The 71227-nt window shown below is 46.5% G+C and overlaps 6 protein-coding genes across 6 annotated transcripts in view; 4 read left to right on the top strand and 2 right to left on the bottom strand.

The window, feature by feature from the left end:
• The first annotated feature begins 21710 nt into the window (after positions 1–21710).
• On the top strand, positions 21711–22750 carry LOC125510227 (probable glutathione S-transferase GSTU6). The gene is made up of 2 exons (XM_048675350.1): positions 21711–22120; positions 22232–22750. The coding sequence occupies exons 1-2, from the start codon at positions 21791–21793 to the stop codon at positions 22604–22606; spliced, it is 705 nt and encodes a 234-aa protein (XP_048531307.1). The 5' UTR covers positions 21711–21790; the 3' UTR covers positions 22607–22750.
• Positions 22751–47428: 24678 nt separating this feature from the next.
• On the top strand, positions 47429–48481 carry LOC125510224 (probable glutathione S-transferase GSTU6). Its single transcript, XM_048675340.1, has 2 exons — positions 47429–47806; positions 47893–48481. The coding sequence occupies exons 1-2, from the start codon at positions 47486–47488 to the stop codon at positions 48277–48279; spliced, it is 708 nt and encodes a 235-aa protein (XP_048531297.1). The 5' UTR covers positions 47429–47485; the 3' UTR covers positions 48280–48481.
• A 587-nt stretch (positions 48482–49068) lies between these two features.
• Positions 49069–49956, bottom strand: LOC125510211 (probable glutathione S-transferase GSTU6). The gene is made up of 2 exons (XM_048675314.1): positions 49608–49956; positions 49069–49530 (listed from the first exon to the last, which is right to left on the bottom strand). The coding sequence occupies exons 1-2, from the start codon at positions 49953–49955 to the stop codon at positions 49147–49149; spliced, it is 732 nt and encodes a 243-aa protein (XP_048531271.1). The 5' UTR covers position 49956; the 3' UTR covers positions 49069–49146.
• A 17385-nt stretch (positions 49957–67341) lies between these two features.
• Positions 67342–68294, top strand: LOC125510194 (probable glutathione S-transferase GSTU6). Its single transcript, XM_048675297.1, has one exon. It carries the CDS (start codon positions 67391–67393, stop codon positions 68099–68101), a length of 711 nt encoding a protein of 236 aa, XP_048531254.1. The 5' UTR covers positions 67342–67390; the 3' UTR covers positions 68102–68294.
• An 878-nt stretch (positions 68295–69172) lies between these two features.
• LOC125510220 (probable glutathione S-transferase GSTU6) lies at positions 69173–70339 on the bottom strand. The gene is made up of 2 exons (XM_048675326.1): positions 69921–70339; positions 69173–69799 (listed from the first exon to the last, which is right to left on the bottom strand). Exons 1-2 carry the CDS (start codon positions 70242–70244, stop codon positions 69410–69412), a joined length of 714 nt encoding a protein of 237 aa, XP_048531283.1. The 5' UTR covers positions 70245–70339; the 3' UTR covers positions 69173–69409.
• A 463-nt stretch (positions 70340–70802) lies between these two features.
• The window catches only part of LOC125510202 (probable glutathione S-transferase GSTU6), a 1095-nt gene continuing 670 nt past the window's right edge, over positions 70803–71227 (top strand). Inside the window, exon 1 of the mRNA XM_048675303.1 lies at positions 70803–71188. Coding sequence (XP_048531260.1) covers positions 70865–71188 — 324 coding nt within the window. The 5' untranslated portion in view covers positions 70803–70864. The remainder of the gene's footprint in view (positions 71189–71227) is intronic.

Genomic DNA, 71227 nt, shown 5'->3' with positions numbered 1-71227 from the left:
AGTGCAAGTGGGAGACTGAAGCAAATATTCCCTAGAGGCAATAATAAAGTTATTATTTATTTCCTTATATCATGATAAATGTTTATTATTCATGCTAGAATTGTATTAACCAGAAACATAATACTTGTGTGAATACATAGACAAACAGAGTGTCACTAGTATGCCTCTACTTGACTAGCTCGTTGATCAAAGATGGTTATGTTTCCTAGCCATTGACATGAGTTGTCATTTGATTAACGGGATCACATCATTGGGAGAATGATGTGATTGACTTGACCCATTCCGTTAGCTTAGCACTCGATCGTTTAGTATGTTGCTATTGCTTTCTTCATGACTTATACATGTTCCTACGACTATGAGATTATGCAACTCCCATTTACCGGAGGAACGCTTTGTGTGCTACCAAACGTCACAACGTAACTGGTTGATTATAAAGGTGATCTACAGGTGTCTCCGAAGGTACTTGTTGGGTTGGCATATTTCGAGATTAGGATTTGTCACTCCGATTGTCGGAGAGGTATCTCTGGGCCCTCTCAGTAATGCACATCACTTAAGCCTTGCAAGCATTGCAACTAATGAGTTAGTTGCGGGATGATGTATTACAGAATGAGTAAAGAGACTTGCCGATAACGAGATTGAACTAGGTATTGAGATACCGACGATCGAATCTCGGGCAAGTAACATACCGATGACAAAGGGAACAACGTATGTTGTTATGTGGTCTGACCGATAAAGATCTTCGTAGAATATGTGGGAGCCAATATGAGCATCCAGGTTCCGCTATTGGTTATTGACCGCAGACGTGTCTCGGTCATGTCTACGTAGTTCTTGAACCCGTAGGGTCCGCACGCTTAAAGTTTCGATGATGGTTATGTTATGAGTTTTGATGTACCGAAGGTTGTTCGGAGTCCCGGATGTGATCACGGACATGACGAGGAGTCTCGAAATGGTCGAGACATGAAGATTGATATATTGGAAGCCTATATTTGGATATCGGAAGTGTTCCGGGTGAAATCGGGATTTTACCGGAGTACCGAGGGGTTACCGGAACCCCCCGAGGGCTTAATGGGCCATAGTGGGCCTTTGTGGAGAATAGGAGAGGCGGCCAGGGCAGGGCCGTGCACCCCTCCCCCCTAGTCTGAATAGGACAAGGAGAGAGGGGCGCCCCCCTTTCCTTCCTCTCTCCCTCCTCTCTCCCCCTCCACTCCTAATCCAACAAGGAAAAGGGAGGGAGTCCTACTCCCAGTGGGAGTAGGACTCCTCCTAGCGCGCCCCCTCCTGGCCGGCCGCACCTCCCCCTTGCTCCTTTATATACGGGGGCAGGGGGCACCATAGAGACACAACAATTGATCGTTTGATCTTTTAGTCGTGTGCGGTGCCCCCCTCCACCATAGTCCACCTCGATAATACTATAGCGGTGCTTAGGAGAAGCCCTGCGTCGATAGAACATCATCATCGTCACCACGCCGTCGTGCTGACGAAACTCTCCCTCAACACTCGGCTGGATTGGAGTTCGAGGGACGTCATCAAGCTGAACGTGTGCTGAACTCGGAGGTGCCGTGCTTCGGTACTTGATCGGTCGGATCGTGAAGACGTACGACTACATCAACCGCGTTGTGCTAACGCTTCCGCTTTTGGTCTACGAGGGTACGTGGACAAACACTCTTCTCTCTCGTTGCTATGCATCACCATGATCTTGCGTGTGCGTAGGAAACTTTTTGAAATTACTACGTTCCCCAACAAATTATGCTACTGTTATGATTGTGTTTTTTTGTGTGTTTTAATTAGTGTTTGTGTCAAGTAAATCCTTTAGAATCTTCTTGGGCAATAGTTGTTTGATCTTGCTGGAAAAAACAGAAAGTTTGCGCTCATGGAATTAATTTTAATCTTTTACCAGAGAGCGATAAAATACCCATTCCACTTGAAGTAGATCAATATACAAATTTCTCAGGCCGTCCTAATTTTTCAGAGTTTTTGGAGTTACAGAATTATTCCAAATAGTCAGATTGCTACAGACTGTTCTGTTTTGACAGATTCTGTTTTCTTTGTGTTGTGTGCTAATTTTGATGGCTCTATGGTTTTCTTGGATGAGTTTTTCCATAGAAAAGTTGGAATACAGTAGATATAATACAAAAAAAATATGAATTGGTTTGATACATCACTTATAGTAGTGGTTTATTATTTTCATACTAACGAATATTACGAAGGCTTTGTTGAGTTTTGTGTGATTGAAGTTTTCAAGTTTTGGGTTATCTTACGATGGATGAAGGAAGGATGTAAAGAGCCTAAGCTTGGGGATGCCCCGACATCCAAAGCTATTATCCAAGAATGAGCAACCAACTAAGCTTGGGATGCCCCCGAGTGGCATCCCCGCTTTCTTCCAACAACTATCGGTAGTTTACTCGAGACTATATTTTTATTCGTCACATGATATGTGTTTTGCTTGGAGCGTTTTGTGTGATATGTGTCTTTTCTTGTTTTATTTTGTGTTTTAAGTTATCAATCCTTGCTGGACACACCTATTTGAGAGAGCCAAAATTATGTCATGACTTGTTAGAATTGCTCTCTATGCTTCATTTAAATCTTTTATGAGCTAGGACTTGCTCTAGTGCTTCACTTATATCTTTTTGAGCATGGTGTGCTTAGTATTTTTAAAGAAATGCTCTCTTGCTTCACTTAGATTTATTTGAGAGTTAGTAAAATTTTGAAAAATTTCTCTCTTGCTTCACTTAAATTATTTTGAGAGAAAGAAAATTTGTTTTGCTCATGATCTTCACTTATATTTGTTTGAGCTTATAAAAAGAAACTCATGAAAATTAGTGCCAAAGTGATAGATATCCAAGAAGGATAAAGTAAAATAAAATGTCATGAAGATTGCTACCTCTTGAGCACTGCATTGATTTCCCCGAAGAGGAGAGGATGATGCAGCAAAGTAGCATAAGTATTTACCTCAGTTTTTGAGAACCAAGGTATCAATCCAGTAGGAGGCCACGCGCGAGTCCCTCATACCTACACAAAACAAATAGCTCAACGCAACCAACGCGATTAGGGGTTGTCAATCCCTTCACGGTCACTTATGAGAGTGAGATCTGATAGAGATGATAGATAATATTTTTAGTATTTTTGATATAAAGATGCAAAGTAAAATAAAAGGTAAAGTAGAAAGCAAAGCAATAATAAAGTGATTGGAAGATTGATATGATGAGAATAGACCCGGGGGCCATAGGTTTCACTAGTGGCTTCTCTCAAGAGCATAAGTATTTCTACGGTGGGTGAACAAATTACTGTTGAGCAATTGACAGAATTGAGCATAGTTATGAGAATATCTAGGTATGATCATGTATATAGGCATCACGTCCGAGACAAGTAGACCGACTCCTGCCAGCATCTACTACTATTACTCCACTCATCGACCGCTATCCAGCATGCATCTAGAGTATTAAGTTAATGAAAACAAAGTAACGCCTTAAGCAAGATGACATGATGTAGAGGAATAAATTCATGCAATATGATAAATACCCCATCTTGTTATCCTCGATGGCAACAATACAATACGTGCCTTGCTGCCCCTATTGTCACTGGGAAAGGACACCGCAAGATTGAACCCAAAGCTAAGCACTTCTCCCATTGCAAGAAAAACCAATCTAGTAGGCCAAACCAAACTGATAATTCGAAGAGACTTGCAAATATAACCAATCACACATAAAAGAATTCAGAGAAGATTCAAATATTATTCGTAGATAATCTTGATCATAAACCAAAAATTCATTGGTCTCAACAAACACACCGCAAAAAGAAGATTACATCGAATAGATCTCCACGAGAGAGGGGGAGAACATTGTATTGACATCCAAAAAGAGAGAAGAAGTCATCTAGCTACTAACTATGGACCCGAAGGTATGAGGTAAACTACTCACACTTCATCGGAGGGGCTATGGTGTTGATGTAGAAGCCCTCCGTGATCAATTCCCCTTCCGGCGAAGCTCCGGAACAGGCCCCAAGATGGGATCTCGTGGGTACAGAAGGTTGCGGCGGTGGAATTAGGTTTTTGGCTCCGTATCTGATCGTTTGGGGGTACGTAGGTATATATAGGAGGAAGGAGTACGTCGGTGGAGCTTCAAGGGGCCCACGAGGCAGGGGGCGCGCCCTAGGGGGGGCGCCCTCCACCCTCGTGACTGCCTCGTGGCTTTCTTGACGGATGGTCCAAGTCTCCTGAGTCTTATCTGATGAGAAAATCACGTTCCCGAAGGTTTCATTCCGTTTGGACTCCATTTGATATTCCGTTTCTTCGAAACACTGAAATAGGCAAAACACAACAATTCTGGGCTGGGCCTTCGGTTAATAGGTTAGTCCCAAAAGTAATATAAAAGTGGAAAATAAAGCCCAATATAGTCCAAAACAGTAGATAATATAGCATGGAGAAATCAAAAATTATAGATACATTGGAGACGTATCAAAGATCATTGGACAAAATAAACTTGATTCTTAGTAATAGTTTTGAGATATGATGATGTGATATGTGAGTTATGTTGATGAGTAATTATGCTCTAGTAAGAATATTGGTGTTAAGGTTTGTGATTCCCTATGCAAGTACGAAAGTCAATAGTCTTGCAATGAAAATTATATCCTACTTGTGGTGCATTATTTGGTGTTAATTATGCTTAATGCTTGCTTACGAGATTATTCGTTTCTTGGTTGGTCGCTTCCCAATCTTTTGCTAGCCTTCATTTTGCACTAAGTATGACCTCTACTTGTGCATCCAAAATCCTTTAAACCAGTTTTGCCACATGAGTCCAGTATATCTACCTATATGCGGTATTCTTTTGCCGTTCTAAGCAAATTTGCATGTGCCATCTCTAATTTTCAAAATAGACTTGTCTTTTGTGTGTTTGTTTCGCCCGCGGAGCGGTGATGGTGGCTAATATTTTCCATGCTAGATGTGTTATTCTCAACATGAGTGTTTATTCACTTATAATTGCATGAGAGTAAGGCAAAGGTATTAGGGATGCCCAGTCCCTAAATGCAAAAAAAGAAATGAATTTACTTTATATTTTCAAATAATAAATTCCTTGGAAAGTGTTGGTATGGAGGGTACCCGTGGATACGGTTAGCCATGGCAAGTGAAAGTTATGGTGGAAAAAGGAATAAACTTTATTTTATATTTGGGAACCGCCTATGATATATCTAGCATCGAAAGTGTTCGGAACTCTAAGTTGTTTTCGTTGGTGGGATGGATACACCTCCCAAAATGGTTTTATCTCAAATTTTTCGCTTTGAGCTCTGGCACCTCTACAAATCCCTACTTCCCTCTGCGAAGGGACTTTCTTTTACTTTATGCAATTTTTATTTTGAAATTTGAGTCTCCATCTTCTCTTATAAAAAGCACCAACTAGGAGGCAATATGATCATGCTCAAGTATTGGGTGTAGTTAATATTCGAGTGTGTTTCATAATGGATCAATGTTTGAGCATGATGGACTAGGGATAACTTATTTTAGCGTTGATATTTTGAAAGACATGGTTGCTTGTTGATATGCTTGAGTATCTAAATTATTATGTCAAAACTAGACTATTGCTTTGAATCACATAAAAGTCCAAATGTCCATGCTATAAAGAAAAAAAATATGATATGCCTTGATGAACAACACTCCACATCAAAAATTCTGTTTTTATCACTTACCTACTCGAGGACGAGTAGGAGTTAAGCTTGGGGATGTTGATACGTCTCCAACGTATCAATAATTTTTGATTGTTCCATGCTGTTTCTTATCAATCTTGGATGTTTTATAATCATTTTATAGTCATTTTATATCATTTTTTGGTACCAACCTATAGACATAGTGCCCAGTGCCAGTTCCTGTTTTCCATGTTTTTTACATCGCAGGAAATCAATATCAAATGGAGTCCAAATGGAACGAAACTTTATGATGATTTTTTATGGGCCAGAAGAAAGGCAATGGACCCTGGTTGCACCTGGGGGTGTCCCGAGGGGGGCACAACTCACAAGGGCGCCAGGAGGCCCTGGCGTGCCCAGGTGGGTTGTGCCCACCTCGGGTGCCCCCCGGACCGCCTCTTTGCTCTATAAATACCCAAATATTCCCAAAACCCTAGGGGAGTCGACGAAATATTCATCTAGCCGCCGCAGAGTCTAGAAACACCAGATCCAATCTAAACACCATCACGGAGAGGTTCACCACTTCCATTGGTGCCTCTCCGATGATGCGTGAGTAGTTCTTTCTAGACCTTTGGGTCCGTAATTAGTAGCTAGATAGCTGCATCTCTCTCTCTTGATCCTCAATACAATGGTCTCTTGGAGATCCATATAATGTAACTCTTTTGTGATGTGTTTGTTGGGATGGATGAAATTTGAGTTTATGATCAGATCTATGTTTTTATATCCATGAAAGTATTTGAGTTTCTTTGATCTCTTTTATGCATGATCTCCTATAGTCTCGTATTTCTTCTCCGATATTTGGGTTTTGTCTGGCCAACTCGATCTATTTATCTTGCAATGGGAAGAGGTGTCTGGTAGTGGGTTCGATCTTACGGTGCTTGATCCCAGTGACAGGAAGGGAACCGACACGTATGTATCGTTGCTACTAAGGATAAAAAGACGAGATCTATATCTACCACCATATATATAAACAGATCTTGTCTACATCATGTCATCGTTCTTATTGCATTACTCCGTTTTTTCATGAACTTAATACATTAGATGCATGCTGGATAACGGTCGATGTGTGGAGTAATAGTAGTAGATGTAGGCAGGAGTCGGTCTACTAATCTTGGACATGATGCCTATGTAATGATCATTGCCTGTATATCATCATAATTATTTGATGTTCTATCAATTTCTCAACAGTAATTTGTTTACCCACCATTTGCTATTTTTCTCGAGAGAAGCCACTAGTGAAACCTACGGCCCCCGGGTCATATTTCTCATATATTTGCCTTTGCGATCTACTTTTTCCTTGCTTTTATTTTCAGATCTATTAAATCAAAAATCCAAAAAATACCTTGCTGCAATTTATTTTATTTGGCGTTCTATCTATGAATATTTACAACTTTCTCCCGTCACACGCCGATTTCTGGCGCCGTTACCCGAACGGGATTGACAACCCCTTTAACTCGTCGGGTTGCGAGGTGTTGTTATTTGTGTGCAAAGGCTGTTTACGTTGTGTTGTTTGGTTCTTCTACTGGTTTGATACATTGGTTTCATAACTGACGGAAATACTCTACCGTCGCTGTGCTACATCATCCCTCCCTCTCCGGGGAAATACCGACGTAGTTCCAGCTGCCATCATGTACTGACCCAGATATTAATTGGACCTAAATATGTAGTAAACGCCAAATTTTGTTGGTGAGCATGGCCGCCTCAGTTTATTTTTTGCTAGAAATTATCGTGCTTACAAACTAAATTTGTCATTCTTGCATCAATATAAATTGCCATGGAAACAGTTCGCTTTGTCATGTCCAAAAATCCATGGTCAGATTTTTAGCCTTCCATATTTATTTTAGCAATTCTCGTGAAAAATGCAGTTCACTTGTTTTTGTGCTCACGGCTAATGTTCAAATACCTACTATGTGTTTGTGTGTCAGGCTATAGTTGTACCTGAAAATAGCCGATGGTTAGGTCTTCAAATTGAACATGTGTAACTGGATCTAGGCAAGCCACGTTCTAAATGTATTCATAATTTTGTGGGTCATTTTCTTATTAAATTATCATTGTTTTATATTGGACTAAACTATTAATAATGGTAGAAAGGCCAGCTTCATGTTTATGTGTATGCGGGTATATCAACATTCATGAATTTAGAAAAATCCAAGAAAATTTAGAGATGATATTTTATTACAGGTGAACACTTGCCAAAAGTGGGAAAAAGGGGCCATAAGCCCACGCGCCCAAGGGTGGCCACCAGGCCCACAAACATCTCATGTCCTCGGGTCTCATACCTAATGTCTATGTATTAACCCAACACCTACCTCAAAATTATTTACCCCTAAAAAAATCTCAAAATTATTTTGTAATTTTCAATCGTTGTTACTTCACAATGAGAGGTGAAAATCAGATGCACCCCTACATTGATATTTGGTCGAGAGTCAACTCTTCTTCGACAATTGATTGTCACTACTCCATGATGTGGTTAAGATTAGTTGTGTTCCAGTCATCTGTTGCATGTTCAGGAGCTTGTGTTTATTCCTATCCGGACACCCGCATCATCTGGCTCTGGCGGCTTGGGGAAAAACCTAGCCTTCCGCTGCCGGCCCTCCCCATCGACTCCTCCCGCCGCCGCCTCCGCTGACCCCCTGCCGCGGTGGCGGCGGGCCCCGCTCCCGATGGAGGGTCGGGATTTCCAGCCATCTGCGGGCGGCGAAGCGCGTGCACTTGGGCGCAGCTCGGTGCTGTGGGGCGCTGGGGCAGCGGCCTCGGTCCGGATCTCGATGGGGCCTGGGCGTGGACTTCATGCACGGCAGTGTACGGCTGTGGCTGCGCGCGTTGATCGCGGTGGCGCTCGGCGCTGGATGCGTGCGCGGGGCACGGATCGATGGCTGGTGTGGCGGCGACTCATGCAAGTTGGGCACGACGACTCACAGGGGGCGGCGAATGGCTTCTCCGGAGTGCGAGGTGTGCTGTGGGTGGCCCTGCCTGTCCTCTGTTCTGCTACTTCGATGGAGGGGCTTCGGTCTGGATCAGAGTATCTCAGATCTTGCTGATGTCTCGTGCTATGCGGTGTTTGTTCCTGCGGTGGTGGTGGTCGCGGTGGTGCTACGGTGGTGGGCGGCGGCTACGGCCAGGGAGGTTGAGCGTGTCTGGTTGTGGTGAACCAAGGGTCCTACGGCCGGAGTGATGTTGCTGTAACCAGGGGTGGCGGTTGGTGGGCGGTGGACGGTGGTGGTTGGTGGTTGGCACAACTCTAGGAGAAATCCTTACTCCGGTCCTCATCGGAGCCAATGATGGTGGCGCCCACGGGTGCCGCGGTCTTTCTGGGAAGCATCGTTGTGGAGGTGTGCCCATGCTCCCCACTGCTTTGGCTCCGGAGGGAATCCTCAGATCTGTTGGATCGGGCGATGGAGGCGTCTTCATGTCTTCTCCTCCTTAGGTGCATCGTCTCGGAGTGGGCTACAACTAGGAGACCGGTGGATGCGTCATCTTCGCCATGGATGGCGGCATCTTCGTCGTGTGGTTCGTTGAGGCGGGGCATTGGTTTATGTTTGGCAACGATGATGGCATTGAGAGGAGCTTGGGTCGTAGCGCGGACTTCGGTAGTCGGTTCTTCCCGGCGTGTTCGAGGTGCTCTTCTGTTGCTTGCTTGGTTGTTTTGAAGTCGGAGTTGCGGTGGAGCGTGTCCAGGTGGCGACGATGACGGGCGCTTGATGGTCATTTGTGGAGGGCACAGTCGGCACAAGTCATGCATATTTCCCTTACGAAGCTCGTTGTCAAAGTTGGAGCTATCGGTTGCTCGCGCGTGTGGCCTTCTGTTGGCATGTGCCGTCATGGCTTCTTGGCGCTATTTGCGGGTTGGCTTCGATGTTTGAGCGTGATTCATCTCCAACGTATCTATAATTTATGAAATTTTCATGATGTTATATTATCATTATTGGATGTTTTACAATCATTTTATAGCAACTTTATATCATATTTTGGGACTAACCTATTGACATAGTACCAGTGTCAGTTGTTGTTTTTCGCTTGTTTTTTTACATCGCAGAAAATCAATATCAAACGAAGTCCAAACGCAGCAAAACTTTTTGGAGATTTTTTCTGGACCAGAAGACACAACTTGGGCCAAAGAAGTAGCAGAGGGGTGGCCCGAGGGGCGGGCATGATACGTCTCCAACGTATCTATAATTTTTGATTGCTCCATGCTATTATATCATATATTTTGGATGTCCATGGGCTTTATTTTACACTTTTATATCATTTTTGGGACTAACCTACTAACCGGAGGCCCAACCCAAATTGCTGTTTTTTGCCTATTTTAGGGTTTCGCCGAAAAGGAATATCAAATGGAGTTCAAACGGAATGAAACCTTCGGGAACGTGATTTTCTCAACAAACGTGATCCAGGAAACTTGGAGTGGGCGTCAAGAAACAAGGGAGGAAGCCACGAGGCAGGGGGCGCGCCTACCCCCCTTGGCGCGCCCTCCACCCTCATGGCCCCCCGTTGCTCCACCGACGTACTTCTTCCTCCTATATATATCCACGTACCCCAACCATCTAGGAGCACCGCAAAAACCTAATTCCACTGCCGCAACCTTCTGTACCCGAGAGATCCCATCTCAAGGCCTTTTCCGGGGCTTCATCGGAGGGGGCATTGATCACGGAGGGCCTCTACATCAACTCCATGGCCTCTCCGGTGATGTGTGAGTAGTTTACTTCAGACCTACGGGTCCATAGTTATTAGCTAGATGGATTCTTCTCTCTCTTTGGATCTCAATAGAAAGTTCTCCTCGATCTTCTTGGAGATCTATTCGATGTAATCTTCTTTTTCGGTGTGTTTGTCGAGATCCGATGAATTGTGGGTTTATGATCCAGATTATCTATGAAAAATATTTGATTCTCCTCTGAATTCTTTTATGTATGATTGGTTTATCTTTGCAAGTCTCTTTGAATTATCAGTTTGGTTTGGCCTACTAGATTGATCTTTCTTGCAATGGGAGAAGTGCTTAGCTTTGGGTTCAATCTTGCGGTGCTCAATCCCAATGACAGAAAGGGAACCGACACGTATTGTATTGTTGCCATCGAGGATAAAAATATGGGGTTTATATCATATTGCATGAGTTTATCCCTCTACATCATGTCATCTTCCTTAAAGCATTACTCTGTTCTTATGAACTTAATACTCTAGATGCATGCTGGATAGCGGTCGATGTGTGGAGTAATAGTAGTAGATGCAGAATCGTTTCGGTCTACTTGTCGCTGACTTGATGCCTATATACATGATCATACCTAGATAATCTCATAACTATGCTCAATTCTATCAATTGCTCGACAGTAATTCGTTTACCCACCGTAATACTTATGCTCTTGAGAGAAGCCACTAGTGAAACCTATGGCTCCCGGGACTATCTTCCATCATATTAATCTTCCAACACCTAGTTATTTCCTTTGCTGTTTATTTAACTTTGCATCTTTATTTCTCTTTATCATAAAAATACCAAAAATATTATCTTATCATATCTATCAGATCTCACTCTCGTAAGTGACCATGAAGGGCTTGACAACCTCTTTATCGCGTTGGTTGCGAGGTTCTTATTTGTTTGTGTTGGTGCGTGGGACTTGAGCGTGATCTCCTACTGGATTGATACCTTGGTTCTCAAAAACTGAGGGAAATACTTACGCTACTTTGCTGCATCACCCTTTTCTCTTCAAGGAAAAACCAACGCAGTGCTCAAGAGGTAGCAAGAAGGATTTCTGGCACCGTTGCCGGGGAGATTCATGCCAAGTCAAGTCAGGATTTGACTCCCAACAAAGATTCATTTCTGGCGCCATTGCTAAGTCAAAACATACCAAGTACCCATCACAAACTCTTATCCCTCGCATTACATTATTTGCCATTTGCCTCTCGTTTTCCTCTCCCCCACCTCACCCTTGCCATTTTTGTTCGCCCTCTCTTTTCCGTTTGTCGCTTTCTTGCTTTCCTTGCCGTTATGGCTAGTCCTCTATCTTCTCCGTTGTCTCACGAGAATGAAGTTCTTAATTTTGAGCAAAGGGAGGGAGAAAATCTAAAAGACACTTGGTATAGAATTTGCAATGCTCAAAATAGATCTATCAGGAAGCAATCTACTTCCGTTCTTCTCCGCAATTTCTATGTAGGCACTACTCCTTGGTAAAGATATATTCTTGATACCATTACCGGAAGGAATTTCTTGGGTAGCCATACTTTTGATTCTTATAACGCTATGATAGATTTGTTTGGCTCACCACCTCTTTTGGTTAATGGAACTATGTTAACTTTGGAACATGTGATGCAAAGGCTTGAAATTATTGAGAATAAAATTGCTACTGTAGAGTTGATTGAGAATTGGATAAAAAGATCCACAACCAAATTACCCAATATGGATCTAAGGTGGGAGTTACTCTGACAATTTTGAAGGAAAAAGAACCCATAGTTAATGAAAGAATAGATCAAGATTCTACTAGAATCGATAAACTTGAGGGAATTATCACCAACTTGGGATCCACTTTTTCTTCCGTTAAAAATACTCCAAATCCTCCTACTAAAATTGCCAAGCTTGTTTATATTCCTAAAAATAAGGGTGAATCATCTAGTAAGGAAACTACGGATTTAAAATCAATAAGTGTTCATCCCAATCTTTTTGCTATCATTAAGGAACCGTTTGCTATAAATGATTTTCTTGATTTTGTGCCTAGGAGTTTGATAATTAATAAAAATAAAGAAACTCCTAAGATTTATATGTATCTCATTGAAGAATTACCTACCAAAGATGGCAATACCTAGATCTATCTTCGCTTTTATGCCTAGCTAGTGGTGTTAAACGATAGCGCTTGTTGGGAGGCAACCCAATTTTATTTTTATTCCTTGATTTTTGCTCCGGTTTAGTAATAAATAATTTATCTAGCCTCTGTTTTGGCTGGGTTTTTTGTGTTTAATTAGTGTTTGTGTCAAGTAGAACCGTTGGAAAAACTTGGGGAAAGTCTTTTTGATCTTGCTGTAAAAAACAGAAACTTTAGCGCTCACGATAATCACTGACATTTTTATTTGGAAGGTGCTATTTAGTTAATTCTTTTTGCAGATAATTAATAGATAAATTCCTCACGTCCAGTAATTTATTTTAGAATTTTTGAGGTTCCAGAAGTTGTGTTAGCTACAGATTACTACAAACTGTTCTATTTTTGACAGATTCTATTTTTCTTGTGTTGTTTGCTTATTTTGGTGAATCTATGGCTAGTAAAAGAGTTTATAAACCATAGAGAAGTTGGAATACAGTAGGTTTAACACCAATATAAATCAAGAATGAGTTCATTATAGTACCTTGAAGTGGTGTTTTGTTTTCTTTCGCTAACGGAGCTCATGAGATTTTCTATCTTGAGTTTTGTGTTGTGAAGTTTTCAAGTTTTGGGTAAAGTCTTGATGGATTATGGAACAAAGAGTGGCAAGAGCCTAAGCTTGGGGATGCCGATGACACCCCAAGATAAAATTCAAGGACACCAAAAAGCCTAAGCTTGGGGATGCCCCGGAAGGCATCCCCTCTTTCGTCTTCGTCTATCGGTAACTTTATATTTTTATTCACCACATGATATGTGTTTTTGCTTGGAGCGTATTGTATGATTTGAGTCTTTGCTTTTTAGTTTACCACAATCATCCTTGTTGTACACAACTTTTGAGAGAGACTCACATGATTTGAAATTTAATAGAATACTCTATGTGCTTCACTTATATCTTTTGAGCTATATAGTTTTTTATCTAGTGCTTCACTTATATCTTTTAGAGCACGGCGATGGTTTTGTTTTATAGAAACTATTGATCTCTCATGATTCACTTATATTACTTAGAGAGTCCATTAGAACAACACGGAAATTTTCTATAATATAAAAACTTTCATAGAAGTGCATTGAATACTATGAGAAGTTTGATACTTGATAATTGTTTTGAGATATGGAGATGGTGATATTAGAGTCATGCTAGTTGAGTAGTTGTGAATTTGAGAAATACTTGTGTTGAAGTTTGTGATTCCTATAGCATGCACATATGGTGAACCGTTATGTGATGAAGTTGGAGCATGATTTATTTATTGATTGTCTTCCTTATGAATGGCGGCCGGGGACGAGCGATGGTCTTTTCCTACCAATCTATCCCCCTAGGAGCATGCGCGTAATACTTTGTTTCGATAACTAACAGATTTTTGCAACAAGTATGTGAGTTCTTTATGACTAATGTTGAGTCCATGGATTATACGCAGTCTCATCCTTCCACCATTGCTAGCCTCTCTAGTATCGCGCAACTTTCACCGGTACCATAAACCCACCATATACCTTCCTCAAAACAGCCACTGTACCTACCTATTATGGCATTTCCATAGCCATTCCGAGATATATTGCCATGCAACTTTCCACCGTTCCATTATTATGACACGCTTCATCATTGTCATATTGCTTGCATGATCATGTAGTTGACATCGTATTTGTGGCAAAGCCACCGTTCATAATTCTTCATACATGTCACTCATGCATCATTGCACATCCTGGTACACAGCCGGAGGCATTCACATAGAGTCATATTTTGTTCTAAGTATTGAGTTGTAATTATTTTGTTGTAAGTAAATAAAGTGTGATGATCATCATTATTAGAGCATTGTCCCAAGTGAGGAAAGGATGATGGAGACTATGATTCCCCCACAAGTCGGGATGAGACTCCGGACAAAAAAAGAAGAGAAATTAGGCCAAAAAAAGAAGAAGGCCCAAATAAAAAATGAGAGAAAAAGAGAGAAGGGACAATGCTACTATCCTTTTTACACACTTGTGCTTCAAAGTAGCACCATGTTCTTCATATAGAGAGTCTCCTATGATATCACTTTCATATACTAGTGGGAATTTTTCATTATAGAACTTGACTTGTATATTCCAATGATGGGCTTCCTCAAAATGCCCTAGGTCTTCGTGAGCAAGCAAGTTGGATGCACACCCACTTAGTTTTTTTCGTTGAGCTTTCATATATTTATAGCTCTAGTGCACCCGTTGCATGGCAATCCCTACTCACTCACATTGATATCTATTGATGGGCATCTCCATAGCCCGTTGATACTCCTAGTTGACGTGAGACTATCTTCTCCTTTTTTGTCTTCTTCACAACCAACATTCTATTCCACCATAGTGTTATATCCATGGCCCACGCTCATATATTGCGTGAAGATTGAAAAAGTTTGAGAACATCAAAAATATGAAACAATTGCTTGGCTTGTCATCGGGGTTGTGCATGATTTAAATATTTTGTGTGGTGAAGATAGAGCATAGCCAGACTATATGAATTTGTAGGGATAACTTTCTTTGGCCATGTTATTTTGAGAAGACATAATTGCTTAGTTAGTATGCTTGAAGTATTATTATTTTTATGTCAATATTAAACTTTTATCTTGAATCTTTCGGATCTGAACATTCATGCCACAATAAAGAAAAATTACATTGAGAAATATGTTAGAAAGCATTCCACATCAAAAATTCTTCTTTTATCATTTACCTACTCCAGGATGAGTAGGAATTAAGCTTGGAGATGCTTGATACGTCTCCAACGTATCTATAATTTTTTATTGCTCCATGCTATTATATTGTCTATTTTGGATGTCAATGGGCTTTATTTTACACGTTTATATCATTTTTGAGACTAACCTACCCAAATTGCTGTTTTTTTTGCCTATTTTAGGGTTTCGCCGAAAAGGAATATCAAACGCAGTCCAAACGGAATGAAACCTTCGAGAACGTTATTTTCTCAACAAACGTGATTCGGAAGACTTGGAGTGGGCGTCAAGAAACAACGGAGGAAGCCATGAGGCAGGGGGCGCGCCTACCCCCCTGGGTGCGCCCTCCACCCTCATGGGCCCCCCATTGCTCCACCGACGTACTTGTTCCTCCTATATATATCCACGTACCCCCCAAACATCGAGGAGCACCACGAAAACCTAATTCCACCGCCGCAACCTTCTGTACCCGAGAGATCCCATCTCGGGGCCTTTTTCGAAGCTCCGTCGAAGGGGGCATTGATCACGGAGGGCCTCTACATCAACTCCATGGCCTCTCCGGTGATGTGTGAGTAGTTTACTTCAGACCTATGGGTCCATAGTTATTAGCTAGATGGGTTCTTCTATCTCTTTGGATCTCAATACAAAGTTCTCCTCGATCTTCTTGGAGATCTATTCGATGTAATCTTCTTTTGTGGTGTGTTTGTCGAGATCCGATGAATTGTGGGTTTATGATCCAGATTATCTATGAACAATATTTGATTCTCCTCTGAATTCTTTTATGTATGATTGGTTCATCTTTGCAAGTCTCTTCGAATTATCAGTTTGGTTTGGCCTACTAGATTGATCTTTCTTGCAATGGGAGAAGTGCTTAGCTTTGGGTTCAATCTTGCGGTGCTCGATCCCAGTGATAGAAAGGGAACCGACACGTATTGTATTGTTGCCATCGAGTATAAAAAGATGGGGTTTATATCATATTGCATGAGTTTATCCATCTACATCATGTCATCTTCCTTAAAGCATTACTCTGTTCTTATGAACTTAATACTCTAGATGCATGCTGGATAGCGGTCGATGTGTGGAGTAATAGTAGTAGATGCAGAATCGTTTCGGTCTACTTGTCGCGGATGTGATGCCTATATACATGATCATACCTAGAAATTCTCATAACTATGCTCAATTCTATCAATTGCTCGACATTAATTCGTTTACCCACCGTAATACTTATGCTCTTGAGAGAAGCCACTAGTGAAACCTATGGCCCCCGGGTCTATCTTCCATCAAATTAATCTTCCAACACTTAGTTATTTCCTTTGCTGTTTATTTTACTTTGCATATTTATTTCTCTTTATCATAAAAATACCAAAAATATTATCTTATCATATCTACCAGATCTCACTCTCGTAAGTGACCGTGAAGGGCTTGACAACCCCTTTATCGCATTGGTTGCGAGGTTCTTATTTGTTTGTGTAGGTGCCTGGGACTTGAGAGCGTGATCTCCTACTGGATGGATACCTTGGTTCTCAAAAACTGAGGGAAATACTTACGCTACGTTGCTGTATCACCCTTTCCTCTTCAAGGGAAAACCAACGCAGTGCTCAAGAGGTAGCAGGGCACAACCCACCAGGGCGCGCCTGGGGTCTAGATTGGTTTTTCATGTCTCCACAGGCTTGCGGCGGCGGAACTTCTGATCTATCGACTCCCCTAGGGTTTCTGAAATATTTGACAATTTATAGGGCGAAGAGGCGATGCAGGAGGCCACCGAGGTGGGCAACAACCCACCAGTGGCCATCTTCATCATCCCGGCGGCCACCATGATGAGGAGGGAGTAGTCCACCCTCGGGGCTGAGGGTTTGTACTAGTAGCTATGTGTTTAATCTCTCTCTCTCTCTCTCGTGTTCTTGAGATGTCACGATCATGATTTATCGCGGGCTTTGTTAATATAGTTAGATCATATGGTGTTTTCTCCTCTTTATCTTGTTGTGAATTGATTTTTCCCTTTGAGATTTCATTTTATCTGATTGAATAATTTTATAGATTTGAGAACACTTGATGTATGTCTTGCTATGAATACCCGTGGTGACAATGGGGTATCATATTGATTTACTTGATACGTGTTTTGTCACTCAACTCGTGGATTTCCGAGGTGACATTGGGGTAATCTATGCATAGGGGTTGATGCACGTTCTCGTCTTTGTTTCTCCCGTAGAAATCTTGGGGAATTCTTTGAGGTTCTTTGTGTTGGATTGAGTATTATGAATCTGAAATTGTTTGATGCATATCGTATAATCAACTCACGGATACTCGCGGTGACATTGGAGTATATAGGTGACATTAGAGTTGGTTGATGTGTATCATATGGTGTTATTTTAGTATGAACTCTTGGATAGATCGATTGGAAAGAATAGTTTGGTGTTATTTTAGTACGAACTCTATGATAGATTGATCGGAAATAATAGTTGTGAGGTGGTTTCGTACCCTACAAACAATTTCTTCTTATGTTCTCCGCTAGATAAGAACTTTGAAGTGATTCTTCATCGCACATGTAGGGATGGTTATATGATCCAATTATATTAGCATTGTTGAGAGATTGCACTAGCGGAAGTACGGACCCTGGGCCTCATTTTCAAACATTGCAATACCATTTGTGCTCCGTATTATCAACTTGATGAAGGATGTGTAGATGGTCGGGGCCGTCTAGACGAACCTCATACAAAGCCCAACATCTAAAACCGGAGGCCTCAAGCAACCCGCCCACCGGTGGGTCGGAGGCACAAACCGGTCCAGCATGCTGTAGAGGCCGCCTTCACTGTTTTTCGCCGATCCATCTTCAGAATAGGTACCGACACATTGACCTTGCAGCTGAGCACGATGGGGGCACCTAGGGATTTACCCTTGTTGCACTAGGCATGATAGACGTTGATGGATTTCCCTTGGATTTCAAGATGCCTATGTGCGTTGTTTTCCTAGTTCTGGTGGCCTTGCTCAAGGCCAAGGATGGGGGAGAGCCATTTCTTGAGGCCGTGGTCGACGGTGGCGACAGGAGGCTGTGGCGTAGTAGGATTACGCTGATGGCCAAGGTCGCTAAAAAGAAGAGGAGATGACATGGAGAGGGAGCGCTACGTGAAAAAAGGAGGAAGTGATGCTTGAACATGAAATGGATGGGCGGGCGACTCAGGAAAAAGAGGCTAGCTATTTTTCCCTCCCCTGCCCCCCGTTGCCCCCGCGGGTGACTCGGGTGCCCTAAATCAGCCGCCGGCCCCCGCCACCATCGGCGGGTGCCAGCGGGAAAAGCCCGTATGGTGCTGACGGCGGCGGGATCCCTCTTGGTCTCTCCTGGAGCGGTGGTTGTCGGTGTCAAAACCGGCCGATCTCGGGTAGGGGGCCTGAACTGTGCGTCTGAGGGTCGAAGATAACAGGAGGCAGGGGACACGATGTTTACCCAGGTTCGGGCCCTCTTAAGGGAGGTAATACCCTACTTCCTGCTTGATTTTCTTTGATGAGTATAGGGGGTTACAAGAGTTGATCTACCTCGAGATCGTAATGGCTAAACCCTAGATGTCTAGACATTATGATTATGATCGCCTCTACGGACTAAACCCTCCGGTTTATATAGACACCGGAGGGTCCTAGGGTTATACAGAGTCGGTTTACAGGTAAAGGAAACTTCATATCCAAACGCCAAAACTTGCCATCCACGCAAAGGAGAGTCCCATCCGGACACGGGGGAAGGCCTTCTATCTTGTATCTTCACGGCTCATCAGTTTGACCCATGTCACATAGCCTAGACGCCCGGGGACCCCCTAATCCAGGACTCCCTCAATGGTCGTGGGGGACCGCTTCGTCGGCCTGATGGCGGATCGTGATGGCCGACGCGGCGACGACTGCGCACTGGCGGGACGTGGTGTGGGGCTGCGCGGAGGTCTAGTGGCGGTGTGTCGAGGTGGAGTGCGTAGGCCGGTGGCGGTCTGGTGCTTCTCGCCGTGAGGGAGCCCGTGCCTGGCCAGATCCGTGCCGGCCGGAGGTGAGGATAGATGGTCAGTGCTCGGCGGGTAGCCTGGTGGCGCGGCGGGCCTGGTGGGGCCTGGCAGCGGTGGGGTGGTGCGTTCTTGGTGGCGGCGGTGCTAGCTGGAGGTGCTGGTGAGTCCCACGAGTAGGCTGGTGGGGGCACTTCGATGGCTCGGCCAAGATGGAGTCTTGGCGAGCATCGAGCGACTGGCCAACCCTGTGTGGTGTGGTGAGCGGTTTTGCTCTTTTGCTGGTGTTGCCTGGTTTCTTTTGTGGTGAGGCAAGTTCGGTCGACGCAAGGTTGTCCCATGGTGGCCGACAGCCGCCACGAGCGTCCCGAACCTGGCCGGAGGTGCTAGTTGGTTGTGGGTCCTCGTGCAGGTTGGGAGTTGGTGGAGTGGTCGTGGTTACCCTGTCGGGCGGTCGGCGGTCGATCCTCGGCTTTGCAGCTACATCGACAAGTATTGTGGTGGCGCCGGTGTGAGGTTTCTTGGACAGTGCCTCTGATTCCATGGAGGTGTGGAGAGGGGCTACACGCAGATGAAAATCTTGCACGGATTCTGCCGGGCGGACAATGATGGCACCCGTGGATGTCATTCTCCTCCTTGGAGGCATCGCTGAGCGTGTTTGCCTTTCCCCTCGCGCTCTTGGAATTGGTGGATGTCTCCAGGCGAAAGCCTTGATTCGGCTCTTGGATCGGCACAATGGTGGCTTCCTCGATGTCGCTCCACTGTTGGGAGCATTGTGTTTGGAGACGCATTGGCCTCCTCATTGCTCTCCTCCGGTGTTCGTCGCTATTCTCATTTGATCCTCCGTGGCGCTATGTACGCCCGTCGTCGGTGTGTCCAAGACGGTGGCTTCACGGAGCGGATCGAGTCCTGCCATCTATCCGCCACTTTCTTCAAGACGCCCAGGGTGATGGTGCGTCGGCAAGTGATGTTCTGCGGTAGTTGGTGGTCTCGGAGGTTCCAGGCGTCGGTCGAGACGCGGTTCTGTGTATCTCTCTAGGATAGGTTCTTTTGCGTTGTAGCTCGCTTGGCGTGGTGTTTGTCCTTGGTCCTGTTGGGTGTGGTGTTCGTGCTACACTCTTTGTTCGCATCAAGTGGTAGCATTCTTGTAATTATTATTCTGCATTCTATAAATCTATGGTACGCTTAGGCGTACTCTCGAGAAAAAAACATGAAATGGGTGGGGATGAGTTGTTTGGTGGGCCGCGCTTAGGGCCAAAGAAACCAACTTAGTTTAATTTTTTCCATAGAACTAGCAAGATGCCCGTGCATTGCATGGAACATCAAGATGCATTTTTTTGATAAAACACCTATTGTGATTGACCCATGCGGGAGTAATCTCATGTGTAAAAAGTAATGATATCTCGAGAAAGACGAGAGATAAGGCGAGGAGGAGTGGAGCGTGGTGGTGGTTGGTGATCGAACTGAGCGGAGGCATGGGCATGGACGACGCCGACAACGACCATCATGCCAGATTGTTTCAGAGGCTTCTTTTTTTAATTGCTCATCAGTAAGGTTGTGGGAGATAAGGATAAACATGAAAATGCCTTATCTACAAATATGGAGAGAGTTGCACATAGAGTGCTGGGAAGTCGTTCCTTGTACTGTCCTAAACAAATAAATATTTCTTAACTCAATAAAATTAATTAGTGGTAGTTGCAGCAACTTGACATGAACATCATGCATGTCACTAATCAGATAATTCACGCGTTATCTCCTCGAATGTGATATCATTATGCTGACCTGCAGCTTATGTTAAACTAAATATTGCTATACCTTGTCCTCCAAGCCTGCAATACATACATGCCATGCTGATGACGCAGATAATGACGCCAAATGCTTCAAGAGCAAAAGGTCAGACCTCTCCTCCCCGCAAAAAGAAGAAGAAGGTCAAACCTCTCCTCCAAACGATGTTCTACTCAAACTAAAAAGCGAGGAATCTCGAATAAAAGAAAGGGTTTGAGGAGTTGATCAGTTTTTCCTTTTTAGATTAGGTGAAGATCACCTCTTAACGGAGGTAAAGTTGTGAGGAATATCAACAACAACAAAAAGTTGTGAGGGATAACTCTACTTATCGGGGCTTATATCTTAGGGTTTATCTCAGGTGGTAACATTCATACACAAAAGGTTGTATTCACTAGAAATTTAATTATACTGTTTGATCCAAATTAATTAACGCACACTTAATACATGAATCGAAGAGAGTATTTAGTTTGGGTTATCTCCGGTCCATTTCACTCTTCAGTTTAAATATGCGATTAGGGAACATATAAATCATCATTGCAATAAAAAACACACGAGGGATTACCGGATATGCTCATATTGTCCGAGTCTTCCTCCGTCAAAATAACAAGATTTCTGCAAGGGCCAAGTCAACAGTTTCTAGATGGTTCCTGAATCAACTTGTTGCCAAAGATAATCAGAAAACGCACTACAGCCTCGCAGACAACAAAACAAGTCGTGTCATTGCAGGCTTCTAGGCCATATATACACCGCTCCCGGCTCCTCCCCTCCATCTCTAACAGTCAAGTCAAGCACCAAGCCACCAACCACACAAGAGCCGATCAAGACACCAGCAATGGCCGGAGGAGGAAGCGACGAAGTGAAGCTGCTGGGCATGTGGGCGAGCCCGTTCGTCCTTCGCGTCCAGCTCGCGCTCAGCCTCAAGGGCGTCGGCTACGAGTACGTCGAAGAGGACCTCAAGAGCAAGAGCGAGCTGCTCCTCAAGTCCAACCCCGTGCTCCAGAAGGTGCCGGTGCTGATCCACGACGGCAAGCCCGTGTGCGAGTCGTCGGTCATCCTGCAGTACATCGACGAGGCTTTCGCCGGCGTCGGCCCCTCGCTCCTCCCGGAGGAACCCCACGGCCGCGCCGTTGCTCGCTTCTGGGCCGCTTACATCGACGGCACGGTATTATATACATCCCGGCCGCATCGGTTGATTCGTTTCGTTTGAGTGTTTTTTAGCATCTGGTTCGTGGTTTCTTCCGCGCGGTTTTGTGATATGGTTGTAATTGTGCAGCTCGTGAAAGCGTCGTCCCAGGCGTCCATGGCCAAGACGGAGGAGGAGAAGGCCGAGGGGAAGAAGCAGGTGACCGCCGCGGTGGAGACCTTGGAGGGGGCCCTGAGGGACTGCTCTAACGGCAAACCCTTCTTCGGCGGCGACACCGCGGGGTACGTCGACGTGATGCTCGGCGGCCTCCTCGCATGGGTGCACGCGGGCGATAAGATGAAGGGCGTCAAGACCTTCGATCCCGCCACCACTCCGCTCTTGGCTGCGTGGGCGGACAACTTCGGATCGTTGGACGCGGTGGAGGCGGTCATGCCGGACGTGGGCAAGCTGGTCGAGTTTGCCATGGCGATGCACGCTCGCGCCGCAGCCGCCGCTACAAACTAAAGAGACGTGCCTACAATCATATATTGTTTTCTGTATATCGTTTGTGTTATCTCTGTGGAATTTGTGTGCCTATCCATATAATACGTCAATATGTCACATTCGTCGACTTTAAATGTTGAATTTTGTGTTTCATGTTTGAAGATATTTTGAAGGGTTTTGTCAAATTCGTCGTGCCCGGTCGATAGTTTGAAATGTCCTCTGGCCATTAGCTTCATCTCGCAGTTTCACACGATTTTCATGTTGCATATTTTCTGTTTCGACGATCCAAGACGAGTAGATCTACATCTTCTTCATGGGCTATATATATACATATGTGTGGTCTGTTTTAATGACACTCCTTAATCTCCTTTGCCTAGTCCTTTCTGATGTTTACTCTCTGCCACTGGCGTCCTACTACACTGGCGTTGGCACCGGTGTCGTTCCTTTCGGCCTTCTCTCTCGTCTTACTACGCTCACGGTAGCATGGCGCACACACTGCATTTCTCCTCCCTGACCTCTGTATAGCGTCCACCTATTCGTCTCTTCCCACGGACTTTCTCCACGTTGGCGACACTAGCAACTAGATCACCACGTCGCCGATGGGGCCGCTTGCCCACGACAGCATGCTCGCCGCATCGGATGCGGCGCCGTAGCCACCGTCCACCGCAGTAGCTGAGACACTCTGTTCTCGCTAATCATCGTCAACCTAGCCGGATGGACGCACGTTGTGCCCGGCACCACTGTCGCCATCACCCGGTAGGCCTCCTCGCCCGCGGCCTACACTAACACCGTCATGGCGAGCACACTGTCAAGAAACTCTACTATAACTCTATGTGTTATGTGTAGTTGTTAACTCTTAATAATGTTGCTTGTATGCAACCAAACACCGGGCACTTGCATCAGCCCAGCCAATGCACGCAACCAAACGCCAGGTAAAAATCAACATGGCACCCGCAGGGTTTGGGTATGGGTATTAGGTGCCCATACCCACACCCATCTCAAAAGAATTCGTCCATACCTGTACCCGTACCTGCACCCCGGGTTTCAAACCGTCTCATACCTATACCCGGCTGGGTACGGGTAATATCCGCGGGTAAAAATACCCAACTAGGCGCTTATACTTGAGCATTTGTATTTCAGTATTTTTACACATGTATACAACATTTTAGCACAAATATACAAGATTTCAGCACATATGTAACATTTCAGCACATTTATACAAAATTTCAGCACATTTATATAACATTTCAGTATATGTACACAACATTTCAGCACATATATTTCAACATTTCAGCACATAGACATATCACATTTCAGCATTTCAGCACACACACATAAGTCATTTCAGCCACTTAAGTTCGACACACAAGTTGGTAGTTTAGGGTTTTTTCATCTAAGTCAATGACACATGGGACCTAGTTGACAGGGTTATTATTATACGGGTTTGAGGGTTCGCGGGTATGGGTATTGCGTTCCCATACCCGTACCCGCCTTACCCGTTGGGTATAATTTTTTTCCCATTTAGAAACCCATGGGTATTTTAATTTCCCATACCCTTACCCTAATAGGGTTTTTACCCACCGGGTTCGCGGGTAGCGGGTACCCATTTTCATGTTGAGGTAAAAAATTCTCCCTAATGTAGGCAGCCTACATGCATGCAACCAAACTACATGCAGATATTAGTTTGTTGGCTGCATTAGTTGAATTGGGCTCAATTGGGACAAGCATGCAATGTGCCCAAAAAGATACAGGTAACCAACCGCGTCCCTCACATTGCGATACTACGGTAGCACGTACAAAGACATTGACAATCACATGAAAGCCTCAATTGTAATATTTAAGCTTGTGAGGCATCAGGGCAACAGTATATTCCAAAAATTACAATGGGAAGAGATCCTTTCGGTCAGTGCTGTTTTTTCAACTAAAATCTGATGTGTTTCTTCCTTTGGGCCGGCTGGTGGCCAGGTGTGTTGTCCCAGGGCTCTTCGTGTAAACATCTTATTGTACATATTTTTTGCATCCTATAAAACTAAGGTACACAATTGCATACTCTAAAGAAATGAATTCTATAAGATCTTAGTACAACAAGTCACATCACGATCCCCACGTTTCTCTCACGGGAGGCTCAGGGGAACCTAGCTGCTTCAAGTTGCGTCCATCTGTCCCCTCAATGATCCCTCACCATCGCCGGACGATGCGGCCAGGCTAAGCCTGAGCCACAGACGTTAGTGGTGGGGCGTCCTCTAGCGGCGCCTTCTCCCCTTCTCAGGATGGTGGTGGTCCAGGCCACGTCTTACATGATAGCAGTGTCTCCTCTAGTGGTACGTCAGAAAGGCAGAGCGGCGAGCAAGCGTGGCTTCGGCGACGACCTCGCGACATCTAGCAGTGGGTCAAGACTAGGCTGTTGCGTTGGCTCCATTGCTTCTAGTGATTCAGATCTACATGGTGTGGCTCAGATATAGCCTTCCAGTTGTGGATCCGGCTGTCCTCCGGCCTGGCAAGGTTTGGGGCGAGGTCGCGGTTTTGGTCAGGTCCTTACTTGCCTCCAGATATGTGATGTGGTCTCTTGGCCATCGAGGGTAGTCAGTCTCCTGTAGATGGTAAAGCCGATGACGTGTTGGCTGAGTGTATGGGTGGCCTGACTGGTCATGGGCTTCGGCGTGCAAATCTACCGGCGAAAGCCGTGCTCCTAGTTGTGACCAGAGTTGTCGACGACGCCTATGGGGGCTGCCACCTTGTTGGAGGCATTGAAGGAAATATGCCCTAGAGGCAATAATAAAGTTATTATTTATTTCCTTATATCATGATAAATGTTTATTATTCATGCTAGAGTTGTATTAACCAGAAACATAATACATGTGTGAATACATAGACAAACAGATTGTCACTAGTATGCCTCTACTTGACTAGCCCGTTGATCAAAGATGGTTATGTTTCCTGACCATAGACATGAGTTGTCATTTGATTAACGGGGTCACATCATTAGGAGAATGATGTGATTGACATGACCCATTCTGTTAGCTTAGCACCCGATCGTTTAGTATGTTGCTATTGCTTTCTTCATGACTTATACACGTTCCTATGACTATGAGATTATGCAACTCCTGTTTACTGGAGGAACACTTTGTGTGCTACCAAACGTCACAATGTAACTGGGTGATTATAAAGGTGCTCTACAGGTGTCTCCAAAGGTACTTGTTGGGTTGGCGTATTTCAAGATTAGGATTTGTCACTCCGATTGTCGGAGAGGTATCTCTGGCCCTCTCGGTAATACACATCACTTAAGCCTTGCAAGCATTGCAACTAATGAGTTAGTTGCAGGATAATGTATTACAGAACGAGTAAAGAGACTTGTCGGTAATGAGATTGAACTAGATATTGAGATACCGACAATCGAATCTCGAGCAAGTAACATACCGATGACAAAGGGAACAACGAATGTTGTTGTGTGGTTTGACCGATAAAGATCTTTGTAGAATATGTGAGAGCCAATATGAGCATCCAGGTTCCGCTATTGGTTATTGACCGGAGATGTGTCTCGGTCATGTCTACATAGTTCTCGAACCCGTAGGGTCTGCACGCTTAACGTTACGATGATGATTATATTATGAGTTTATATGTTTTCATGTACCGAAGGGTGTTCGGTGTACCGGATGTGATCAAGGACATGACGAGGAGTCTCGAAATGGTTGAGACATGAAGATTCATATATTGGAAGCCTATGTTTGGATGTCGGAAGTGTTCCGGGTGAAATCGGGATTTTACCTGAGTACCGAGAGGTTACCGGAACCCCCCGGCGGCTTAATGGGCCTACATGGGCCTTAGTGGAAATAGAGGGAAGCAAGGGGAGTGTGGGGCGCACCCCCCCCCAGGCCCAAACCGAATTGGTTTAGGGCAAGGGGGCGGCCCCTCTTTCCTTCTCCCCCTCTCTCTTTCCTTCTCCCGAATCCTATTCCAACTAGGAAAGGGGGGAGTCCTACTCCCGGTGGGAGTAGGACTCCTCCTGGCGCGCCCTCTCCCTGGCCGGCCGCACCCCTCCCCCTTGCTCCTTTATATACGGGGGCAGGGGGCACCCCATAGACACAACAATTGATCGTTTGATCCTTTAGCCGTGTGCGGTGCCCCCCCTCCACCATAGTCCACATCGATATTACTGTAGCGGTGAGGAAGTCGTGGATTAGGGGGTCTCCGGACAGCTGGACTATATCCTTCGGCCGGACTATTGGACTATGAAGATACAAGATTCAAGACTTCGTCTCGTGTCCGGACGGGACTTTTACTTGGCGTAGAAGGCAAGCTAGGCAATACGGATATGTATATCTCCTCCTTTGTAACCGACCTTGTGTAAACCCTAGCCCCCTCCGGTGTCTATATAAACCGGAGGGTTTTAGTCCGTAGGACAACATACACTCATACCATAGGCTAGCTTCTAGGGTTTAGCCTCTCTGATCTTGTGGTAGATCAACTCTTGTACTACTCATATTATCAAGAATAATCAAGCAGGACTAGGGCTTTACCTCCATCAAGAGGGCCCGAACCTGGGTAAAACATCATGTCCCCTGCCTCGTGTTACCATCCGCCTTAGACGCACAGTTCAGGACCCCCTACCCGAGATCCGCCAGTTTTGACACTGACATTGATGCTTTCATTGAGAGTTCCACTGTGTCGTTGCCGTAAGGAAGGATGCCTCGTCTCGTTGTTAAAAACAACATTACCGTCGGGGGAGCCCTGGCTGTCGGCCAAACTCTCCGGCTAGGCAGTTTCATCATGACCGCCCGCTCGGCTGCTGCACCGACGATGACTTCTCGGGTCATCGAAAACAGCCTCCACGTCGGCTCGGAAATCGCCGAGCAGATGGATCCAATGGAGCTCTCTTCCCTAAACGAGCTCTTGGATTGCATCGCCGCCTTGGGAGTCGCTACGGACTATGATTGGATTGGGCTTAAACCCGATCAAAGGGAGATTAACTCTCCACCGGTCACCCATCATGTTGCGGTGGTGGAGGAACAATGCGGCGATTCTTCCTCTATCTTGAGGACTAACTATGTCCGGATTCCTGAGCTCTCCGAGCCGGATACCCGTTCACGGGAGGACATCACCCAAGCCCTGAACCTAGAGTCAGGCAGCGGGCCAGACTTATCGGGCAACATCCCGAAATCCGAACTTCCAAGATTGGAAACACCTCGGCCCCTGGGTCTCAGATCGGGTAAGGGTTCGAACTCAAATATAACCACCCACCCAGACATAAACGATCTTTCCCACATCAGGCAAGAGCCCCATGAAACAATACATCATTACTGGGGCCAGATTCCTCCTTGTGATGAACAAGGTTAAGGACTGCCGCGAGGAAGACGCAGTCTCATTTTTCTGCAATAACTGCACGGACAAGGGAATCCTTAACTCCATAAGTCGCCGTGACATATCACGCTTCGCCGACTTGGCGTCCATAGTACGAAAGTACTGTGCGATGGAAAATGCCTGGAAAACCGAAACGAAATTTTGGGATAATCCGGCTCCGAATATACACCCAGTCCGAAATAAAAGGGTGCACTATCATAAGACACCCGAGTTAATTACAAAGAAGCAAAAACCCTCTACAGGGCATGGAACCGTATTGGAGGGATGGCTCAACAGACCCTGCAAAATTCATAGTACAGCAGATACCATACCAACACACAGCCTTAGAGCATGTTGGATACTCCGGCAGGTGGCCAAAAGCGGCGAGGATCTTCTCATCCCATATGCCATAGAGCACCATCCTAGGGATAACAATACGGTATTAACAGTCTTTGAGACCTTCGCATCAAATAATAGGCGCAAGCAAACACTCCGTAGCATTGCCGAAATCTGCCATGTGGCAGCAATAAATCCATGGAGCGACACGGCTATTACCTTCAATGCCAGTGACGAACCTAAATTCCGAACAGCCCGAGCACCAGCCACACTGGTCCTCAGTCCAATTGTGGACGGCTTTCGACTCACCAAAGTACTCATGGACGGCGGCAGTGGATTAAACCTCATCTATGAGGAAACTCTTCAAAAAATGGAAATAGACTGGAACCGCATTGAGCAAAGTAGCACAACCTTCAGAGGAATCATCCCTAGTCGGGAAGCACGCTGTGCTGGGAAAATCACACTAGATGTGGTTTTCGGCACGGCGGAGAACTATAGGTCCGAAGAAATTACATTCCAAGTGGCCCCGTTCAGTAGTGGATACCACGCCCTTTTAGGGCGGGAGGCGTTCACGATCTTCCAAGCCATACCCCATTATGGGTACATGAAGCTCAAAATGCCCGGGCCCAAGGGAATCATCACTCTCGCTAGTGATCCGGACACAGCACTCCGCGCCGAAAACAAAACAGCCGCATTGGCCCTCAAGGCATTATCCGAAGCCCTTTCAGCCAAGGAATTAACCGTGCTATGCTCCACAGTGGACAGGGACGACGTGATACTTGACAAGAGATCCAAGTCCACCTCTTTTAAACCAGCGGATGAAATAGTCAAATTCCAAGTCCACCCAACGGACCCTACAAAAACAGCCTCCATCGGGGCATAGTTAAACCCCGCCGTGGACGCCGCACTACGAGAGTTCCTGCGTGAGAATTGGGACATATTCGCCTGGCACCCCTCAGGCATGCCAGGAATCCCACGCAGGCTAGCCGAGCACAACCTCAATATTCTAAAGGGATTCAAGCCGGTCAAGCAGACTCTTCGGCGTTTCTCTGAACCTAAGAGACAAGCTATGGGATAAGAACTAGCCAAGTTATTAGAGTCCGGATTCATTAGAGAAATAAAACACCCGGACTGGCTAGCAAACCTAGTGATGGTACCAAAGAAGGACAAATCCTGGCGCCTGTGTGTCGATTTTAAGGACCTCAACAAGGCCTGCCCAAAGGATCCCTTCCCCCTCCCCCGCATTGATCAAATTATCGATGCTACCGCAGGACACGAGTCATTTTGTTTCCTCGGTGCATACTCCGGCTACCACCAAATCAAGATGGCGGAGTCCGACCAAGCCGCAATGGCATTTATCACACCATACGGCCCCTTCTGTTTCAACACAATGCCTTTCGGGCTCAAAAATGCCGGCGCAACATATCAGCGCATGATTCAGACATGTCTGGAGAAACAGATCGGCAAAACAGTAGAGGCATACGTAGATGATGTGGTCGTCAAAACCAAGCACGTCGACTCTCTAATAGACGACTTGAGGCTCACATTCGACAACCTCCGAAAATACGACATCAAGCTCAATCCGAAAAATGTGTTTTCGGCGTACCAGTCGGAAAGCTCCTGGGCTTCATTGTCTCCAGTAGAGGAATTGAAGCTAATCCGGCCAAAATCCGAGCTCTCTCATAGTTGGCTACCCCAACAGACCTCAAACAAATCCAGAAATTAACTGGATGTGTGGCGGCTCTAAGCCGCTTTATCTCCCGCTTAGGAGAAAAGGCATTACCCCTTTATCGCCTCCTTCGGCGCACCGAACACTTCGAGTGGATGGACGCCACCACAGCCGGATTGAAAGAAATAAAAGCCATACTGGCAACCAACCCAATCCTGGTCACGCCAAACATCGGCGAACCAATGCTGTTGTACATTGCGGCAACTCATCAGGTTGTAAGCGCAGTGCTCGTCGTCGAACAAGAAGCGGACGAACATAAATTCCCCCTTTAAAAGCCAGTATATTATGTATCCACTGTCCTCACTCCATGCAAATCATGGTACCCACATTATCAAAAGATAGCCTATGCGGTATTCATGGCATCCTGGAAGCTGCGGCACTACTTTCAAGAGTGTTCAATTACAGTAGCCTCGGAAGTGCCACTTAATGATATTATAAACAACCGCGACGCCACGGGCCGGATTGCCAAATGGGCCATTGAGCTCCTCCCGTTCGACATAACATACAAACCCCGGCGATCCATTAAATCGTAAGTATTGGCCGACTTTGTCGCCGAATGGACGAAGCCGAACTCCCTAAAGAGTACGACACATACTCCAATTGGATCATGCACTTCGACGGCTCCAAAATGCTGGCTGGTCTGGGGGCTGGCGTCGTCCTGACGTCCCCAACCGGAGATACAATTCAATAAATACTACAGATACTGTATACAGACTCCAACAACGCAGCCGAATACGAAGCCCTGTTACATGGTCTCCGGATGGCAGTTTTCATGGGCATTCAATACCTAGAGGTGCGTGGGGATTCGAACCTTGCAATATCCCAAATAAACGGAGACTTCGATGCCAAGGATCCGAAGATGGCGGCATATCGCAACGCCGTCCTAAAGATGTCAGCTCGGTTCGAGGGGCTCAAATTTCACCATGTGGCTCGGGAAAACAATCAGGTGGCGGATATCCTCGCCCGCATTGGCGCAAAACGCGATGCGATCCCCCCCAACATCTTTTTGGAAAGGTTGTTTAAGCCATTCGTGGTATGGGAAGGGGACACCGGTAACAATAGTCCGGACCCGACCAAAATGCTCGATACCGAACACTTTGACAAAATCGGAGGTTCTGCCACCGAAATAACACCTTCAGCCCACGTAATAATGGCCATCATCGCCCCGTGGACAGAACCATTCCTGGCCTACCTAACTAGGCAGGAACTTCCCGAGGACCAAAATGAGGCACGCTGCATAGTGCGGCGATCTAAAGCCTACAGGGTCCATGAGGGAGAGCTGTATAAAAAAAGTACTACCGGAGTCCTTCAAAGGTGCATCTCCGAAGAGGAAGGGCGGAAACTTTTGGCAGAAATTCACGCCGGACTCGGTGGCCACCACGTCGCAGCCCGGGCCCTTGTAAGCAAGGCCTTCTGTACATGTTTTTATTGGCCGACGGCCCGGGTAGATGCATAGGACTTGGTCCAACGCTGCGTCGGTTGCCAGCTTTTTGCAAACCAAAGCCACATGCCACCCACCACCCTCCAAATAATCCCCATTACCTGGCCCTTCGCGGTCTGGAGGCTTGACATGGTTGGACCCCTTAAAGGGGGAACCCATAAGAAAAAATACTTACTGGTCATGGTGGATAAATTCATCAAATGGATAGAAGCCAGACCTGTTAAAACGGCCGAATCCGGACTGGTGATAAACTTCATATTCGGGGTTGTACACCGTTATGGCGTCCCCCACAGCATCATCACTGACAATGGCACAAACTTTACGGCCGACGAGGTAAAACTCTGGTGCAGCAACATGGGCATCAAGCTCGATTATGCTTCTGTCTATCACCCATAAACCAACGGCCATGTCGAGCGAGCAAATGGTCTTATCATGAGCGGCATCAAACCCAGGTTAGTGCGGTCCTTAAAGGAGTCTAACACGCACTGGGTAGAGGAGCTCGACTCCGTACTCTGGGGGCTGCGGACCACGCCGAATCGTACTACCGGATACACACCCTTCTTTATGGTATACGGCGCAGAGGCGGTTCTGCCCTGCGACATAATTCATGACTCACCTCGAGTGTGCATGTACGAAGAAAGAGAAGCCGAGATCGGTCGGCAGGACAGTGTGGACACACTGGAGGAGGAGCGCGACGTGGCAAAAGCCCGTTCCGCATTACAGCAACAGACTCAAAGATACCAAAGCAGAGAAGTACGGGCCAAAACTTATAACATTGGCGAGCTAGTTTTACGCCTGCCGGAGAAGAAAAAGACCAAGCTCGAGCCCAAATGAGAAGGTCCCTTCATTATTGACGAAGTTCTGGCCGGTGGAGCGTATCGTCTCCGGGATGCATCGAATAATCGACTTGAGCCGAACCCATGGAACGCTGCCAGGCTCCGAAGATTCTACGCCTAGTGTCGGACTCTATGTTCATCTCCTTCCTCTGTCCATTTTTCGCATTTACATTATCTGTCTTTTTTCTCTTTCTTTCTTTTATTCTTTCTCAAGGCCTTCAAGGGCCAACTTGTGCCTTGCTTGCACACTATTGATGCGCTAACCGCGCTCATTATACCTGGGGGGGCTTCTTACACAGAAGCTTAATTATTTATCTGGGCTTCATGCCCCGCACATGTGTTATTCTTCCGCATGTACCTTTTCTTCGCCATTATATGCATCGATATGACTTAAGTTTTGGCCAAGCTGGGTTGCCTGGCTCTTGTATTTATGCCCTACATTCTCGTTAATTCGGCTAGGGCATAAGGGGAGCACCTCTGCGATTGTTACTGCCGGGTCAGCCGAATGTGTACCTCAGACTGGGTGAAGCCGAAAGCTAGCGTTCTTAAGGGAATATTCGGTCGGTGAACAAAAGATGATTTTTATTTATTTTCCATATGTGCCCCCAGATATTTTTGCCTGCGTTTACTCTCGCAGTCCGGACATGCACTTTAGGGCATGCGTACCCAGGGAAAGGAACCCTTAACGGAACTATTCTCCCTAGAAGATGTTTCTTACTACCCATGTAATATAACATAACTAGTTGGGTACTTGTCTGTTCAAGCACTAATGACCCCTACGCCTGGTTTCCACGCATACCCCGGTTCTTATATAACTGAGCGGGTATTCGGATACACTCCGGACTATCGGGTCCCAAGGTTGAAGCGAAAAGGTCCACCATGACAAATGATTTACAATCCGGCTAGAAGGCATTATACATGTCACTTTAATTATATAGTCATGTAGACTAACTAAATTCCTCTTCTATACCATCCAACGGGCTGTCTAGCCTACAATCTTGTTGGGAATACTTTGCGGCTAATTCTACTTGCCCATACACTAAGCTAACGGGGATCTCTTTCCCATCGGTCCCCACATGTCCGACCTCGGCCATGTGGTTTGGGTCAGCCTTGGTATACCGCGTCTTCACCATGGCCCAGGCTTCCCTGGCACCTTGACGGCAGGCCGATATCTTCCATAATCGGAAGCGCCGCCGCGCTCCCTTGAGCTTCTCCGCAAGCTCTCCAATGCCTTCTGGTAGGGAGACGGATGGCCACAAGGCCTGGGCAATACCTTGCATCACCTGCCGAACTTGTTCGTGCAATCGTGAGAGCTCGGGTAGAAGATCACCCGCAGACTCGGGCATCTCCTCCACGGGACGACCCGTGAGCATACCTGCAGATATAATTCTGTTAGCCAGCTTCAACGCCGCCCCCCTTTTAAGGGTTCATCCCAGCACTTACTGAAAATGCCGCGTTGAAGCCGCTTATTCTCCTTCTCGGAGTCGACAAGCTGGGCTCAAACATCCTTCAGTTCCACGCTCAGCTTGGTATTGGCGTCTTGGAGATTGTTTTTCTCCCGCCTGACCTCAGTCAGCACGCGGTCGCCGGCCTTTATCTGTCGTACGACATGCTGGTCCTCCGGATTATCTCTGGATTCATCTGCAATATCTATTGTTAGATCTGCAGCCACAACCGCACACTATATGGTACCTATTATTCTTTGAAAGAAATGTTACCAGCTGGGGACTTCTTAGGTTCCTTCAATGCGGCAACGGCAACCCTAAGTTGGGTCTTGCATTCCTCCAGGTCCTGTGACAGTCGAGTATTCTTCTCTATAAGAACCTGCACAATAGATGAACCTTAAATCAGTTCTGCTAACTGTTTCAAGTCTCAGGGGCTACTAATACATATAATCATCAGATTTGCTTACCCGTACATCCCTTACATACTGGTCCGTGGCTCTAGCTAGACCATTTTGAGCAGCACGGGAGGTATGCGTCTCCAGAATTGAAGGCATCAAATGCCTCTGGTGAGAAGCAAGCGTCACGGAGTACGGCCCGGCGATGCCTATGATTCATGGCGCTCTCCACTTCTGAATTTGTAGCGGACAGTCTATCTGCGTCCTCTGCAGGAGGAGCATCCGGCATCCGCCCCATGTCGGCCTCCGCCTCTATGTCCGGCCCTGGAGCCCGACTGGTGGAAGCATGATCGGCAGCCTCGCCGGACATATCCCGGCGAGCATTTTTTCTAGTAAAGAAACATGGACGTCATTACATTTCGAGAAAGACGACAACCACAGAGCGGGGTCTTTTTGTCATACCTCTGTGCCGGCGTCTCCGTCCTGACCGCCTTCCTTTTTGGCCTACCCGGCCTCGGTGCCTCTTGTTGGCGAGTTGCTGCGGGTTCGGCACGGCGTCCCGAATGCCTTCCCTGTAAAACACCATATGTATATGGTAGGTGAAGTGTCTAAAAGGGGATCCTAGTTTTTGGAGTTGGGATTTTGTTTTTTCTTACATGCGACGCAGGGAGCAGTCTGGGATAGTCGGTCGTAATGGCCACCACGGTGCCATCACAGCTTAATTGATAGAACTGCCGGTCTATCAGCTCCACGAATATGTCCGGATCTTCTTCGAGTCCGGGACCGAGGGCCCGGTCAGGGTCCTCTGGTTGTGGAGATGGGTTGTTGACTTCCCTTATGGCTTTTCGCAATTCCTGCTGCAAAATGGCAAGGTGAGTACCTACTACAAAGAATGCAGGAAGAATGGGAGTAAGGAGATATAACTCACCCAGCTTGGAGGGTTGTACATGGAGAATCCATCCCGTGGCTTGATGCGGATGAACTCCTCTTCCTCTCCCTTGAACAACTCGGACATAATTTTTGCTAAAGCAGCGACGTTGTACGGACCCTTACGCCCGCAACGGGTGGCATCATCTTCCCCGTTAAAACACCACAGGGGGTGCCCTCGATATTGAAGTGGCTGCACTCCCCGCATTATGCATATTGACATAACCTCGATTACTGTCAATCCTGATCGAGCCAGCGCTTTAATCCGGTTCATCAGGTAAATGACTTCTCTGTTGTCTTCCTCCTGGGGCTCTGTGGGCGCCAACTTCGGCGTTTCTTCAGAGGAGCATTGTTGAACTCAGGAAGACCCTGCCGAACAGGGTCCGGAAGGGAGACGTCCTCCATATAAAACCATTTTGAAGGCCAGTCTTTGGACGTCTTCTTCGGAGTACCGGACAGGTATCCAGCTTCGGCGATGCGCCATATTTCGGCTCCGCCCACTTGATAAAGTGACCCCTTCTGTGTGCGGGGGACGAGGCAAAATAACCTTTTCCACAACTCGAAATGAGCCTTGCAGCCCAGGAATAACTCGCAAAGGGCAACATAGCCGGCGATGTGTAATATGGAAGCAGGGGTGAAATTATGCAGTTGGAGGCCGTAAAGCTCCAGGAGCCCGCAGAGGAACGGATGAATCGGAAATCCGAGTCCCCTTAATAAGTAAGGAACAAGGCACACCCGCGCCACCGTAGAGGGGCTGGGGAAGCTCTCCGCTTGCTCCCCGCCATTGTAGGTGGCGAGCCCGGCACGTACGGGAACCATATACGCTGGAGGGAGAAATCCCTGAGTCTGCAGTTCGACTAATCGACTGTGTGAGACAGAACAACTCTCCCAATCACCGGGCTTAGAGCTACGGGGCGAGAGGAGGAGCTGCGGTGGTCGGCCATGTTGGAGTGGATTTTTCCGAAACACGCTCCGATGGATTCTCGCTGTGGGAGGATGGTATGGATTGGATCTAAGAATCCCCATCCCTTTAATAGACCATTTATTTATCTGGCTGGGGGGGCGAATGTAAAAACGCCCTGGCTCCTCGTGTTCATTTGACGCGTGGAAGATAGCCCTTATTGGGCGCCGAAGCCAAGAAGTCCAACATTTATGGTGCCGGACACTACTTGACAAACATTCAAAATTTGGAGAAGAACCCGCCTTGCAATGCCGAAGACAATACTGCGTGTCGGACTTGACGTCATTGAAGCCTGGTTCGGGGGCTACTAAGGGAGTCCTGGATTAGGGGGTCTCCGGACAGCCGTACTGTTGGACTATGAAGATACAAGATTGAAGACTTTGTCTCGTGCCCGGATGGGACTTTTACTTGGCGTAGAAGGCAAGCTAGGCAATACGGATATGTATATCTCCTCCTTTGTAACCGACCTTGTGTAGTAAACCCTAGCCCCCTCCGGTGTCTATATAAACCGAAGGGTTTTAGTCCGTAGGACAACATACAATCATACCATAGGCTAGCTTCTAGGGTTTAGCCTCTCTGATCTCGTGGTAGATCAACTCTTGTACTACTCATATTATCAAGAATAATCAAGCAGGACGTAGGGTTTTACCTCCATCAAGAGGGCCCGAACCTGGGTAAAACATCGTGTCCCCTGCCTCCTGTTATCATCCGCCTTAGGCGCACAGTTCGGGACCCCCTACCCGAGATCCGCCGGTTTTGACACCGACAAGCGGTGCTTAGGCGAAGCCCTGCATCGGTAGAACATCAACATCGTCACCACACCGTCGTGCTGACGAAACTCTCCCTCAACACTCGGCTGGATCGGAGTTCGAGGGACGTCATCGGGCTGAACGTGTGCTGAACTCGGAGGTGTCGTACGTTCGGTACTTGATCGGTCGGATCATGAAGACGTACGACTACATCAACCGCGTTGTGCTAACACTTCCGCTTTCGGTCTACGAGGGTACGTAGACAACACTCTCCCCTCTCGTTGCTATGCATCACCATGATCTTGCGTGTGCATAGGAATTTTTTTGAAATTACTACGTTCCCCAACAGTGGTATCAGAGCCAGATTTTGTCCGTAGATGTCATATGCACGAGTAGAACACAAGTGAGTTGTGGGCGATATAAGTCATACTGTTTACCAGCATGTCATACTTTGGTTCGGCGGTATTGTTGGATGAAGCGGCCCGGACCGACATTACGCGTACGTTTACGCGAGACTGGTTCTAGCGACGTGCTTTGCACACAGGTGGCTGGCGGGTGTCAGTTTCTCCAACTTTAGTTGAACCGGGTGTGGCTACACTCGGTCCTTGCGAAGGTTAAAACAACACCAACTTGAGAAACTATCGTTGTGGTTTTGATGCGTAGGTAAGAACCGTTCTTGCTAAGCCCATAGCAGCCACGTAAAACTTGCAACAACAAAGTAGAGGACGTCTAACTTCTTTTTGCAGGGCATGTTGTGATGTGATATGGTCAAAGCATGATGCTAAATTTTATTGTATGAGATGATCATGTTTTGTAACCGAGTTATCGGCAACTGGCACGAGCCATATGGTTGTCGCTTTATTGTATTCAATGCAATCGCCCTGTAATGCTTTACTTTATCACTAAGCGGTAGCGATAGTCGTAGAAGCATAAGATTGGCGAGACGACAACGATGCTACGATGGAGATCAAGGTGTCGCGCCGGTGACGATGGTGATCATGACGGTGCTTCGGAGATGGAGATCACAAACACAAGATGATGATGGCCATATCATATCACTTATATTGATTGCATGTGATGTTTATCTTTTATGCATCTTATCTTGCTTTGATTGACGGTAGCATGATAAGATGATCTCTCACTAAATTTCAAGATAAAAGTGTTCTCCCTGAGTATGCACCATTGCCAAAGTTCGTCGTGCCCAGACACCACGTGATGATCGGGTGTGATAAGCTCTACGTCCATCTACAACGGGTGCAAGCCAGTTTTGCACACGCAGAATACTCAGGTTAAACTTGACGAGACCAGCATATGCAGATATGGCCTCGGAACACTGAGACCGAAAGGTCGAGCGTGAATCATATAGTAGATATGATCAACATAGTGATGTTCACCATTGAAAACTACTCCATTTCATGTGATGATCGGTTATGATTTAGTTGATTTGGATCACGTGATCACTTAAAAGATTAGAGGGATGTCTTTCTAAGTGGGAGTTCTTAAGTAATATGATTAATTGAACTTAAATATATCATGAACTTAGTACCTGATAGTATCTTGCTTGTCTATGTTTGATTGTAGATAGATGGCTCGTGTTGTTGTTCCATTGAATTTAATGTGTTCTTTGAGAAAGCAAAGTTGAAAGATGATGGTAGCAATTACATGGACTGGGTCCGTAACTTGAGGATTATCCTTATTGCTGCTCGGAAGAATTACGTCCTGGAAGCACCGCTGAGTGCCAGGCCTGCTGCTGATGCAACTGTAGACGCTAAGAACGCCTGGCAGAGCAAAGCTGATGACTACTCGATAGTTCAGTGTGCCATGCTTTACGGCTTAGAACCGGGACTTCAACGACGTTTTGAACGTCATGGAGCATATGAGATGTTCCAGGAGTTGAAGTTAATATTTCAAGCAAATGCCGAGATTAAGAGATATGAAGTCTCCAATAAGTTCTATAGCTGCAAGATGGAGGAGAATAGTTCTGTCAGTGAACATATACTCAGAATTTCTGGGTACCATAATCACTTAACTCAGCTGGGAGTTAATCTTCCAGTTGATAGTCTCATTGACAGAGTTCTACAATCACTGCCACTAAGCTACAAGAGCTTCGTGATGAACTATAATATGCAAGGGATGAATAAATCAATAAATTCCCGAGCTCTTCGCAATGCTAAAGGCAGCGAGGTAGAAATCAAGAAGGAGCATCAAGTGTTGATGGTCAAAAGACCACCAGTTTCAAGAAAAAGGGCAAAGGGAAGAAGAAGGGGAACTTCAAGAAGAACAGCAAGCAAGTTGCTGCTCAGGAGAGAAACCCAAGTCTGGACCTAAGCCTGAAACTGAGTGCTTCTACTGCAAGCAGACTGGTCACTGGAAGCGGAACTGCCCCAAGTATTTGGCGGATAAGAAGGATGGCAAGGTGAACAAAGGTATATGTGATATACATGTTATTGATGTGTACCTTACTAGAGCTCGCAGTAGCACCTGGGTATTTGATACTGGTTCTGTTGCTAATATTTGCAACTCGAAACAGGACTACGGATTAAGCGAACACTGGCAAAGGACGAGGTGACGATGCGCGTGGGAAATGGTTCCAAAGTCGATGTGATCGCGGTCGGCACGCTACCTCTACATCTACCTTCGGGATTAGTATTAGACCTAAATAATTGTTATTTGGTGCCAGCGTTGAGCATGAACATTATATCTGGATCTTGTTTGATGCGAGACGGTTATTCATTTAAATCAGAGAATAATGGTTGTTCTATTTATATATATGAGTAATATCTTTTATGGTCATGCACCCTTGAAGAGTGGTCTATTTTTGATGAATCTCGATAGTAGTGATACACATATTCATAATGTTGAACCCAAAAGATGCAGAGTTGATAATGATAGTGCAACTTATTTGTGGCACTGCCGTTTAGGTCATATCGGTGTAAAGCGCATGAAGAAACTCCATACTGATGGACTTTTGGAACCACTTGATTATGAATCACTTGGTACTTGCGAACCGTGCCTCATGGGCAAGATGACTAAAATGCTGTTCTCCGGAACTATGGACAGAGCAACAGATTTATTGGAAATCATACATACAAATGTATGTGGTCCGATGAATGTTGAGGCTCGTGGCGGATATCGTTATTTTCTCACCTTCACAGATGATTTAAGAAGATATGGGTATATCTACTTAATGAAGCATAAGTCTGAAACATTTGAAAAGTTCAAAGAATTTCAGAGTGAAGTTGAAAATCATCGTAACAAGAAAATAAAGTTTCTACGGTCTGATCATGGAGGAGAATATTTGAGTTACGAGTTTGGTCTACATTTGAAACAATGCGGAATAGTTTCGCAACTCATGCCACCCGGAACACCACAGCGTAATGGTGTGTCCGAACATCGTAATCGTACTTTACTAGATATGGTGTGATCTATGATGTCTCTTACAGATTTACCGCTATCATTTTGGGGTTATGCTTTAGAGACGGACGCATTCACATTAAATAGGGCACCATCGAAATCCGTTGAGACGACGCCTTATGAACTGTGGTTTGGCAAGAAACCAAAGTTGTCGTTTCTGAAAGTTTGGGGCTGCGATGCTTATGTGAAAAAGCTTCAACCTAATAAGCTCGAATCCAAATCGGAGAAATGTGTCTTCATATGATACCCAAAGGAGACTGTTGGGTACACCTTCTATCACAGATCTGAAGGCAAGACATTCGTTGCTAAGAATGGATCCTTTCTAGAGAAGGAGTTTCTCTCAAAAGAAGTGAGTGGGAGGAAAGTGGAACTTGATGTGGTAACTATACCTGCTCCTCTATTGGAAAGTAGTTCATCACAGAAACCGGTTTCTGTGACGCCTACACCAATTAGTGAGGAAGTTAATGATGATGATCATGGAACTTCAGATCAAGTTATTACCGAACCTCGTAAATCAACCAGAGTAAGATCCGCACCAGAGTGGTACGGTAATCCTGTTATGGAAGTTATGCTACTAGATCATGATGAACCTATGAACTATGAAGAAGCGATGGTGAGCCCAGATTCCGCAAAATGGCTTGAGGCCATGAAATCTGAGATGGGATCCATGTATGAGAACAAAGTATGGACTTTGGTTGACTTGCCCGATGATCGGCAAGCAATTGAGAAAGAATGGATCTTCAAGAAGAAGACTGACGCTTACGGTAATGTTACTGTCTATAAAGCTTGACTTGTTGCAAAAGGTATTCAACAAGTTCAAGGGATTGACTACGATGAGACCTTCTCACCCGTAGCGATGCTTAAGTCTGTCCGAATCATGTTAGCAATTGCCGCATTTTATGATTATGAAATTTGGCAAATGGATGTCAAAACTGCATTCCTGAATGGATTTCCGGAAGAAGAGTTGTATATGATTCAACCAGAAGGTTTTGTCGATCCAAAGGGAGCTAACAAAGTGTGCAAGCTCCAGCGATCCATTTATGGACTGGTGCAAGCCTCTCGGAGTCGGAATAAATGCTTTGATAGTGTGATCAAAGCATTTGGTTTTATAAAGACTTTTGGAGAAGCCTGTATTTACAAGAAAGTGAGTGGGAGCTCTGTAGCATTTCTGATATTATATGTGGATGACATATTGCTGATTGGAAATGATATAGAATTTCTGGATAGCATAAAGGGATACTTGAATAAGAGTTTTTCAATGAAAGACCTCGGTGAAGCTACTTACATATTGGGCATCAAGATCTATAGAGATAGATCAAGACGCTTAATTGGACTTTCACAGAGCACATACCTTGACAAAGTTTTGAAGAAGTTCAAAATGGATCAAGCAAAGAAAGGGTTCTTGCCTGTGTTACTAGGTGGGAAGTTGAGTAAGACTCAATGCCCGACCACTGCAGAAGATAGAGAGAAAATGAAAGATGTTCCCTATGCTTCAGCCATAGGCTCTATCATGTATGCAATGCTGTGTACCAGACATGATGTGGCCTTGCTATAAGTCTAGCAGGGAGGTACCAAAGTAATCCAGGAGTGGATCACTGGAGAGTGGTCAAGAATATCCTGAAATACCTGAAAAGGACTTAGGATATGTTTGTCATTTATGGAGGTGACAAAGAGCTCAACATAAACGGTTACGTTGATGCAAGCTTTGACACTAATTCGGACGATTCTAAATCGCAAACCGGATACGTGTTTAAATTAAACGCTGGAGCTGTCAGTTGGTGCAGTTCTAAACAAAGCATTATGGCGGGATCTACATGTGAAGCGGAGTACATAGCTGCTTCGGAAGTAGCAAATGAAGGAGTCTGGATGAAGGAGTTCATATCCGATCTAGGTGTCATACCTAGTGCATCTGGTCCAATGAAAATATTTTGTGACAATACTGGTGCAATTGCCTTGGCGAAGGAATCCAGATTTCACAAGAGAACCAAGCACATCAAGAGACGCTTCAATTCCATCCGGGATCTAGTCCAGGTGGGAGACATAGAAATTTGCAAGATACATACGGATCTAAATGTTGCAGACCTGTTGACTAAGCCTCTTCCACGAGCAAAACATGATCAGCACCAAGGCTCCATGGGTGTTAGAATCATTACTGTGTAATCTAGATTATTGACTCTAGTGCAAGTGGGAGACTGAAGGAAATATGCCCTAGAGGCAATAATAAAGTTATTATTTATTTCCTTATATCATGATAAATGTTTATTATTCATGCTAGAATTGTATTAACCGGAAACATAATACATGTGTGAATACATAGACAAACAGATTGTCACTAGTATGCCTCTACTTGACTAGCCCGTTGATCAAAGATGGTTATGTTTCCTGACCATAGACATGAGTTGTCATTTGATTAATGGGGTCACATAATTAGGAGAATGTTGTGATTGGCATGACCCATTCCATTAGCTTAGCACCTGATCGTTTAGTATGTTGCTATTGCTTTCTTCATGACTTATACATGTTCCTATGACTATGAGATTATGCAACTTCCGTTTACCGGAGGAACACTTTGTGTGCTACCAAATGTCACAACGTAACTGAGTGATTATAAAGGTGCTCTACAGGTGTCTCCAAAGGTACTTGTTGGGTTGGCGTATTTCGAGATTAGGATTTGTCACTCCGATTGTCGAAGAGGTATCTCTGGGCCCTCTCGGTAATACACATCACTTAAGCCTTGCAAGCATTGCAACTAATGAGTTAGTTGCAGGATAATGTATTACGGACGAGTAAAGAGACTTGCCGGTAACGAGATTGAACTAGATATTGAGATACCGACGATCGGATCTCGGGCAAGTAACATATCGATGACAAAGGGAACAACATATGTTGTTGTGCGGTTTGACCGATAAAGATCTTCGTAGAATATGTGGGAGCCAATATGAGCATCCAGGTTCCGCTATTGGTTATTGACCGGAGACGTGTCTCGGTCATGTCTACATAGTTCTCGAACCCGTAGGGTCCGCACACTTAACGTTACGATGACGGTTATATTATGAGTTTATATGTTTTGATGTACCGAAGGTTGTTCGGAGTCCCGGATGTGATCAAGGACATGACGAGGAGTCTCGAAATGGTCGAGACATGAAGATTGATATATTGGAAGCCTATGTTTGGATGTCGGAAGTGTTCCAGGTGAAATCGGGATTTTACCGGAGTACCGGGAGGTTACCGGAACCCCCCGGGGGCTTAATGGGCCTACATGGGCCTTAGTGGAAATAGAGGGAAGCAAGGGGGGTGTGGGGCGCGCCCCCCAAGGCCCAAACCGAATTGTTTTAGGGCAGGGGGGGTCGGCCCCCTCTTTCCTTCTCCCCCTCTCTCTTTCCTTCTCCCGAATCCTATTCCAACTAGGAAAGGGGGGAGTCCTACTCCCGGTGGGAGTAGGACTCCTCCTGGCGCGCCCTCTCCCTGGCCGGCCGCACCCCCCTTGCTCCTTTATATACCGGGGCAGGGGGGCACCCCATAGACACAACAATTGATCGTTTGATCCTTTAGCCGTGTGTGGTGCCCCCCTCCACCATAGTCCACCTCGATATTACTGTAGCGGTGCTTAGGCGAAGCCCTACGTCGGTAGAACATCAACATCGTCACCACGCGGTCGTGCTGACAAAACTCTCCCTCAACACTTGGCTGGATCGGAGTTCGAGGGACGTCATCGGGCTGAATGCGCGCTGAACTCGGAGGTGTCGTACGTTCGGTACTTGATTGCTCGGATCGTGAAGACGTACGACTACATCAACCGCGTTGTGCTAACGCTTCCGCTTTCGGTCTACGAGGGTACGTAGACAACACTCTCCCGTCTTGTTGCTATGCATCACCATGATCTTGCGTGTGCGTATTAATTTTTTTTAAATTACTACGTTCCCCAATAGGCATCGGGACTGCAGTTACATGTTTTCAGGGAAAACCTTTTATCTGGTCTCTTTTTTTAAAGGAGGATAACCTCCAGCCTCTGCATCAATCGATGCATGCAGCCATGTTATTAAATAAAAATGTAACAAAGTCTTAAGGTCCAAAGAGGCTCATAAACTAAGTAGTAGTTGAAAGAAAATAAATCTGAAAAGCGCCACATCCGGCGATATACAGCTGAAAAGTGCCACATCCGGCAATAAAAAACAAGCTACGATGCCTACACACCTAGCATATTATTAGCTCACCACCCAAATCGGCTGAAGACAGCCAGTGTTATCGTCTCCCAGCGGTTGCACCCAATAACCATAAGTTTCCTGAAGTCCGCATGAGTGAGTAAGGACCACATACGGATCCAAGCTGTAGGCTATGTAGATAACCTGCAAAAAAATAATGAATGTCGTCCCACTAAAAATCATATCATTCCTAGTATTCCATATAACCCAAAATAGTGCACATATTCCTATCCGAATATGCTTAGCTATGTGTATGTCCACTTCATTAAGCCACATCCTAAATAACGTGTTTATGCTCCTTGGGAGATGAACGTTAAAAGCTATATGAATTGATCGGCATAATAATTTTTCAAGAGGACTTTCGAGAAAGAGGTGTTTAATCGTTTCATTTCGATCACAAAGACAACACCTTGAGTTCCCAACCCAATTCTTTTTCACCAAGTTATCTTTGATTAGGATGACTTCTTTATGGATGAACCACATAAATTTTTAATTCGAAGTGGAACTTTAATCTTCCAAATGTGCAAAGACCTCGACAATGGCCCGGAATCAATTAGGTCCGAATACATGGATTTCACTGAGAAGATTCCCATCGTGGTTAACTTCGAGAGAATTGAATCCGACTAATCGAGTAGGTGAACATCCATCAATTTACGAACCAGGTGCAACCATGCATTCCAACAGTCCCCTACTAGGGATCTCCTAAATTGGATATTAAGCGGTATCGAGTCTAATACTGTGGCAACATAATGCTCCTTACGTTGTACAATATTATATAAGGAGCGATATTGCAAAGCCAAAGACGTCTCTCCTAGCCATGTATCCTCCCAGAATCTACTAGTGGTAACATTACCAACTACGAACTTCACCCGTTGGAAGAAATTTACTTTCGTTCTCATTAACCCCTTCCAAAAGGGTGAGTCCGTTGGCCTAGCAGTGACTTGGGCCAAAGTCTTAGAATGTAGGTACTTATTCCGCAAGATTTGTACCCACATACCCTCGATCTCCATAGATAATCTGTATAGCCATTTGATAAGCAGACATCTATTCTTTACATCCAAACTTTCGATCCCTAACACGCCCTGGTCTTTTGGCCTACATATGGTATCCCATCTAGCCAATATGTACTTCCTCTTGGCCTCATCACTTTGCCAAAAGAATCGGGATCTATAGAAGTCAGTCTTTTCCGTACCCCTACCGGTACTTCAAAGAAAGAAAGAAGGAACATCAGTAGGCTTGTCAAAACCGAATTTATCAAAACCAACTGACCTCCGTAATACGTTAGCTTACCCTTCCAGCAGATTAGTTTCTTTTCAAATCGATCATCTATACATTTCCATTCCTTATTTATTAAATGTCTACGTGGGATCCCTAGATAACTAAAAGGTAAGGATCCCATTTCACAACCGAACAAATTTCTATAATCATCTTATTCCTCTTTGGTTCTTCCAGAGCAGAAAAAATCACTTTTATTAAAGTTGATTTTGAGCCCAGACAGTTGTTCGAAAAGACATAATACAAGCTTCATATTCCTAGCTTTTACAAGATCATGCTCCATGAATATAATAGTACCATCCGCGTATTGTGGAACGGAGACACCCCCTCTACAAGGTGGGGGACGAGTCCTCCTACTTGGCCACTCTCTTTGGCTTGACCAATATGTACTGCCAACATATTCGCTACAATGTTAAACAACATATGAGACATGGAGTCTTCGTGTCGTAACCCCTTTCGTGTCTGAAAATAATGTCTTGTATCATCATTGACTTTTGTTCCGACACTTTCTTTCTATGGACATTTCACTTGGGAGCCTGCTCTCCTGGTCAAACGCGACAGAAGTGATGTCCGGAACCAAGATCTTTGATCCTATCAAGACTCCGCTCCTGATACTGTGGATGGAGCGCTTTAGCAAGCCCGGCGGTTTCCTAGATCAGACGATGGTCGTGGTATGGTTTTGCTTGGTGACGCGTTTTCTCTTGGGGGCATTGTCCCGAAGGTGACTCGTGGTTTATGTTGGTGGTCATTAGCATCTCATGTGGCAACATTGATGTGGATGAGTGAGATCGGGGTTACGATAAATTTGTGGTAGTCGGCTCTTCGGCATATTTCTAGCGTCCTAAGGATCGTTTTCTTACAAAAGAGTCGGTGCTGCGGCAGCTAGGGCCGGCTGACAACGCCGACTTTTCCATCGAATGGTTTAGCTAGGCGATCCTTCATGGCCCCAACCTTCACATTTCTTTATCCTAGCTCACCTTCAGACTAGGAGCTGCCTTGCCTCCGGCGTGTGTGGCCGGTAGTTTGGCATAAGCCGGCAGGTCTCGTGTGCTCATTCTAGCAAGGTGTCGTTCCGCTTGCCCATGCATAAGTGGTGACGATGACAGTTTGTGGACAACCTCAGCGGCGGTTCGGTGGCGTTTGTTGATCCCGTAGGTAGCAAGGTCGCTCAGGTGCTCGCTATGGACACGTTGCATCGGTTTTCTCTCGGTTTTTTGTATTAACAGGGCTAATTTTTTTTCTCAATTAAAAAAATTGGGTCAAATGGACTTTGGATAGAAAAAACTGTACTAGGTCTGTTTAGGACACATGTAGATGTGACATAATTATGTCACATCTAAACTGATGTCCACTCTGTTTGTGGTTTATTTTTTTTCTAGTTTTGTTTTCTTGTTGCTGCATTATGTATTTATGAGAGTTTAGATGTGACATCATTAAAAAAACATTTAGATGTAAATTAGACAAACTGAGTGCTAGTGCGTCATGCTATACGAACGTTGGCTTGTGCCGCACTGCACAAAGACATAAGCCGATACGTCACGGGAGTCAATGCCCCAACCTTCGTGGCCTCTTAAGCTAGCGGTCAAAAGTTGGGTTTGACCGATCTATTCAAACTGATAAGTACAGACTATACCAAACAGATGTGTCAGTTTACCTAGCCTTCTTCTCCAAGTTGGGCATGTTCATCATGGGGATCTTGCTTGCACGCTCCCAGTTTGCAAGCATCACGGATGACGCATCCAAACTAGCAAACCAAACACTATATATAGATGATCCACATAACTATGATCCACCAACCACCTAACGAAACACAAGCCAAAACAAGCAGCTCAACCTTACATACACAGATCTAGATGGCCGGAGGAGATGACTTGAAGCTGCTCGGCGCTTGGGCGAGTCCATTTGTCACCAGGGTGAAGCTTGCGCTGAGCTTCAAGGGCCTGAGCTTCGAGGATGTTGAGGAGGACCTCAGCAACAAGAGCGAGCTCCTCCTCAGCTCGAACCCGGTGCACAAGAAGGTGCCCGTGCTCGTCCACAACGGGAAACCCATTTGCGAGTCAGTGATCATCGTTCAGTACATCGATGAGGCGTTCCTCGTCGGCCCCTCTCTTCTTCCCTCTGACCCCTACGAACGTGCAATTGCCCATTTTTGGGCCGCCTACATTGACGATAAGGTTTCACATCTATCTTTTTGTGCATTGAAATTTATGGCACGGGCATTCGGGGTTTGATTTTACCAACTTAATGTGATTTTGTGCAGCTCGTCACCCCATGGGTACAGTCGTTGAGGGCCAAGACAGAGGAGGAGAAGTCCGAGGGGGTTAAGCAGACATTTGCCGCGGTGGAGACACTGGAAGGAGCCCTGAGGGAGTGCTCCAAGGGAGAGGGCTACTTTGGTGGTGAGACCGTTGGGCTTGTGGACATTTCACTTGGGAGCCTGCTCTCCTGGTTGATTGCAACAGAAGTGATGTCTGGAACCAAGATCTTTGATCCTGTTAAGACTCCGCTCCTGGCAGCGTGGATGGGGCGCTTTAGTGAGCTCGACGCTGCCAAGGCGGCGTTGCCAGAAGTTGATAGGGTGGTCGAATTTGCCAAGAAGAGACAGGCACAGGCTGATGCCGCCGCCGCTGCTTCGGAGACCAAGTAAACGTCATGGAAACATGAGTCCCATTGAATAAAAAAGAGTGCATGTTTTCTACATAGCATATATGATTGTTGTTTGTATATCGATTCTTGATGTAATGGTGCCAGGGAAAATTAGTGCATGTGATATTTTGTGAAGGTTTTAAGATCATTTGTAATATTTTGTAAAGTTTTAACATCATTTAGTACTTGTATTCTTTTGGAAATCCGTATTTCTGTTCTTGCCATTTGATTAGTTTCACTTCTTAGAAAGTAAGGTTGGACCAAGTCTGCGACATTTATTTTGAGGCGGAGGGAGTATCTAACTAAATACTTCATTCATTTCAGAATAAAGATCATTTAAAAGCTGAGCACATCAACTCATGACAAACTGAAAGTGTTCTCCGGACAACTCGTCATGAAAATTTGCATGCAGGAAGATGATTCAACAATATTTGTTGCCCCCAAAATTAATATTTTTATTTCTAAACTATATATTTTTATATTTTATATTTCACGAGGGTGCATTGGAGAAAGAGTGTAGAAACTCCATGACTCTTGCTGATGTAAAGAGTTATTCTTATACTTCTTCCATTCCTAAGTATAAGTATTTTAAAGAGTAGATATATTTTAAAGTATAGATTTATTCATTTTGCTCAGTATGTATTTCATATTGAAATCTTTAGAAAGACTTTATTTAAAAACGAGGAAGTAGTATTATTACGTCAAGCAGCTGATAGGTTTACACACAAATGACGATCAAAAGATACAGTACCTTAGAACAGTACACGATGTAGCAATAAATTCTTTTTAGGCAAATATGGAAAATAAATCATCACATAACGGGTACAGGGGTATTCCTAGTAGTTCCAACACCTAATGCCAGCTTAGTTTACTGACGCTGTGAAGCTGCAGCGACAGAGATGGCCTGTGCCTGCCTCGTCTTGAACTCGACCATCCTATTAACGTCCGGCATGACGGCCTTGGCAGCGGCAAGCTCGTCGAAGCGCTGCATCCACGCGGCCAGCAATGGGGTCTTAGCAGGGTCAAACATCTTGGCCCCGGACATCACCTCAGCCGCGTGCACCCACGTGAGCAGGCTGCCCAGCACGACGTCGACGAGCCCGACATTGTCGCCGCCGAAGAAGCCCTTGCCCTTGGGGCACTCCCTCAGGGCTCCTTCCAGGGTCTCCACGGCGATGAGCGTCTGCTCCATCCACTCAGACTTCTCCTCCTCCGTCTTGCCCCTGAACGACCGCACCCATGGGATCACGAGCTGCATAGACACACGCGCGTCACTTGAATGATCAGTAAAACTACGTAGCTGAACAGAAAAAGAATAACGTGTGAAACCTTGTCATCGATGTAGGAGGCCCAGAAGCGAGCGACCGCGCGCTGGTGGGGGTCGGAGGGGAGGAGGGAGCGGCCGATGTCGGCGAATGCTTCGTCGATGTACTGCAGGAGGCTTGGGTGAAGCCTTTCTTCGGCCCTCTCCTGGCGGCGTGGGTGGAGCGCTTTGGCGCGCTGGACGCCGCCAAGGCTGTCCTGCCGGCCGTCGACAGAGTGGTCGAACTCGCCAAGATGAGACAGGCGCAGGCTGCAGCCCCGGCCACGGCAGGAGGCAACTAAGCTGCCCATAACCACGTGTTTAAACATCAGCAGCTTGGAGTATGCAATGCTACGTTGCCAACACCAGGGCATGTTGTTGATTGTTGTATTGGTTCCCTTGCTCTTGCAAATAAAAATGTTCCCAGCAATCATCAAAATTGGCAGGCCGACCAAGCGGTTAGCTTGGTGAGCTAACAATAAAAATTGCAAATTGCAAACAAAATCAGCAGGGCGGAGCGTGGTAAAAGAAACAAAAATCACAAGAGGTAGTATCCTTCATATACCTAAGGGTGTGGATAGGCCCCAATCAAGTGGCATACTCCCTCCATTTTTATATACAAGGCCACTATGGAATATATATTCTACATCTATACAAGACCACCAACTATGGAATATACATTCTACATCTATACGAGGCCACCAACACTAATCGAGGCAAAGTTAATGATATTTTCTCGTACTAACAACTTGTTTAATACTTGCATGCATGCAGTCATAATGACAATCAGCTACTTCCTCCACTCAGTTTCTTTGAGTGCATGCAGAGTATTAAAGATCCCAGTAAACAAAAAGAGAAGTTGACTTGTAAAGCACACATTAAATTTTACATTGATACATGTAATCCAAGTTTGTGGCCTTGTATACAAAAATGAAGGGAGTATCATTTTTCTACAAATACCTAAGGATGTGGATAGGGTTTTTTTTTCGAGAGTACGTCAATGGCATACCTTTGTATTATAGAAGGCAGAATATATGTACAAGAGCCCGGACGAGATGCGAACAAATCGTCGGGGGAGACACACACGACTCCGACACCGAATAAACCCCTTAATCTACTGTCTCCTAAAAGGATCTAGAGCTCCGACACCGCCGAGACCGGCCTTCTTCCAATCTTCAATCTCCTCTTGAATGTCCTCTCTCAGCTGCAGGGGAGATCTCTGTCTCAATCTATTGTTGAAGACACGGGCATTGCGTTGCTTCCAGAGTGCCCACGCAATAAGAATCACTATCGAGTCGATGCTCCTCTTGGACCTCCCAAAGAAACGCCTCCGTTGGTCCCATCACCAGTTTAAGAACGTGACATTTGAGCTCGGTGTGTGAATGTTGGTGTTCCAAGCACTGAAGCAGGCATGCCACACCTCTCGAGCGTAAACACATTGTGCGAGGATATGATCCACATTGTCCTCCTCCTGAAGGCAAGTGTAGCAAGGGGATGGAGCATCTTGCAGGCCATGCCGGGCTCGGTGATCGGAAGTCCATAGCCGATATTGGCTGGCCAACCACATGAAGATCTTGCACTTGAGCGCTAACCAGCTACGCCAAATGCAACCGGCCGTCGGGGAGCGGATGTAGCCCGTGCAAAGTCTGTTGTAAGTTGAACTGGCTGTGTACTTGCGCGATGCGTCGCAGGGCCACTCGAAGCGATCAAGTTCATCCACGTTTCTCTCCACAGTGCTAATGGCTTGGATCAGCATGTAGACTTGCATGTGCCCCAAGAAAGTGAGCTCTCCATTGATATCATTCGTCCAGGCATTGTCAAGGAGGGCATCGCGCACCGTTCTCCTATTGCTATCTCTTGTGCTGACAAGTTGAGTGAGCAGCGGAGCAATGTCTTTCACCGCAACTCCATGGATCCACCGATCCTACCAAAATAGAACCTTCGCACCCTCTCCAACGGTGATCTTGACCAGGTTGTCAAAGACAGCGCGTGCTTGCTCATCAACCATGAGGTGGAGGCCTTGCCATGGCCTGGTCGGGTCCGTTCTCCTTAGCCTTTCCCAACGAACACAAAGTGCAAGAGCTTGAACCTCTAGATTTTTCACACCCAGTCCACTGAAGCTCGTTGGCCTACAAACCGTCTCCCAAGCGACCAGGCATTGACCTCCATGACTCTTATCTTTACCAGCCCAGAAAAAGGAGTGCATCCATTTGTTAATGTCCTCCAGAACCCAAGCGGGGGGGGGGGGGTCGAGCACCAGAAGTTGATGAACCGATCTGGCCGCGAGCACAGTCTTGACGAGCACAAGTCTGCCCGGTCTTTGAATGAAGCCACGCTGCCAGGCAGGAATGAAATGCCGGACCTGGTCTAGGAGTGGTTGCCAGTTAGCTCGGGTAAGTTGATTGATCGCCAGTTGAAGCCCCAAGTAGCGGCAGGAAATTTTGCAAGCTTGCATTGCAACACCTCCTCTACTCATTGCTGGTCACTATTGTTCTACTTGATGAAGATCGCATGCGATTTGCTGTAGTTGATCTTAAGGCCTGATGCTTCACCGAAGATATCAAATGTTGCTCTAACGAAATTGAGGTCTTGATACGATGGCCTTAAGAACAGAGCCAGGTCATCCGCATAGAGGGAGAGGCGCTGGTTCACCGAGATACCTCTGAACGAGCTCAACACACCAGTCTCCGTGGCCTTCTTCATGAGATAGGTGAGGGAATCCATCGCAATAGCAATCAACAGCGGCGAGACCAGATCGCCCTGCCGAAGGCCCTTGGCATGGTGGAAACGTCTACCTGGGACCCCATTGACCACCACACGGGTGTTGGCAGATTGAAGAAGCATTGAGATCCATCTAATCCATCTCTGTCCAAAGCCCCTAGCTTCCAAGATTTCCATGAGAAAAGGCCAAGATAGTGAGTCAAAAGCTTTTGAAATATCAAGCTTAAGGAAAAGCCCCTTCTCCTCTTTTCTGGCACGCAACTTCCGAGCCACTTGTCTGACTAGCAAGAAATTGTCATGAATGTTCCTCCCTTTGATAAAAGTCGACTGGTTGATCTCAATGATCTCTGACATGCGAGGGCGCGCTCTCAAGGCAAGCAGCTTGGCGAAGATCTTTGCAAAGCTGTGTGGGAGGCTGATTGGCCGATAATCTCCCACCTCTATGGCATCTGGCTTCTTGGGAATTAAGATGATATGCGCTTCATTTAGCTTGTCAAATCCTCTGCCATCTCCCACATACAACTTCATGAGCGCATCCATAATGTCTCCCTTAATGATTGGCCACGCCACATGGTAGAAAGCTCTAATATACCCGTCCGGTCCCGGGGCTCTATCAGTCGGGATCTCCTTTATGACCTTCCATACTTCCTCTTCCGTGAACATATGTTCAAGCTCTTGCAAGTTGTGTCTTGGGATTTGGAGAAAGTTAAGGTCTAGCAAACCTCTTCTTGTTCCCGCCTTGCCCAGCAAGTTTACAAAGGCCTCCGAGAACACTTCTTCTTTCCTAGCTTGTTCAGTAATGAGCTCCTCTCCCCGCTTAATGTAAGGAATAAAGTTCTTTGTCCGTCTCCCATTTGCCACGGCCTGAAAGAGCTTGGTGTTGGCGTCTCCGTCCTTCAACCAACGAATCCTCGATCTCTGCCTGTCAATGGTGCGCTCAAGGGAAGCTAAACCGAGCAGAGCCAACTTCAAGGTCCGGCGCAGCCACAACTCCATCGGACTCAGCCTCCTGCGCTCTTGCGCTCTGTCCAGCCTCACAATCACCCAGGTGGAAATCTTCATGCGCATTTTAATGTTACCAGTTTTCCTCTGCCCCCAAGCTTGTAAGTATGCAGTTGTGTTTCTGAGAAGCGTGTCCAGCCTCTTGAACGGGTCAAAAATATCATCGTTGCAGACCCAAGCTTCTTGTATCGCCTCGAGAAATCCATCGATTTTTTGTCCAATATAACTCAAAGTGGAAGCGGTGTTTGACTTGAAAGTTGTTGCTCGTGGAGAGATGTAATGCTTGTTGGAAATATGCCCTAGAGGTAATAATAAATTAGTTATTATTATATTTCCTGGTTCATGATAATCGTTTATTATCCATGCTAGAATTGTATTGATAGGAAACTCAGATACATGTGTGGATACATAGACAACACCATGTCCCTAGTAAGCCTCTAGTTGACTAGCTCGTTGATCAATAAATGATTACGATTTCCTGACCATGGACATTGGATGTTGTTGATGACGGGATCACATCATTAGGAGAATGATGTGATGGACAAGACCCAATCCTAAGCCTAGCACAAGATCGTGTAGTTCGTATGCTAAAGCTTTTCTAATGTCAAGTATCATTTCCTTAGACCATGAGATTGTGCAACTCCCGGATACCGTAGGAATGCTTTGGGTGTACCAAACTCCACAACGTAACTGGGTGGCTATAAAGGTGCACTACGGGTATCTCCGAAAGTGTCTGTTGGGTTGGCACAAATCGAGACTGGGATTTGTCACTCCGTGTAAACAGAGAGGTATCTCTGGGCCCACTCGGCAGGACATCATCATAATGTGCACAATGTGATCAAGGAGTTTATCACGGGATGATGTGTTACGGAACGAGTAAAGAGACTTTCCGGTAACGAGATTGAACAAGGTATCGGGATACCGATGATCGAATCTCGGGCAAGTATCGTACCGCTAGACAAAGGGAATTGTACACGGGATTGATTAAGTCCTTGACATCGTGGTTCATCCGATGAGATCATCGTGGAACATGTGGGAGCCAACATGGGTATCCAGATCCCGCTGTTGGTTATTGACCGGAGATCGTCTCGGTCATGTCTGCATGTCTCCCGAACCCGTAGGGTCTACACACTTAAGGTTCGATGACGCTAGGGTTGTAAAGGAAGTTTGTATGTGGTTACCGAATGTTGTTCGGAGTCCTGGATGAGATCCCGGACGTCACGAGGAGTTCCGGAATGGTCCGGAGGTAAATATTTATATATAGGAAGTCCAGTTTCGGCCACCAGGAGAGTTTCGGGAGTCATCTGTATTGTACCGGGACCACCGGAAGGGTCCCGGGGGTCCACAGGGTGGGGCCACCTATCCCGGAGGGCCCCATGGGCTGAAGGGGCGTGGGAACCAGCCCCTGGTGGGCTGGTGCGCCCCCCTTGGGCCTCCCATACGCCTAGGGTTGGAAACCCTAAGGGGTGGGGGCGCCTCCACTTGGCTTGGAGGCCAAGCCACCCCTAGGGCTGTCGCCCCCCTCCCTAGATGGGATCTACAAGGGGCCGGCGGCCCCCCTAGGCCCCTATATATAGTGGAGGGGAGGGAGGGCAGCCGCACCTGAAGCCCTGGCGCCTCCCTCCCTCCCGTGACACCTCTTCCTCCCCGCTTGTGCTTGGCGAAGCCCTGCCGGGATCCCGCTACTTCCACCACCACGCCGTCGTGCTGCTGGATCTCCATCAACTTCTCCTCCCCCCTTGCTGGATTAAGAAGGAGGAGACGTCTCCGCTCCGTACGTGTGTTGAACGCGGAGGTGCCGTCCGTTCGGCGCAAGGATCCTCGGTGATTTGGATCACGACGAGTACGACTCCATCAACCCCGTTCTCTTGAACGCTTCTGCTTAGCGATCTTCAAGGGTATGAAGATGCACTCGCTTTCTCTCGTTGCTAGTATCTCCTAGATTGATTTTGGTGACACGTAGGAAATTTTTTGAATTATTGCTACATTCCCCAACAATGGCATCATGAGCTAGGTCTATGCGTAGATTCTATGCATGAGTAGAACACAAAGTAGTTGTGGGCGATGATTTGTTCAATTTGCTTGCCGTTACTAGTCTTATCTTGATTCGGCGGCATTGTGGGATGAAGCGGCCCGGACTGACCTTACACGTACTCTTACGTGAGACAGGTTCCACCCACTGACATGCACTAGTTGCATAAGGTGGCTAGCGGGTGTGTGTCTCTCCCACTTTAGTTGGATCGGATTCAATGAAAAGGGTCCTTATGAAGGGTAAATAGCAATTGGCATATCACCGTTGTGGTTTTGCGTAGGTAAGAAACGTTCTTGCTAGAAACCCATAGCAGCCACGTAAAACATGCAACAACAATTAGAGGACGTCTAATTTGTTTTTGCAGGGTATGCTATGTGATGTGATATGGCCAAAAGGATGTGATGAATGATATATGTGATGTATGAGATTGATCATGTTCTTGTAATAGGAATCACGACTTGCATGTCGATGAGTACGAAAACCGGCAGGAGCCATAGGAGTTGTCTTAATTTATTTATGACCTGCGTGTCAATGAAAACGTCATGTAATTACTTTACTATATTGCTAACCGTTAGCCATAGTAGTAGAAGTAATAGTTGGCGAGGCAACTTCATGAAGACACGATGATGGAGATCATGATGATGGAGATCATGGTGTCATGCCGGTGACGATGGTGTTCATGCCGCGCCTCGAAGATGGAGATCAAAGGCGCAAGATGATATTGGCCATATCATGTCACTTTATGATTTGCATGTGATGTTTGTCATGTTTACATCTTATTTGCTTAGAACGACGGTAGCATAAATAAGATGATCCCTCACAATAATTTCAAGAAGGTGTTCCCCCTAACTGTGCACTGTTGCTAAGGTCCGTTGTTCCGAAGCACCACGTGATGATCGGGTGTGATAGGTTCTAACGTTCGCATACAACAGGTGTAAGCCAGATTTACACATGCAATACACTTAGGTTAACTTGACGAGCCTAGCATGTACAGACATGGCCTCGGAACACGGAAGACTGAAAGATCGAACATGAGTCGTATAGTGGATACGATCAACATGAAGATGTTCACCGATGATGACTAGTCCGTCTCACGTGATGATCGGACACGGCCTAGTTGACTCGGATCATGTATCACTTAGATGACTAGAGGGATGTCTATCTAAGTGGGGGTTCATTGAATAATTTGATTAGATGAACTTAATTATCATGAACATAGTCAAAAGGTCTTTGCAAATTATGCCGTAGCTCACGCCTTGGTTCTACTGTTTTAGATATGTTCCTAGAGAAAATTTAGTTGAGAGTTGACAGTAGCAATTATGCGGACTGGGTCCGTGAATTGAGGATTGTCCTCATTGCTGCATAGAAGGGTTATGTCCTTAATGCACCGCTCAGTGTGTTGAACCTCGAGCATCGTCTGTAGATGTTGGGAAACATCTGACATACACGTTTTGATGACTACGTGATAGTTCAGTACGTAATACTAACAGTTTAGAATTGTGGCACCAAAGACACTTTTGAAACGTCGCAGAACATATGAGATATTCCAAAGACTGAAATTGGAATTTCAGACTAGTGCCCACGTCAAGAGGTATGAGACCTCTGACAAGTTTCTTAAGCCTGCAAACTGAAGGAGAAAAACTCAATCGTTGAGCATGTGCTCAGATTGTCTGAGTACTGCAATCGCTTGAATCGAGTGGGAGTTAATCTTCCAGATGAGATAGTGATAGTTCTCCATAGTCACTGCCACCAAGCTATTAGAGCTTAGTGATGAACTATAACATATCAGGGATAGACATGATGATCCTTGAGCAATTCGCGATGTTTGACACCGTGAAAGTAGAAATCAAGTAGGAGCATCAATTGTTGATGGTTAGTAAAACCACTAGTTTCAAGAAGGGCAAGGGAAAGAAGGGATACTTCATGAGACGGCAAATCAGTTGCTGCTCTAGTGAAGAAACCCAAGGTTAAATCAAACCCAAGACTAAGTGCTTCTATAATGAGGGGAATGGTCACTGAAGCAGAACTACCCTAGATACTTGGTAAATGAGAAGGCTGGCAAGGTCGACAGAAGTATTTTGAATATACATTATATTATTGTGTACTTTACTAGTACTCCTAGTAGCACCAGGGTAATAAATACCGGTTCAGTTGCTAAGTGTTAGTAACTCGAAATAAAAGGCTACGGAGACTAGCTAAAGGTGAGATGACGATATGTTGGAAGTGTTTCCAAGGTTGATGTGATCAAACATCGCACGCTCCCTCTACCATCGAGATTGGTGTTAAACCGAAATAATTGTTATTTGGTGTTTGCGTGGAGCATAGACATGATTGGATTATGTTTATCACCACACGGTTATTCATTTAAGGAGAATACTGGTTACTCTGTTTATTTGAATAATACCTTCAATGATCTTGCACCTAAAATGAATGGTTTATTGAATCTCGATCGTAGTGATACACATGTTCATGCCAAAAGATATAAGATAGTAATGATAGTACCACGTACTTGTGGCACTGCCATTTGAGTCATGTTGGTGTAAAACGCATGAAGAAGCTCCATGTTGATGGATCTTTGGACTCACTCATTTTTGAAAAGATTGAGACATGCGAACCATGTCTATTGGTAGATATGCATGAAGAAACTCCATACAGATGGATCGTTTGGACTCACTTGATTTTGAATCACTTGAGACATGCAAATCATACCACATGGGCAAGATGACTGAAAGACCTCGTTTTCAGTAAGATGGAACAAGAAAGCAACTTGTTGGAAGTAATACATTTTGATGTGTGCAGTCCAATGAGTGCTGAGGCACGCAGTGGATATCGTTATGTTCTTACTTCACAGATGATTTGAGTAGATGTTGAGTATATTTACTTGATGAAACACAAGTCTGAATTATTGAAAGGTTTAAGTAATTTCAGAGTGAAGTTGAAGATCGTCGTGACAAGATGATAAAATGTCTATGATATGATCATAGAGATGAATATCTGAGTTACGAGTTTGGCACACAATTAAGACATTGTGGAAATTGTTTCACAACTAATACCGCCTGGACCACCATAGTGTGATGGTGTGTCCGAACATCACAACTGCACCCTATTGGATATGGTGCATACCATGATGTCTCTTATCGAATTACCACTATCGTTTATGGGTTAGGCATTAGAGACAACCGCACTCACTTTAAATAGGGCACCACATAATTCTGTTGAGATGACACCGTATGAACTATGGTTCAGAGAAACCTAAGCTGTCGTTTCTTAAAAGTTTGGGGCTGCGATGCTTATGTGAAAAAATTTCAGGCTGATAAGCTCGAACCCAAAGCGGATAAATGCATCTTCATAGAATACCCAAAAATAGTTGGGTATACCTCCTATTTCAGATCCGGAAGCAAAAGTGATTGTTTCTAGAACGGGTCCTTTCTCGAGGAAAAGTTTCTCTCGAAAGAATTGAGTGGGAGGATGGTGGAGACTTGATGAGGTTATTGAACCGTCACTTCAACTAGTTTGTAGCAGGGCACAGGAAGTTGTTCCTGTGGCACCTACACCAATTGAAGTGGAAGCTTATGATAGTGATCATGAAACTTCGGATCAAGTCACTACCAAATCTCATAGGTCGACAAGGATGTGTACTACTTCAGAGTGGTATGTAATCCTGTCTTGGAAGTCATGTTGCTAACAACAATGAACCTACGAGCTATGGAGAAGCGATGGTGGGCCCGGATTCCGATGAATGGCTCGAGGCCATAAAATCCGAGAAAGGATCCATGTGTAAAACAAAGTATAGACTTTGGAAGAACTACTTGATGGTCGTAAGGCTGTTGGGTGCAGATGGATTTTAAAAGGAAGACGGACAATGATGGTAAGTGTCACCATTAAGAAAGCTCGACTTGTCTTTAAGATGTTTCTCGACAAGTTCAAGGAGTTGACTACGATGAGACGTTCTCACTCATAGCGATACAAAGAGTCTGTTGGAATTATATTAGCAATTACTGCATTATTTATGAAATCTTGCAGATAGGATGTCAAAACATCGTTTCCTCGACGTTTTTCTTGAGGAAAGGTTGTATGTGATAAAACCAGAAGTTTTTGACAATCCTAAAAGATGCTAACAAGTATGCAAAGCTCCAGCAACCCTTCTAAGGACTGGAGTAAGCATCTCGGAGTTGGAATGTATGCTTTGATGAGATGATCAAAGATTTTGGGTTTATACAAAGTTTATGAGAAACTTGTATTTCCAAATAAGTGAGTGGGAGCACTATAGAATTTCTGATGAGTATATGTTGTTGATCAGAAATGATGTAGAGTTTCTGGAAAGCATATAGGGTTATTTGAAAAGTGTTTTTCAATGGAAAACCTGGATTAAGCTACTTGAACATTGAGCATCAAGATCTATAAAGATCGATCAAAATCGCTTAATAGTACTTTCAAACGAACACATACCATGACAAAATTTTGAAGGAGTTCAAAAATAGATCGGCAAAGAAGGAGTTCTTGGCTGTGTTATAAGGTATGAGTATTGAGTAAAACTCAAGACCTGACCACGGCAGAATAGAGAGAAAGGACGAAGGTCGTCCCCTATGCTTTAGACGTAGGCTCTAAAGTATGCTATGTTGTGTACCGCACCTGAAGTGTGCCAAGCCATGAGTCAGTCAAGGGGTACAAGTGTGATCTAGGAATGGATCACAGGACAACGGTCAAGGTTATCCTTAGTAACTAGTGGACTAAGGAATTTTCTCGATTATGGAGGTGGTAAAAGAGTTCGTCGTAAAGGGTTACGCCGATGCAATCTTTGACACTAATCTGGATGATTCTGAGTAGTAAACCGGATTCGTATAGTAGAACAGTTATTTGGAATAGCTCCAAATAGAGCGTGGTAGCTGCATCTACAAGATGACATAGAGATTTGTAAAGCACACATGGATCTGAAAGGTTCAGACCCGTTGACTATAACATCTCTCACAAGCATAACATGATCAAACCCAGAACTCATTGAGTGTTAATCACATGGTAATGTGAACTAGATTATTGACTCTAGTAAACTCTTTGGGTGTTAGTCACATGGGGATGTGACCTTGAGTGTCAATCACATGGCGATGTGAATTGGATTATTGACTCTAGTGCAAGTGGGAGACTGTTGGAAATATGCCCTAGAGGCAATAATAAATTAGTTATTATTATATTTCCTTGTTCATGATAATCGTTTATTATCGATGCTAGAATTGTATTGATAGGAAACTCAGATACATGTGTGGATACATAGACAACACCATGTCCCTAGTAAGCCTCTAGTTGACTAGCTCGTTGATCAATAAATGATTACGGTTTCCTGACCATGGACATTGGATGTCGTTGATGACGGGATCACATCATTAGGAGAATGATGTGATGGACAAGACCCAATCCTAAGCCTAGCACAAGATCGTGTAGTTCGTATGCTAAAGCTTTTCTAATGTCAAGTATCATTTCCTTAGACCATGAGATTGTGCAACTCCCGGATACCGTAGGAATGCTTTGGGTGTACCAAACGCCACAACATAACTGGGTGGCTATAAAGGTGCACTACGGGTATCTCCGAAAGTGTCTGTTGGGTTGGCACGAATCGAGACTGGAATTTGTCACTCCGTGTAAACGGAGAGGTATCTCTGGGCCCACTCGGTAGGACATCATCATAATGTGCACAATGTGACCAAGGAGTTGATCATGGGATGATGTGTTACGTAACGAGTAAAGAGACTTGCCGGTAACGAGATTGAACGAGGTATCGGGATACCGACGATCGAATATCGGGCAAGTATCGTACCGATAGACAAAGGGAATTGAATACGGGATTGATTGAATCCTCGACATCGTGGTTCATCCGATGAGATCATCGTGGAGCATGTGGGAGCCAACATGGGTATCCAGATCCCATTGTTGGTTATTGACCGGAGAGTTGTCTCGGTCATGTCTACATGTCTCCTGAACCCGTATGGTCTACACACTTAAGGTTCGGTGACGCTAGAGTTGTAGAGATATTAGTATGCGGTTAATAAAAAGTCGTTCGGAGTCCCGGATGAGATCCCTGACGTCACGAGGAGTTCCGAAATAGTCCGGAGGTAAAGATTTATATATAGAAAGTCCAGTTTCGGCCACCGGGAGAGTTTCGGGAGTCATCGGTATTGTACCGGAACCACCGGAAGGGTCCCGGGGGTCCACCGGGTGGGGCCACCTATCCCGGAGGGCCCCATGGGCCGAAGGGGCATGGGAACCAGCCCCTGGTGGGCTGGTGCGCCCCCCCTTAGGCCTCCCATGCGCCTAGGGTTGGAAACCCTAAGGGGTGGGGGCGCCTCCACTTGGCTTGGAGGCCAAGCCACCCCTAGGGCTGCCGCCCCCCTCCCTAGATGGGATCTACAAGGGGCTGGCGGCCCCCCTAGGCCCCTATATATAGTGGAGGGGAGGGAGGGCAGCCGCACCTGAAGCCCTGGCGCCTCCCTCCCTCCCGTGACACCTCTTCCTCCCCGCTTGTGCTTGGCGAAGCCCTGCCGGGATCCCACTACTTCCACCACCAAGCCGTCGTGCTGCTGGATCTCCATCAACTTCTCCTCCCCCTTGCTAGATCAAGAAGGAGGAGACGTCTCCGTTCCGTACGTGTGTTGAACGCGGAGGTGCCGTCCGTTCGGCGCTAGGATCATCGGTGATTTGGATCACGACGAGTACGACTCCATCAACCCCGTTCTCTTGAACGCTTCCGCTTAGCGATCTTCAAGGGTATGAAGATGCACTCCCTTTCTCTCGTTGCTATTATCTCCTAGATTGATCTTGGTGACACGTAGGAAAATTTTGAATTATTGCTACGTTCCCCAACAATGGCGCATGATCCAAAGCACTAGTAGATAGCGCTTGGAGCAGGTAATCGGGGTGACCTAGCTCCCAATCCACGAAGACAAGAATCCTACCAATCTTGGTGAAAGTTGGCGAGTTCCTTTCATTCGACCAAGTGAAACGTCGTCCGTGCATGTACAGTTCTTTGAGCTCATGGTCATCCACGAAGTTTTGGAATTTGCTCATCATTGCTCTATTGATATCCTGGTTGCTCTTCTCGGATCCCCTGAGAATCATGTTGAAGTCGCCAAGGCACATCCAAGGCCCTGGACAAAGCAGCCTCCTGCCATAAAGGTCTTGGAGGAATTGCGTTTTCAGCTCATCACCTTGCGGCACATAGACCACTGAGATCCACCATTCATTGCCATCAATCTGATGGACTTTGCCCGTGAGGAAGTTTGAATCGAGTTGGATGCAGTCCATGGATAAGCGTGTCGTGGCCCAACCCAGTAAGATACCACCATGCGTTTCCACAGCAGGCAAGTAGGCAAAGCCATCAAGGGATGGCCCTAAACATTGCAAGACAACAAACTGGTCTACAATCTCGAGCTTGGTCTCTTGTAAGCAGACTAGGTTTACTCTAAGAGAAGAAAGAAACTCCCTAAATACCTTCCTCTTGGCAGGGTTATTCAGCCCTCTCATGTTCCAGCAAATGATCTCCGGGTTGTGATCCATATCAAGGATTCAACAACACCCACACCCCGCGGCATGCTTAGTGCACACCGATCACCACATCAGCCTCTCGTGACAGCTCGTCATTGTTGGGGACGCATTTGCCGAACAACGCCGCAATGACCCTCACATGCTGCTCCGTCAGGGGCTCTTGGAGATCTTTGACTGCCTCGTCATCCACCGCCATATCTTCTGGGACAAGGCCAAGTGCTCTCAACAAAACGCTTTCCACCTTGTTGGACTTGGTTGTGTTCGTCCCAGCAGATCGCTTGGTGGATCTCGTAGTGCGCTTGGGTGTAAACGGTTCTGCCTCCTGCCGTAGGGCTGAAACCTCACGCAGGAGAGGTGGCGCCAACTTTTTGACGATGCTGGAACAAAACTTCTTCAACCTCACGTAGGCCAATGCTTCTTGGGCAGTCATACCTTCCGCCGAATCCACCAGCATCAAGTTTGAGTCCACTTCAACCGGATTTGAAGATAAATCCAGTGATATATCACCCACAGGCTGCGACTGGACCGTATTCAGCATGTTGCACTCGACGTTGCATGTGCATTCCTCATCCACCAACCGGGTGGTGCATGGATCACGTATGTGCGTCCCATCAGCCCAGCCACCTCTGAGCTTGTGTCCCGCGCCTCCTCCGATGTCCTTTTCTCCTTGTACGTCGCCATCCTGTCTGGCCTCACATGCACTGTCTCTTGGGATCTTGGCCTTTCTTGTCCACTTTATCCGCAGTGCACCGAGCTGCATCCCGCAATAAGCTGTCCTCACAAGGCACCAGAGCCGAGGCCCCAATCCGTGGTTGGTTGGTCTCAGGGATAATTTGCTCTTTTGACGTGTCGACCTGGTCTTGTACCCTAATGATTGGCTGGCTTGATTCTACTATGACCAGATCTTGTACTCTTCTAGCACGCATCGAAAGAGCGGACGGGGCCACCTCATCTGCAACCACCACAACGGGCGGGGCAACCTCTCTCTGAACCTCAGGTCCCACCAGTCCCTAGCGCGTGGGGTACGTCAATTGTCTTGCAGAACCATCGCCGATCGCTACGCATCCTCCATTCGAATTGGAATTCGCACTTCTCCTTGTGGCAGACTGCGGGCCCGCCTGCATGGTCAAGTGGTCAAAAGTCGAGACCCTAACGGAGAGCATGTCCCTGACCGGTATCGTGGACCCCACAGAAGATCCCCCCTCAGCGGCAATCATCGGCGGAAGGCGCCAATCACCGCTGGCCAAAGATCATGCCGGAGACGCCACTCCGCCGTGAGCCTTCGGTGGCGGCACAGAACCTCTCACATCCCGCACTCCAAACCTCCATGGCCGGCTACAAGGTGTCACCACCGCACTACCATTGTTCCCACTGATCCTTCTGTTCGACGGGAGCCCCGCTCTGACCGTTGTCCGAAGAGACCCCCAAGAAGAACGGCTTGTCCCTGCCAGAGAGATCGGAGACCGAGTCCAAATGAATCAGGATCTTGCACTAGAGCAAGGTAGGCTCCAACAATGGCGAGGACAGGCCAGGCTCCGGGACAGCAAGCCAACGGAGGGAGGGGATGGCATCCGGGTCCGCCGTCCAAGCCGACAACTTGAACGCAGACAAGTCATGGCGAGCGCTGGTCTCCGGCTCCACCATATCCACCAGGCAAGACGAACCTAGCAGATCTTCTGCAAACTCCCTTTCCCAAGCATGAGGAGGGATTCCTTCGAGAACCAGAGACACCTTGAAGCTGAGCATGGAGTGGACGGCCTGCGCTTGGCGATTCCAGTGCCGGAAGTAGAGCCACACGCCATTGAACTCGACGAACGGCTTGGCCGCCACCAGGTTTCGATGGTCCTGGCGCGCGAAGACGATCAGGAAATCCTCTGGCCGGTAGCAATGGACGGAGAGCCACTCCAGACCGATGCCGACCACAGCTCCCAGCACCTAAACGACGAATTCGGGGGAGATGTCGTGCCTCGCCCCGCCAATGTAGGCCACCATTGCGAATTGCAGCCTCCTCTCTAGGCCGCCCATTCTCGGCGAGCGGCGGACGACGCAAAGCTCCTAAGGGATGAACTGCTCACGCTCCGGGGACTCAAGACACGGCGCAAAGATGCGCGACCATGCCATGGGCACAGCTTGCGGGGGAGGTGGGAGGCGGCGGAGGGACTCTCGACGGCTCGCCCGCCGAGCCAGAGCGCGTGACCTTGGCCGCCGCAGATCGCCTGAGCTCCTCCTCCGGCGATGGACTCCTGGGTCTCTTGCAGTCCTTGGATTCGTGGCCCGGTAGCTTGCATCGAAAACATACCACTTGGTTGGTGCAATCGTTCTTGAAGTGCCCTTCTTCGAAGCACTTGAAGCAGAGGCCCGCCATCTCCGGCGAGACAGCACGGCGCGTTCTGAGCAGAGGCGCACCCTTGGATGCTCCAGCATCATTAGCGCGGCGGCACCTCCATTGCTCCTTCCCAGAGGGACGAGGTTGCTCCCAACCTGGCGCTGTCTCCAACGATAGGGCGCCAGCCGCGGGCTCGCCGCCGACCGGCCCCTGCGTGTCCGAGGCCTCAGAGGAGGAGGAAAGGCCGAGGCCAGACACCACCGGCCGCTCGCCAGCGCGACGGAAGGAGGAGGTGAGCGAGCGCGGACTGCTCGACATGCCGGAGCAACGCAGCGACGTGGAAAGGGTTGGTGGACGCCGGGACCGGAGTGGCCGCCGGCGGGGGGAGGAGCGCTTGGGGCGACGCAGCCCAAAGCGCGAGGGTGGACGCCGCCGCCAGAGTGGCGAACGGCGGGGAGGTGGGTTGGAGCGGAGCGCTCAGGACAGAAAGATTTTGGGATCCAGATCGCGATGTGTGGATAGGTCTCAATCAAGTGGCATAGCATTTTTTTAAATCACAGGTGTCCACATAAATTTTTATAAATATACATTGACTAGAACTTGGTTAAGTCTCAAGAGATTTAGCAATCCCTTATATCTATTTTCTTTAAATAATCAATCTATTCATCAAATATCAAAATAGTACAAAAAATAGGACAAGGGTTTACGGCACGCAAGTGCGGGGCACTCAGGTCCTGGTGCCAGCTTTTTTTTTGGCTTCCGGTTTTAGTTTTATATATTTTAAATGATTTTTTAATTAAGATCTATTTTCATATTCGTGTTTCTCGCAATCAGCACTTTCAAATAAGATTCATTCTAAATATATTTTGACGACTTTTGAAAAAAAAAGTTAAGTTTCAATGTTTGAAACTTAGTACGAGTGACTGATAAAAATCAATTGTTTTGTGTCTACGTCCGATATAAAAAATTGTTTCAAATTATATCTTAAACTTGTTGAAACTAGGCATCTTCTATGCAAAATTGGTAAGTTTCACCGTTGAAACTTAAATATTTTTAGAAATTTTCTCTTTTATAGTGCCCTCGTGCCGGATTCAGCTACTCCGTGAATCGCGAGAAAATCGAGCGGACGGTGGGGCTTTGCAGTTGAGTGCCCTACACTTACGTGCCCATGCAAATTTCCGACAAAAAAAATATCAAAATTAAAAATTACATTCAGGTTCTTATACCATCTAATGACAACTACAACACTGGAGCGAACTGAAGGAACGGCGCCGTCATCACCCCTCCATTGTCGGAGGCAGGAACATCTTGTTCTAGTAGACAATCGGAAAGTTGACGTGCTAAGATAGGACCAGTGCACCAGAGCAACAACCGCTGCGGACGAAAAGAAGCGTAGATCGAAAGGATCCAATCTGTATACACACGAATGTAGACGCACGAAGATCATATCCAAGTGGATCCACCGAAGACCAACACCGACCTAATCCTTGAGACCCGTCGAAGATAAATCTCCACACACACCTTTCGACGATGCTAGAAGCACCATCGGAACGGGAGCTAGGTGGAAAGAATCCTATTCCATCTTCAGAAAGCCATTATCGTCATAGCTTCCTAAGCAGGACACAAACCCTACCAAAACTAAAAAATACATCTAGAAAGAGAGCTCTCTCGCCGGCAAAAACTAGGATCTACGGCATCTTCATGGCTCTAAGGCCACATGAGATGCGACAGACCGGCGGCTACGCGGTAGGAGGCAGCAAAAACCCTAGCAATGGTTGCTCTCATGGTTGGAGCGAAGACATCTTCTATATCTAAATAACTAGTCCCATTAAATATTTATCTCAACATGCAAGCATGCCATATCATCACACAACATGTATTGATGTATGAGAAATGGCTTATCCTCACTACCATATGTCTCTCACCATGCAATCATGTTCACTTCACTATAAACATGCAGGAGTATGAAAAAAGATCAATCTCGACATGAAAAGAAAATGTAGGGATGGAATCTGAAACGTGGCTGAGCACCGTTGTGCAAGAAAACACAGGTCATGCACGAGAGCGTGAGCACATGCTGGGGAGAAAAGTCGTCGGCACAAGCATCATGGATGACGCATCGATCTTTTATATATTCCGCACTCCACACTAACCACAGAATCCCACGGAACCTTCAGGCACACCCACGGCAGAAAATGGCCAACGGAGGAGACGAGCTGAAGCTGCTGGGCATGTGGGCGAGCCCATACGTGGTCAGGGTGCAGCTCGCGCTCCACCTCAAGGGCGTGAGCTACGAGTACGTCGAGGAGGACCTCGCCAGCAAGAGCGAGCTCTTCCTCCGCTCCAACCCGGTGCACAAGACGGTCCCGATCCTCATCCACAACGGCAAGCCCGTCTGCGAGTCCCAGGTCATCCTCCAGTACATCGACGAGGCCTTCGCCGGCGTCGGCCCGCCCCTCCTCCCCGCCGACCCCTACGAGCGCGCCGTCGCGCGATTCTGGGCCGCCTACGTCGAGGACAAGCTGCTGGCGCCGTGGGGGAAGGTGTTCAGGGTGAAGACCGACGAGGAGAGGGCCGAGTGGACGAGGCAGACGGCGGCGGCGCTGGGTCCTCTGGAGGATGGCCTCAGGGAGTGCTCCAAGGGGAAGGGCTTCTTCGGCGGCGACTGCGTCGGGTACGTTGACGTCCTGCTCGGCAGCATGGTGCCGTGGGTGCGCGCCACCGAGAGGCTCTCCGGCGACAAGTTAATAGACGCCGGCAAGGCCCCGCTGCTGGCGGCATGGATGGAGCGCATTAGCGAGCTCGACGCCGCCAAGGCGGTCTTCCAGGACGTGGACAGGGTGGTTGAGTACGCCGGGGCAATACAGGCCCGGCTTTCCGCCGCGGCTGCTGCAAGCACCCAATAAAGCGGCATGGTGACATGGTGGGTGGGTGGTGCATGCAAGGAGAAAATGGCCAAGTGTGGAATTAGCTGGAATTACTAAAATGGCCACGTTTCTGTTTCTTTTTCTCGAATAATAATGGCGACGTTTCTCAGGAACACATCACATGCAAGCATGCGGTATTATCAGTTTGAAAACATGTGTGGTCGTTGTGACAGCTCCTCCTCTGTTTTTCAAGGCACATTTACATTTCTGTCCTTGGCTTTGTCACATTAGTGGGGTTTGTTTTTTGGGTTTTAGGTTACTCAATTTTGCCATTGAAAGATTATATGTTTTTACAATTTTGTCTTTTCGTCATGGTTTCGTCCGGTGAAATGCCCTTGACCATTTCCTTGCTCTAAAATACCTAGGTGTATGTGCTGAAACAATGTGAAAAAAGATTCACTAAATTATACATGTACTCAATACTATATGGAAAAAAAATTAAGCTCAGTTGGACCAAAGGTTTGGGAGATATTGATAGTTTTACTTGCCCGACGGTCATGTTTAGTATTTTGTCACGCGTGCACTTACAAGCGAGGCCCAACCTTTAAAAATTACATCAGCGTACCTCAATATTGAAATAGACCTAGCCGCAATGACTTACACCAATATGTTATGTGGTATTTCGGTTTATGCAATTCCCTCTCTTAGAACTAACGCGTCCTCTGATTTTCTATCAGAAGCCCTTGTCGAGTCACCCCCTCGTCGGCGGCCGCTCGGAATCCTTTTGAGAAAGAGAGATATATTATCTTTTTTTATTGGTGTGTTCCATATGTGTGACTTGGCTTCGGAGAGAGATGGTCTATTTTAATTCTTTTCTTTTTTTGGGGGCGGGTCCGAAGTGTAAGGGGCATAACCCATCTTACAGTTATCAAGGATATTCTAGGCCAAGGAAATGGTCGACAACCGGACAGAATTGATACTGGGCACCAAAAGCATAATAGCACATCGGTTCTCAGGAGGCAAAACATAGTCTTGAAAATCTAGATGGCATGATTTGAACCATCTAACTTCAGTTACTAGGTAGGTGGACAGATTTGAACCTAGATGACATGAATGAAAACATAACTCACTTGTCATTGCGCTAGGAGGCTCCCTCCAACATAAGTTATTTAACATATGATACACTCTTATACCCTCACAAAGCATTGTTGTTTAGAGCAAGTGTTCAGTGCGTGCGGAGACTTGATGGAAACTAAACTCCCAAATACATATATACGTACATAAGTGATCAGCTTGATTTCGCTATGCTTGGGTAGTCGATACTCGGTCGCATTGGTCTGAAGCGTTTCACTTGGCACTCGCTGCCGCCGCAGCAACAGCAACACGATAAGCCTGGCGCTTCTTAGCATACTCCATCACCACGTCTGTGTCAGGTACCACCTCCTTCGCCGCATCGGTCTCAGTGAACCGTTTCGCCCAGGTCGCTAAGAGCGGAGTCTTGCCGGCGTCGAGGAACACCACGCCGAACATCTTACACTGCGCCTTGAGCCAGTGCAAGTGGCATCCTACTGCGAGGTCAAGGTACCCGATGGAGTCCCCGGCGAAGAAGCCCTTTCCGTTGGAATGCTTGGCAAATGCCTCCTCAAGTTGCTCTAGCACCGCAAGCGTCTCGCTAACCTTCTCCATCCTCTCCACCTCCGTCACTGCTTTATTAACACCGACATAAGCGGAGAATAGCTACAAGGAAGACCGTGTGACAATTTGTCAGCATAGGTGAGGAAGACACAAACCTTGTCGTCGACGTAGGTAGAATTGAGAAGACAAGGAAGACTGAACAGAGGTATGAGAACACGCAAACCTTGTCGTCGACGTAGGCGGCCCAGAAGCGGGCGGTGGCGCGCTCGTAGGGGTCGACAGGGAGGATCGACGGCCCCATGGCGGCCCAGACTTCGTCGATGTACTGCACGATGACCGAAGAATCGAGTACGGTCTTGCCATCGTGGATGAGTACGGGCACCTTCTTCTCCACCGGGTTGGACTTGAGGAGGAGCTCACTCTTGTTGAAGAGGTCCTGTTTGATATACTCGTAGCTCAAGCCCTTCATGTGGAGCGCCATGCGAACACGAACTACGAATGGGCTCACCGACAAGCCTAGCAACTTCAGGTCTCCTTGAGCTGCCATTGTTGTCTTCCGTCTCTCTGTTCTTCCGTGGTTCAATGTGCTGAAATCAATGCGAGAACAACATCGTTTTTGGATGTTTATATAGCGGGTAGTATTCCTAGAAGGAAATGGGAAGTTGCAGGCTTGCAGCCATGGGAAGCGTACTTGATTACTTGTGTGTCTACTATTTGCATCACCGGTGATGTATCATGCATTTGAACGTAGCAATTGGTCAACACTTCTCCACGGAATTGTGTGAGAGAAGTTGGTGATTGCATGTCACTAATTTTCACTTTTCTTCTGCGAACGGACTCACCACCCGTCGCTAACCAGCTTCACATCTGCGATTAGCCATTGTTCTCACCCTGTGTTTCTATGGACAAACCGACAGGGCCGGCAACAAGCTGCAGAGCCAAGCCATCCACGCGTGCGAGAAGAATCTCGAGGTGCACCGAAATGCTGAGCGTAAACAATATGTCACCGTCATCTCATGGAAAAAAGGTGGACTAACTAGTGTACTTTGACTGCCAACCGCGTCACTGATGACGCACGGAGGTATACAAACAAATGTGAAGAATACGGCGTCTATCAGTGTTGCACTGATAGAGCAGGGGAGAAAAAAAAAGACGGCGAACGAAACAATGGCAGCCGAAGGAGGTCTGAAGCTGCTCGGCTTGACGGTGAGCCCGTTCGTGATCCGTGTACGCATGGCGCTGCAGATGAAAGGCGTCGGCTACGAGTACGTGGAGCAGGACCTGTTCACCAAGGGCGAGCTCCTCCGCAAGTCCAACCCGGTGCACATGAAGGTCCCGGTGCTCATCCACGACGGCAGACCCGTCTGCGAGTCGCTGGCCATCGTGCAGTACGTCGACGAGGCCTGGGCGGCCGCGGGCCCCTCGATCCTCCCCGCCGACCCCTACGACCGCGCCGCCGCTCGCTTCTGGGCCGCCTACGCCGACAGCAAGGTGCTCGCGCGTGTGTTGTTGCCCCAACTTTTCCTGCCG

Source organism: Triticum urartu, chromosome 1 (assembly GCF_003073215.2).
Source record: "Triticum urartu cultivar G1812 chromosome 1, Tu2.1, whole genome shotgun sequence".
Taxonomy (NCBI): Eukaryota; Viridiplantae; Streptophyta; class Magnoliopsida; order Poales; family Poaceae; genus Triticum; species Triticum urartu.
Note: the sequence above shows the minus strand (reverse complement) of the source record. Positions and strands in the feature narration are given on the sequence as shown.

What these genes read in the sequence shown, in the direction of transcription:
- LOC125510227 (XM_048675350.1), top strand. Translation starts at nt 21,791, where the DNA reads ATGGCCGGAGGAGGAAGCGACGAAGTGAAGCTGCTGGGCATGTGGGCG. An exon ending in CCGCTTACATCGACGGCACG is followed by an intron (nt 22,121 to 22,231) that starts GTATTATATACA and finishes GTAATTGTGCAG; the next exon opens with CTCGTGAAAGCGTCGTCCCA.
- LOC125510224 (XM_048675340.1), top strand. Translation starts at nt 47,486, where the DNA reads ATGGCCGGAGGAGATGACTTGAAGCTGCTCGGCGCTTGGGCGAGTCCA. An exon ending in CCGCCTACATTGACGATAAG is followed by an intron (nt 47,807 to 47,892) that starts GTTTCACATCTA and finishes GATTTTGTGCAG; the next exon opens with CTCGTCACCCCATGGGTACA.
- LOC125510211 (XM_048675314.1), bottom strand. Translation starts at nt 49,955, where the DNA reads ATGCCCTGGTGTTGGCAACGTAGCATTGCATACTCCAAGCTGCTGATG. An exon ending in CCTCCTACATCGATGACAAG is followed by an intron (nt 49,531 to 49,607) that starts GTTTCACACGTT and finishes GTGTCTATGCAG; the next exon opens with CTCGTGATCCCATGGGTGCG.
- LOC125510194 (XM_048675297.1), top strand. Translation starts at nt 67,391, where the DNA reads ATGGCCAACGGAGGAGACGAGCTGAAGCTGCTGGGCATGTGGGCGAGC.
- LOC125510220 (XM_048675326.1), bottom strand. Translation starts at nt 70,244, where the DNA reads ATGGCAGCTCAAGGAGACCTGAAGTTGCTAGGCTTGTCGGTGAGCCCA. An exon ending in CCGCCTACGTCGACGACAAG is followed by an intron (nt 69,800 to 69,920) that starts GTTTGCGTGTTC and finishes TCTTCCTTGTAG; the next exon opens with CTATTCTCCGCTTATGTCGG.